The sequence below is a fragment of the Ochotona princeps genome, chromosome 20 (assembly GCF_030435755.1).
Source record: "Ochotona princeps isolate mOchPri1 chromosome 20, mOchPri1.hap1, whole genome shotgun sequence".
Taxonomy (NCBI): Eukaryota; Metazoa; Chordata; class Mammalia; order Lagomorpha; family Ochotonidae; genus Ochotona; species Ochotona princeps.
In genome coordinates, this window is record NC_080851.1 from 39,314,351 (window position 1) to 39,386,439 (window position 72,089).

At 41.9% G+C, this 72,089-nt stretch overlaps 3 protein-coding genes and 2 pseudogenes across 3 annotated transcripts; 3 read left to right on the top strand and 2 right to left on the bottom strand.

The window, feature by feature from the left end:
• Nucleotides 1–13,903: 13,903 nt before the first annotated feature.
• LOC101529017 (putative gustatory receptor clone PTE01) lies at nt 13,904–14,920 on the top strand. The gene has a single exon (XM_058678172.1). It carries the CDS (start codon nt 13,979–13,981, stop codon nt 14,918–14,920), a length of 942 nt encoding a protein of 313 aa, XP_058534155.1. The 5' UTR covers nt 13,904–13,978.
• A 20,021-nt stretch (nt 14,921–34,941) lies between these two features.
• On the bottom strand, nt 34,942–35,868 carry LOC101522125 (olfactory receptor 7A10-like). The gene has a single exon (XM_058678374.1). The coding sequence runs from the start codon at nt 35,866–35,868 to the stop codon at nt 34,942–34,944; it is 927 nt and encodes a 308-aa protein (XP_058534357.1).
• Nucleotides 35,869–44,627: 8,759 nt separating this feature from the next.
• On the bottom strand, nt 44,628–45,555 carry LOC131482766 (olfactory receptor 7A10-like; annotated as a pseudogene).
• A 14,057-nt stretch (nt 45,556–59,612) lies between these two features.
• LOC101516402 (olfactory receptor 7A10-like) lies at nt 59,613–60,584 on the top strand. The gene has a single exon (XM_058678173.1). It carries the CDS (start codon nt 59,613–59,615, stop codon nt 60,582–60,584), a length of 972 nt encoding a protein of 323 aa, XP_058534156.1.
• A 7,360-nt stretch (nt 60,585–67,944) lies between these two features.
• Nucleotides 67,945–68,868, top strand: LOC131477917 (olfactory receptor 7A10-like; annotated as a pseudogene).
• Nucleotides 68,869–72,089: the final 3,221 nt, after the last annotated feature.

Below are 72,089 nucleotides of genomic sequence, written 5' to 3' on the forward strand. Positions count from 1 at the left end.
GAACAGTCAGTAAGAATTACAGTTTCCTTTAAAAGTATTTGTTGCAGAATAAGTCAAACAGCTCATATCATTTACTGAATCCCAAAGTTAGATGAAGATATTCTTATGTGCATAGAGACCTTTAAAAGTATCAGGAAATTAGAATTTCAAAAATTTTTAATCCTATTTTTCTATTAGCTCTTGATGAAAGTATCTTAAGAACAGGATGCTGGACTCTGTCATGGTTCATACCTGTAAAGTCAGGACACACTGATATAGAATGAGAAGGACTACACTATTGAAAAGTCATGGGAGTGCGAAAAAATGGCCGACCACGGAGGGTTGATGTAAAGGGGAAGGCAGAGAGAGAGGGCCACAAAGTGCCAGAAGAAGGAGCAAGTTTAGTTAAAAATAGTATACACAGGTGTGCGAATCCCACAGGACACTGCGGAATCAACAAGATCCACGCAATTTGGAGAATCAACCAAAAATAACAACAAATAAACCAAAGCAGCTCTCAGCAGCCGGCTCAGCCTCACCGCAGCTGGAAAACGGGTGAGTTGGGAACCCAGCAGGGGGGAAAGGCCGGCGGGAGTTTTGAACGGCCAATTTTGGGAGATCGTTGCACAAGGCCCCGCCAGTGGCGGCTGGAAACTGCAGGAGTGCTGAAACCTCTAGCGCTGGTGGCGATATTAGTGACCTTGGTGGGACCCAGGCAAAGACAGGGACGGCTAAGTAACACACATTCCCACATAACGAACGCTACGGTACTGGAAGGGCGCTAGGACCCTGAAGTGTGGTAGCCCAGGAACACAGCTAAACTAAATTCTGGGCCAACCCAGGCCAAAGGAAAGCAGCCATGCCTCAGACAAAAAACCAAAGCAAAGCAACAACAACCAAAAAAAAAAAAAAAAAAATCCTAGGCGCTGAAACCTGAAACCCAGAAGGGAAACAAAAACAACTCCCTGGGCCAAAGGAAAACAAAAACCTAGGCCAGCAAGACCTCAGGCCACCCACTAGGTGGCAACAGAGGTCAAGGGTGAGAATTCAGCAACACCTTAGGCTACAAAAATGAAACGTAGTAAGAAAGGTAGTGACCTAGACACGGCTTCCTCCAACCCCAAAAGCCAACATAAAGCCTGGTCAATCACAGAGATTACAGATGAAGAAATTGAAGACGCCTCTGATAAGGAGTTCAGAAAAATAATTATAAAACTCTTCAGAGACAATGAAAAACGATGGGATGAACTCAAAGATTTTAAAAACCACATAATCACAGAAACAAAATCACTCAAAAACGAGATCCTGGACTTGAAGAATAAAGTTGAGAGCTTAGCCAACAGAATTACAGCAGCAGAAGACAGGATATCTGACTTAGAAGATTCCCAGAATGAAAGCAGGCAGATTATTAACCAACTAGAGTCACAACTACACAAGGTGACCAAGACGATCCAGGAGATAAATGACAACATCAAGAAGTCAAATATCAGAATCATGGGGCTCCCAGAAGGAGTGGAAAGAGAAACAGGCATACAACCAGTACTTGAGGAAATTATGCAAGAGAACTTCCAAAATAGCTGGAACATGAACCCAATCCAAATTCAGGAAGGCCAGAGGACTCCCCACAGGGTGGACCCAAAACGATCCTCCCCAAGACACGTGGTAATCAAGCTACCCTCCAATGAATACAAAGAAAGAATCCTAAGGTTAGCACGATCCAAAGAGAAGCTTACATTTAGGGGCAGGACCATCAGAATCACTGCCGACTTCTCAGAACAGACACTCCAGGCAAGAAGGGAGTGGAACAAAATCTTTCAAGTACTGAAAGAGAACAACTGTCAACCAAGAATACTCTACCCAGCAAAGATTTCATTTGTATACGAGAACGAAACTAGATACTTCCACAGCAAAGAGAAATTAGAAGAATATGCCAACACAAAACCAACTCTACAAAATCTCCTTAGAAATGCGCTACTCCCAGAGAAAAAAGAAGCAAGCCATAAGCAAGGATGGCAATCAGGGAGATCTCAATAAAGTTCATCCACAGAAACGACAATCAATTACTAACAACCTCAAAAACACATGCATATAGCATGGCAAAATTATAATTTCTCAATATTAACCCTCAACACAAATGGCTTAAATTCATCACTGAAAAGGCACCGATTAGCAGACTGGGTTAAAAATCAGGACCCAACTATATGCTGCTTGCAAGAAACACATCTAACCAGAAGAAACTCCAGGAAACTTAATATGAAAGGGTGGAAACAAATATTCCATGCCAATGCATGAGAAAAAAAGGCTGGTGTGGCAGTCCTATTCTCAGATGATATGGACTTCAAAGTAACAAACGTCAAAAAGGACAGGGAAGGGCGCTACATCTTCTTGAAACGGAGGATCCAACAAGAACCAATCGCAATTCTTAACATATATGCTCCTAGCCCGGATGCACTCAGCTATGTGAAACAACTACTTTTGGACTTAAAGGGAGACATAGATGAACATACGATAATTCTGGGAGATCTGAACACCCCACTAACACCCCACTAACATCAACACAGCAAAAGCTCAACAGAGAAGCCACAGAACTCACACAAACAATAGAACAACTGGACCTAGTAGACATCTATAGAATATTTCATCCTAAGGCCACAGACTACACCTTCTTCTCAGCAGTGCATGGTACCTTCTCCAGGATAGACCACATAATAGGACACAAAGCAAGTTTAACTAACTACAGAAATATCAGAATCATACCATGTACCTTCTCAGACCATAACGGAGTGAAACTGGAAATCAACAACTCAAAATGTCCCAGGAAACATGTAAACTCCTGGAGGCTGAACAATATGCTACTAAACGAACAATGGGTTAGAGAAGAAATTAAAGACGAGATCAAAAAATTTATGGAAACCAACGAAAACCCAGATACAAAAGTCCAAAACTTATGGGACACCGCCAAAGCAGTGTTACGTGGTAAGTTTATTGCAATTAGCGTGCACGTCAAAGCTCAAGAAAGGCAACAAATGCAGGAATTATGCACACACCTCCAGGAACTGGAAAAGCAACAGCAGAAGGACCCCACAAACAAGAGGAAACAAGAAATTATCAAAACAAGACAAGAACTAAATCAGAAAGAAATTAAAAAAACCATTCAGAAAATAAATGAATCAAAAAGCTGGTTCTTTGAGAGGATAAACAAAATAGATACCCCACTGGCCCAACTGACAAAGAAAAAACAAACAAAGCAAGAATTAGCAGCATCAAAGATGAAAAAGGCAACATAACAACAGACACTACTACCATTAAGGAAATAATTAGAAATTATTACAAAGAACTATACGCCAACAAATCCGATAACCACCTGGAAATGGAAAGATTTTTAGAATCCCACCACTTACCAAAACTCACTCCAGAAGCAACAGAAGACCTGAATAAACGCATTACTGAATCAGAAATAGAATCAGTGATTAAAGAGCTCCCAACAAAGAAAAGCCCAGGCCCAGATGGTTTTACCACAGAATTCTACAAAACATTCCAACCAGAGCTAACCCCAATCCTTTACAAGCTCTTCAAAACAATAGAAAAGGAAGCAGTTCTTCCAAACTCATTCTATGAAGCCAATATCACCTTAATCCCCAAACCGAATAGAGAATTAACAGAGAAGGAAAACTACAGACCGATCTCCCTGATGAACGTTGACACCAAGATTCTCAACAAAATCCTAGCCAATAGAATACAAAAAAACATCAGACAGATCATCCATCCAGACCAAGTAGGTTTCATCCAGGGAATGCAGGGATGGTTCAACATAAGAAAATCCATAAATGTGATACATCACATCCAAAAACTGAAAAACAAAAACCATAGAATAGTATCAATAGATGCAGAAAAAGCCTTCGACAAAATTCAACACCCCTTCATGTTAAAAACCCTAACCAGGGTGGGGATAGAAGGAACAATCCACAACATAATCAAAGCAATATATGAAAAACCCAATGCCAACATCATACTAAATGGAGAAAAACTGGATCCCTTCCCACTGAGATCTGGAACAAGACAAGGCTGCCCACTATCACCACTGCTATTCAATATAGTCCTAGAGGTACTTGCAGAAGCCATAAGACAAGACAAAGAAATCAAAGGAATCCAAAATGGGAAATGAAGAAGTCAAGCTTTCACTATTCGCAGACGACATGATTCTCTACATAGAAGAACCAAAAAACTCAATACAAAGACTCCTAGAACTCATACGAGAATTTGGCAGAGTGGCAGGATACAAAATTAATGAACAAAAATCAATAGCCATGGTGTATGCAAATGGCCGCAAGATGGAAGAAGATCTAACCAACAAGCTACCATTCAAAATAACAGAGAAAAGCATGAAATATCTGGGAATAAATTTAACCAAAAGCGTAGATGACCTTTATGAAGAAAATTACAAAACACTCAAAAAACAAATAGAACAAGACCTCGAAAGATGGAACAACATCCCATGCTCCTGGATAGGCAAAATCAATATCATTAAAATGTCTATACTACCAAAAGCAATATATACATTCAATGCAATCCCAATCAAATTACCCACAGCATTCTTCATCGAACTGGAAAAAAATGATACACAGATTCATCTGGAAACACAAAAAACCATGAATAGCCAGAACCACTCTGAAGAACAGGCACTTAACAGGGGGAATCACAGTACCGGATCTATGGACATACTATAGGGCAGTGGTCATCAAAACAGCCTGGTACTGGCACAAAGATAGAGAGGAAGATCAGTGGAACAGAATAGAAACAACAGATGGAAACCCACACAGATACAGTCAATTAATCTTTGACAAAAAGACAGACAACAACCCAAGCAAATGGAAAGGTCTGTTCAATAAATGCTGTTGGGACAACTGGTTGATAGCCTGCAGAAACAAAAAGATAGACCCACATCTCTCACCATACACCAAGATCGAATTTAAATGGATAAAAGACCTAAACCTACATGCAGAAACCTTCAAACTTTTGGAAGAAAATGTTGGAAACACACTGCAACACTTAGGGGTAGGCCCTCACTTCCTAAAAAAGACTCCAAAAGCAGTAGAAATCGAGACCAAAATAAACAATTGGGACCTCATCAAACTAAAAAGCTTCTGTACAGCTAGAGAAACAATCAATAAAGTAAAAGGCAACCCACAGAATGGGAGAAGATCTTCGCACACGACATAGGTGATAGAGGGCTAATCTCCAGAATATACAAAGAGCTACAGAGAAACCAAAACACCAGAACAAACAAACTGCTCAAGAAATGGGCACAGGAAATGGGCAGACATTTCACAAAAGAACAAACCCAAATGGCAAATAAACATATGAAAAAATGCTCAAGTTCCCTGGCAATAAGGGAAATCCAAATAAAGACAACAATGAGGTACCACCTAACTCCAGTAAGGATGGCACACATACATAATACCACCAACACTTGCTGGCGAGGATGTGGGGAAAAGGGAACCCTTCTCCACTGCTGGTGGGAGTGCAGACTTGTACAGCCTCTATGGGAATCAGTTTGGCGAATACTCAAACAACTCAAAATCAACATACCATATGATCCAGCAATAGCACTCCTTGGGATATATCCAAAACATCTCCTACTCAAGAAACCAACATGCACGCCTATGTTCATAGCAGCACAATCTACGATCGCAAAAACCTGGAAGCAGCCAAAATGCCCATCAGCGGAAGACTGGCTAAGAAAGCTATGGTTCATCTACTCCATGGAATACTACTCAGCTATTAAAAAAAACGAAATGCAGTTCTTTGTGGACAAATGGGCCCGACTGGAATCCATCATGCTAAGAGAAATGAACCAATCCCAAAAGGTTAAATACCACATGTTTGCCTTAATCTGAGATGAAAAGAGAACAACTTGGAAAATAGTACCTGTATATTGTAATATTAGTGCAATCTCTTATAACCTGTATCCAATGCAATAAGATAACACGATATAATCTATAAACCAACAATTAATGTCAGAATATTTAAGATGTACATCGAAAAACTGTAAAACCTACTATACCCTCAATATGCTATGTTAACTTGTAATGGGGAAGGAGTGCAGGGAAATCTTTCAGGACCATAAAAAGAGTGAGAAAAAAGTACAATATAGCCTATCAAGGTCAAATCTGGTAATTCATAGACAACAGACTCAAAGCGGCACTAAACAACAATAAAACTACTATACCAATGCATGAGGGGGGAATCGGGTGCGATCCTGACAACCTCTTAACAGGAGGTCATGTGCGTGGAGCAGGGGAGCACTCCAAAGTGGAACAGGTGGTAAGGAGGAAGCTTGGATCCCAACCATGAAGACTCCCAGACCTTCACCACAAACTACTAATACGAGCAACAAGGACTATATCCCAACTGCCAAGGAGGCCACAGGGAATTGGATGCCCTCGGAGGCCGAGAACTCTGAGGTCACCCACCCCCAACCGGAGCTTCCAAAGGGGATGGAAGAAGTCCAAACACTACCGTGCAGAAACCAACGTCATTGGAAAGACAACCAGAAGCCCTGAGTGGTCTGCAGAAACAGAAGAACAATAAACGTCCTTCAGGACCAGAGAGGACCTCTGGACCCCCCCTCCCTCGCAATGACCATTGGGATCGCTTCGAAAACCCCTCACAGCAAACAATCCTACAAACTAAAAAAAAAAAAAAAAAAAAAAAAAAACACAAAACCGAAAATAAATAAACAACAGAAAGTAGAACTTGAAATCTGACAGGAAAGAGCTGGCATGGATTGGCTCATGCCTCGCTGGGTGGGTCACAAAGATTAGTTACTCCTCACCATGGTGTTGAGGATTTTCCTGCACACCCCCCCCCAAAAAAAATGTTCTGCACCTAAAATGTTGACATATATCTTGTTAGAGTTACAAGCCAGTCTGGATTATCCTAAAATCTGCCAAGATCAGCAAAATTTTACTTCAACACAACAACTGGCTAAATACTAAGATGAAATGGACACGAAACAGCTGAATGGTGCCTTATGGCCATTTTAAGGTATAGAGCAGCCGGTCCTGTATATGAACTAAAATTGAAATGTCAATGAGCTAATCATAGGTTGTGGCTAGGACTTGTTTTCCTTTTTTTTTTTTTTTTTTTTTTTTTCTTTTTTTTTCTTTTTAATACACTGGTTACTCAAAACCATGTCAATTCCATAACATTGCAAATTGCTGTTGATGTTATATTGGGACTCTTAATTGACTGTGATGATATTCTGCCAGCTCAAACTTCAGACCAGAAAAGGTCTCCCCAAGAAACTGTTCAACCCATCTGGACAATAAGTAGCTGGACTCTATGCTTGGTATATGTTTGCAATGAAAGAATCTTGATTGAATTTGAACTGTAATACTGCATCAAGGTGGAGGAATCCACCGGGGGGAGGGGAGGGGGAGGGAGGGGGGGGATTCCCAGAGCCTATGAAACTGTCACATAATGCAAAATAATTAACAATAAAAAAAAAAAGAAAAAAAAAAAGAAAAGTCATGGTACAAATTAGTGGGTGGATGAGGTCGGCATTGGGGGAGAGAAGGGAAATCCCAAAACCTATGTAACCTTATCATGAAATTATAAAACAATAGAAGATGTAGAAGATAAAAAGGGCACATATGAGGGCTGGTGCTCTGAGGTATAATTAGTAAATCTACCACCATACCTTTAGCAATCCTAATGGCATTGCTTTGAATTTTGGTTGGCCTACTGCAATTATGTTCCAAAGGTTTGAGCCCTCTGACCTACAAGGAAAATCCAGAAGAAGCTCTTGCCTATGGATGTGGACTAGTTCATCCTGGAAAAATGCAGCCATTTCTGTAGTGAGCAATGGATGAAAGATCTCTGTTTCTCCCGTGTGCCCCACCACACTACAACCTCTCTCTGTAACTTCATTCTGACTTTGATATAGTAGTTTAATATTAAATATTATTATCCCATGAATATGGGTTTTCAGAATGCTTCTATCAAGGGCAGGCATTTAGCATCATGATTACCATGACCCTTGGGATGTTTGAATCCCATATACAGGATTCTGGTTGGAGTACCCGATCTGCTTCTAAGCTCCACTTCAAGCTAATGTACTCCTTGGAAGGCAGCTGAAGTTAGCAACAATATTTGGATCTATTCCCTCTGTGTGGAAGACCCAGGTTCTGTTCTCAGCTTTGGCTCTGGCCTGGCCATCACCTCTTGATGGGGACTTTGGTGTGTGGTCCAGCAGATGGGATTTGTGAAATAAAACAATCTAAGAAGACTGTATATGTGTTACAGTCTTTACTTAATGGAGTCCTAGCCTATGATTGAGAAGGGAAACCAAAAATAATCATTGTAAAAATTAAATTAAAAAGAGAGTGATAGTAGATGGGGAACGTGGACATAGAGAGGGTCAGTGGGAGTCAACACTATGCCTGTAAATGTATTTTCTAAATTTGTTTTCTTTATATAAGGAAGTTGTTAGAACGGAAATATGAAGGAGGAGAGAGAGGGGAAGAAGTCTGCTATTGCATTATGGTAAAATTTCACAACTGTGTGTCCATTCTTAAGCTCATGGAATTTGGAAGACCCAGACCTCCTGTCTGTCTTCCCAACAGTCCTTGTGTGAGAGCCCCAGCTCTCAATGATCACAGGGCATGCACACAGATGGACCCTCCTTTCCCAGTGAGGTCCCTTGTTATGGGCATCCATCCCAGTGAGTTTTGTTGGACCCCGAGGCTGAAGGAGGGTGAGTAGAGGCATTAGAGGTCAGCAGGATAGTGGACATCGTTTGTTTCATGGGGGAACCAACAGGTGGTGGAAAGAATCCTTTCCTTTCACTCTGGTTCATTGCAGAGTAAGTCAGGGTATTTACAACACACTTTATAATAGGAACAGCTGAATGATTTTATGTGCATCGAGTGCTTCATGTATCATGAAAAATGCATATCATGACATTTTATTACACTTTCTACAAACTTTTAAAATAATCACATACTACTACTATAGCATGAATGTCAAGTATAAGGTAAACACTTAAGTCAACAGTTTGTTAAGAGAAACAACTTAAAAGTGGAAATTCCTTCACATTATTAACAAGCCATGTTGCCCAGATATCAATTTCTAATGCAAACAAGTGCTTTGAAAACAAAACAAAACAAAAAAAAGCTGTGTGTTGAGTCTGGTGATTTAGAGAAATTGAAAATGGTATTGCATTCTTGGAATAGAACATCTAGTTCTCTCTTGGTTTCATGATTAATCCAATGCATTCACACACACACACGCACACACACACACACACATCCCAGATTGAGTTGAAATTGAAATCCAAAGTTTGAGTTTTAAGCCAGGATGTTGCACTTGCAAGTCAGCTGCAAAGGAGCACAGGTGAGTGAGGTGCCTTGTGTCTCGGTCCCAGGGACAATGGCTTTCCACATCTCTCTTCCAGCACTATCAGCCAGTCCTCAGAGACTGGAACTCTGTACATACTGGCTAATGAGGAGCTCTGGGCACTGAAACCCCAGGGTCTTACAAGTGTAAATAATGAGCCAGCACCTTCAGGCCTTGACTTTGCCAGTGGAAATCTGGCAGCTTCTTTCTAAGATAAATACCACTGTGAGCACCTGTAGGAGGAGGGCATGTTGTGAGTCTGTCTCTTCTTCAGTCCAGAGTCAAAGATGAGAGGCACCACTGCCTGAAGGGAAGAAGAGGAGCAGCAGAGCCCTCACAGGGTTACGCCTCGGGTGCTTCCTGGTAAGTTCTCAGGGAGACAGCAAATGGATTTGGATGGATCTGTGGAATGTAGGAGTATTGCTTTGTCATCAACAGGAAGAAATCTCAGTTGTAAGGACAAATGGGAGGGATTGCATTAGCTCCTCAAGTTGTGAAGTTTTACGAACTTGGTTCTCATCAGTGTCTCAAAGATCTCATTCTGAGATTTCTTTTCTTTCCTTCACACTGGCATCTCCTTCATGACAGTAGTGACTGAGTCTGTATAAACTTGCTTCAAATTCACAAACATAATCGTGATAGTTATGATGAGGCTTCCAGTAATCAGTTTGTGAATTAGACTGCCTCATCCTACCATCTAATACTTCAGGGCACAGAGCTCATGTAGAGGAAAAGAGCTCAAAACTTTTGGAGTAGTTTTCTTGTGTCAGGTGGTCAGGTAGAAGGTGAAGCCACTTCTGAAGCAGCAATTGGGTTCCAGACACTATTATAGCATGGTCGCCCTACCCTTCTCATGTCCCAAGCAAGCTTTCCATAATTCTTTCCTTTGGAAAGAGAACCGCTGCTCATTGTGCCCTCCCTTGTGGTTTGCTTGCAGACCACAGTGGGCGGCAGCTATAAGTCATGACTGAGATCAAAGCTAACATCACAGAAAGGGCAATCACAGGGTCATACAAGAACTACCATCTTTTGATTCTCTATAGGATTTCATTTTAGCCTTCAACTCCTTGCACACCTCCTGAAATCATTCCACTTCATGCGAAAAAGCAACACGAATTTGAGGTGTGAGATTCCAATTCTACTGCATAAAATGCAGGGAGATTAACAAAGGAGCTCAGAGGTACCTGTTGGATCTCTGGCAGAAACTTTCTGATGATTGGGGCCAGCAGAGTTCGCTACTACAGCAGATTCAGAGACAATGTCGTTTGGAAGCAGGTCTACTCAACTGACCACTTTTCTTCTGTGGGGTGGGTTCTCAGGATCTGTGACAGTGGGCACTGCCAGCTAGCAAAACTGATGTCTCAGTGGCAGCACTGCTTTGAGTAATGAATAACCTTGTCATGAAAGATTGCTCTTTGCAACAGATAACTCCAAGGTGGATAACATATGCTTTAGATACTGTGATTAGGATTTTAAAGTTAATCTTCATAAAATTTATTGAAATATAACCTGGTTAACACTATGCATTTCTATTTCTGCACTGGCACTTGTTACTCCTGCCACTGTCTGAGAGAACTTCAAATGTTCACAGAAAACAGGAGCAGTTAGGTAATTCTGGTACAAACTTTTTTTTTAAATCTACATTGAAGTTTTTTTTTATATTTACTTTCCACATATAGTTATACCAAAAATAGTTACACCAAGAATGATTTTTGTAATAAATGAAGCACACTCATTATTCCCAAAGCATTTTAAAGCAAGATCATGACAGCACAGATGTACTCTGTGTGTTTGGGAAAAATGACTGTCTCTCACTCCTGCATGTGTTGCTTACATAGAGGAGACATGCAGGACTATGTATTACATACTGAACTGAGTGGTTTCTGCCTCACAGTAACTGGCCCTACCCACTGTAGCTTCCACACATTTGCTGCTATCTTGCCAGTAGCTTGATCCCTTCCAGGAATTTGATAGAATCAGAGATGCATAGGAATATCAGAGGAGGACATGAAGCTCCGATAACTTCACTTAATGGAGTCTACAGTATAACTCTTCTTGATGAGTACTGACAAATGAAGGCAGAGATATTCAGGTGTGTAATAAAAAGAAGCAGAAGAGGCAGATGTTTTACCTGAGGTGAGACACGTTATAAAATTGGGCATCATTGCAGCTTCCAGTCTGCTTTGACCATGACTTTCATGACAAACTTGCTCTTTTTGTGACAAAATCTACATTCAAAAATAATAAAAACCACAAGATGTGCAAGTTCTAACTTCCCCTGGAATTTAAATCTGTCACAGATATGAGATGTTCTGTGTGTTTCCAGAAGATGATGACATTACAGAGAGGTAGCAAGATTTGCATGCATGTGTGTATCCTAGGTGAATGATCCACGAGTAGCATGCTGATTTCCTTATATCTTTCCCACCACGCTGGTTCCACCTTTTGGCAGAATGAAATCAACATTCCCCTCTCAAGCGATTTCTCATGAAATGACTGTTACCAAATATTCCACTGCGAGATAATGATTGTTTATCTTAAATGATAGAGAAAGCAGTGATCACTTTTTCCCAGGACAGCAAACACAGCTGGTGTTTTGCAACTAAGAACAATTTCATGAATGATCTTTAAGAAATTTTCATATGTGAGACATGGAGAGAGAAACCATAATTATGAAATTATGGTCATAGTAATAGACAAGGCAAACGATGTCCTCCCAGGCAATGAGTGGACAGATCAACTGCTTAAATGAGGCTCCAGTGCCTGAGAGAAAGAATGAAAATCAAACATCAATGCACACTCTCGCATTTAGCAGTAGTATGTGCAGCGCACTTCTTAGAAGGATTATGCACACGTTTCTTGCAGCTTGTAAAGAAAACTCTTTCAGTGCTCTGAAATCAGTGCTGACATAAGGGGTGTGTGTTGTGCTGCTGTGGATTAGAGCTCAACTTGGGAAGACTGCATCCTATGTCACAGTGCCTGTGGCTGTTTCATTACTCCACTCCTGATCCATTCCTATTATTGGGCATACACCAGATGTTAATACAAGACATGAGTTCCTGTCATCACGTGGGAGACTTGGCTCAGTTTCTGGCTTCAGATTTCGACTTGTCATGGTTAGATATTATGGGCATTTGAGGGAGTGAGCCAATGGATAGAAAATGGCTATTTCTTTCTACCTTTGTAATAAAAATGAAAAGTGATGAAAATAATATAAAATTTACAGAAACTGCCTATAATAGCCCCTAAGGTCCATCATTATTGTTCACATAGAGATGAAGAAATTGCTTGAGTGTATTTTATATTATTTGATTTGACGGACTCTAAAAGATAGAAATCATATGCAAAATGACTTATTTTTAAATTGCATATAATTTTTTCAGTAAAGGTTTTTTTTTTTCCATTCTATAGGTATAGTTCAAGACGATCCCACATCCATCACTACCCTGCTTCTCGTAAAACACCTGCTTCCCTTCAACAGCATTTATGAAGTCATGACTTTTCTGCATTCTACATTCACAGGCTTAATTTGTCAGTAATCATAATATTCAACATGTGAAATGCAAGCAGATGGCAAGACCTCTTATCCATGGGCATATAAAGATAGGCTAAAAAAAGAATCCTCGTGTTCCAAGGTGACGATTTCATTCCTACACATTCTGTGTGCTCTAGATTAGCTGCCACATGACAGGGAAAGTCTAAAGGGGTTAACATGTTTTCTCTCACACCTTTTGCTTTCAAGTGGTGGCTAGTGACAGCCTCCTGGAGGGCTGACTGTGAGAGGCAGTGATGATGGTTGCATTCATGCTACTCATATTGGAGACTGGGATTAAATTCCAGGTCCCAGCCTCTGTGCTGGTCCTGACAGGGACACTCTAGGCATTTGGGGGAGTCTTCTAGAGGCTGTCAAAATGAGAACATGGAGGGACTTAAAAAAATGTTTACAAAATGCTGAAAAAATAATATGTTCTTATCAAGAACAATCAAATTTTATGCTTAGATAATGCAATCCTAGCTATTTAAAGAATATTTATAAATATTCTACGTCCAGAAAATAATTATCAATTTTTTTACTACATATAATGCAGATGGAAAGGGTACTTCCTATTGCTGTTAACATACTTGGGTGCATTTTGCTTTGATCAATGTCATGTTAAACCTAACATTCTTGTCTTTTAATATTTTTCAGCCAAGTGTTCTAAAACAGGGACACATACAATATCAACAGGAGGAGGTGAATACTGCAGAAATCAATTCCAAAAGAGTTGCAGGTGACTGACTTTGTGAATTTTGAGCTAGAAGTGAGAAGTTGTATGGTCAACAAGCACGGAATAGAGGTGGGTGTCTTGAAAACTTGGGGAAAAAAGCACATCTCAAAAATTCATGAAATTCAATAATATTGAGTCAAAACCTTTTCCTTTAATTCATTTATTCTACCAATCTTAGAGTTGCCCATGTGTTATATAATTGAAACACAGCACTGAGAAAATATACAATTCCCATGTGCCTAATTATCCTGACTAACATTATTTTCTGTTACACACAGTTCCCAGGTTATACTAAAAACCAAAATCTCACAAGTGTCTCAGAATTCCATCTCATGGGCTTCTCCGAGGATCCAGAGCTGCAATCCCTCCTCTTAGGACTGTTCTTCTCCATGTACCTGGTCACAGTCCTCGGGAACGTGCTCATCATCCTGACTGTCACCTCAGACTCCCACCTGCACACACCCATGTACTTCTTCCTCTGCAGCCTGTCCTTGGTTGACGTGGGGTTCACGTCCACCACGGTTCCCAAGTTGATGGTTGCCATCCTCACGCACAGCACAGTCATCTCCTATGCAGGTTGCCTGACTCAAATGTCTTTCTCCATCATCTTTGGATGCATGGATGATTTGCTACTGACTGTGATGGCCTATGATCGATTTGTTGCCATCTGCCACCCCCTGCATTACCAGGTCATCATGAACCCCCATCACTGTGGCATCCTACTTTTACTGTCCTTTGTGGCCACCCTTTTGGATTCCCTGCTTTATAATTTATTGGTCTTACAAATTACCTGCTTCAAGGGTGTGGAAATTTCCAATTTCTTCTGTGACCCCACTCAACTTCTCAACCTTACTTGCTCTGAAACCCTCAGCAGTGACGTAGTCACCTATATTGTTAGCATCATATATGGTTTCCTCCCTATGTCAGGCATCCTCTTCTCTTACTATAAAATTGTCTCTTCCATTCTGAGTGTCCCATCTCCAGGTGGTAGATATAAAGCCTTCTCCACCTGTGGCTCTCACCTGACAGTGGTTTGCTTATTTTATGGGACAGGCCTTGGTGTGTATCTCAGCTCAGCTTTCTCTCTTTCTGCAGGAAAGGTTGCCTTAGCCTCACTGGTGTACATGATGGTTACCCCCATGCTAAATCCCTTTATTTATAGCCTGAGGAACAGGGACATCAAGCAGGCCATGCACAGGGTCTTCAACAAAGCAGTCTTATCTCGGTCCCTTTACCACACATTCAGACTTGGTGAGAAAAGGCAGCAGACATAAGCATTACTTCTCCAAATCTCACCTCCCCAAATACTGGATATGTGAGGTGCTTGTTTTCCCTATTTTGTGTCTCAGTATTGCTTCTTGTGATTTTTTTTTTCAAGTAGAATTTTTGGATGTTTGAAATATCTTTACCACTGCTTCCCTGGATATGTTTTTCCTTTATCCCTAGGTACCTTCCACACACATTTTGAATCTATCTAATTTAATTTGTAATTGCTTTCAGCATGGCAACACAACACTGTTCCTTTTTAGGGAACTGCCATTGGTGCCTTAACAAATCTCAGGCAGGTGGCTCATCCCAAAAGATTCTGATTTCTTCAAAATATTTGAAGACTGAGTAACTTAGTGCATTTGCTGAAAACGCCAGCAGGTTTTCAGGAGCTCTATTTCATGTAATCAGCCACTTTTCCTTCACTGTTGCCAAGAAGGTGTGTGAGTGTGTGTGTGTGTGTGTGTGTGTGTGTGTGTGTGTGCACGTGCGCAAGATTAACTTTTGTTTTCATTTTAATTATGTTAAATTGGAGCTCACTGAACTTATTGAATGTAAATGTTGGCTTCCTCAATCCTGTTCATTTTGGGTATTCAATATAAATCTCTGTCTCTATTTTCTTTGCTCTTTTTGTTTTGTTCTTTTGAGTTAGTATTATGAAATGCCAAACAAGTCAATCTGTGTACGGAATGTTGATGACTGGAGCGTGGAAATTATGAAACTGTTTTTTGTTCTGAAAGTAGTAGCAGAAGGGCATGGTTGAAGGAGACAACGACATTCACATGAAATATATTAAATGAGACAGGGAGTACAGGAAATCTTTGAATGACGGCTTCACAATTTTACTGCATATTAAAACTACTCTGAAGTAAAGTGTTAAAGATACAAATTCTTACAAATAAATTATCTGAAAAGCCAAAAAAGCTGGCTGATTCTTTATTTTGCCCATATGATGTCACTCTTGAGCACTCTATGAAAAGCTCTAGCTCAGTTATATTTTTATTGCCAATATTTATTTCTTTTTTTAAAAAAGATTTATTTATTATTTTTTATTACAAAGTCAGATATACAGAGAGGAGGAGAGACAGAGAGGAAGATCTTCTGTCCCATGATTCACTCCCCAAGTAAGCCGCAACGGCCGGTGCTGCGCAGATCCGAATCTGGGAACCAGGAACCTCTTCTGGGTCTTCCACACGGGTGCAGTGTCCCAATGCATTGGGCCATCCTCTCCTGCTTTCCCAGGCCACAAGCAGGGAGCTGGATGGAAAGTGGAGCTGCCGGGATTAGAACCGGTGCCCATATGGGATCCCGGCACGTTCAAGGCAAGGACATTAGCTGCTAGGCCATGCCGCCGGGCCCTATTTATTTCTTTTAATACTTTGTTATCTTTATGTTTATTCTCCTTTTTTCCTGCATTTTTCCTGAAGTTAGAGTTGGATTATCTACGTCATCTCTAAGCTTACTTACCATCTTGAAGATGCATGTTTTGAGTTTGTTTTTTGAAAATAAATATCTCCATATCTTTAAAGAGGATTAAGTTATTTCTGGTGATACAATCTGTTCCTTCAATGTGGTCTGTTTTTAAATTTCTATACAATTCTTGTGCTCTCTGCTTAGGCATGAAAAAGAAAAATCTGGCCAGGCAGCTGCTTGGGCAGTCTCCGGCTACCATACCAACTAGGGGAATCAAAATACCAAAACCAGAGAATTGTACAACAAAAAGAACTGTAAACCAATCAGTGTGAGGAACATAAATGCAAAAATCTCAACACAGTACCAGGTACTTAAATCTAGCAACACATCAGAAAGATCATTCACCCAGATTATGTGGAATCTATCCCTGCTATGTGGAGATATCCCTGGTATTCAACATATGGAAATTGATTAATGTGATACATCCTATGACAAGCTAAAGAGGAAGAACTATGATTCTTTCAATAGTTGCAGAGCATTTGATAAAATACAAGATCCTTCCATGATAGAAACCTTAAGCAAATTGTATAAATATATGGATTATTCCTCAATACAGTTGGGGAAATACATGACAGATTCTCAGCCAGTATCACACTGAATGGGGAAAACCGGAAGCATTTCCACTAAGACCTGGAAGCAGATGAGGATGCCTACTTTATCATGGCTGCTACTCCATACAGTCCTGGAAGTTTTAGTCAGAAACAATAGGCAAGAAAAGGAAATCAAAGGGATACAACTGAGAAGGAGGATATCATGTTATCCCTTTGTATATAAGACAACTGGAACTCTTTCTAAGAGGTCTTGGTAAAGTTGCAGAATACAAAATCAACATACAAAAATTAATAGTTTTGATATACACAAACAATTCCATGGCTGATAAAGAATTTGTAAGAACAGTTCCACTAATCATAGCTGTCAAAAATTTAAATACATTGGAATAAAGTTAGTCAAAGATAGGAGGGATCTCCCTCATGAAAGTTACAAAACAGTAAATAGATAGAGGAAGACATGCAAAAATCCACCATGTTCATACATTGGTAGAATTAATATCATCAAAATGTCCATATTACTGAAAGCAATCTACGGATTCAGTGCAATTCAATCAAACTTGTATTCTTCTCAGATCTAGAAAAAAGGATGCCAAACATCATATGGAGACACGAGAGAATAGCAAAGGAAATCCTAAACAACAAAAGCAAAGCTGGATGCATCACAGTACCAGACTTCAAGATGTACTGTAGGGCAGCTGTAATCGGAACAGCCAGACACTGGCACAAAAACAGACATGCAGAGCAATGGAACAAATAGAGTTCCCAGGAATTAGCTGATATGTGATTGGCAAACTGCTTTGCAAAGTCAACTCAAATAAATCCAGGGAGAAAGTACTGTCTTCTCAACAAATGGATGGAAATCGCACTGTAGGAAACAAAGTTTCCTCTTGTCCAGGACCAGCAGGTTAACTGGGGTTGTTGCAGTGATGGAAGAAAAATTTTCAGTGCAAATACCTGAAATGTAAAATCTTGCTTCAAGAGTGGAATTCAAGAACAATCAGTAAGAATTCTACTCTCCTTTTACAAGTATTTAAGTTAAGTTATAGCATTAGTTAAACAGCTCATATTATTTACTGAATCCCAAGACTAAATGAAGATATTCTTATATGCATAGAGACCTTCAAAATTACTAGGAAATTCAATTTTTAAAAAATTTAATCCTGTTTTTTCTATTAACTCTTGATGTATACTCTGGGTTTCATTCTGCTATTCCCAGAATAACAAAGAATAAGAGTTCATATGAATGTGTACAATCAATCTTTTTAAAATATATTACTATATTTAATGAAAATACAATTTACCAAGAAGAATTATTTAAGTTTTTTAAAAGCCCATATGCCTTCAACACCTAAAATACCAACCCAAGCATGGATTTAAGCAATGAATGTAGAAAGCTGCCTTTAGAGACAAATTCTGAGAAAAATGGAAAGAGTGTCAGATTCTTAGCATAGAAAGGAAACTCATCATGATCTTCAGGGTTACTTCAATGAACTTAAGGACATAAGATTCACATTTTGATTAGTGAAAATGAAAACCGGTAGCTGAGTTTTATATAAAGATCCTGCATGTAGTAATCCAGCAACAAGAAGCAGAAATGAACTCACTTTGGAAACATTCCAGGTACATTTTCTTTTTTCTTATTTCTTTTCCATTGGCATCAGCCAGACACCATGGATGGGGAAACCATGGACCTCTTGGCTAATTAGGAACTCTGGGCATTGAACTCCCAAGGTCTTCCAAATGTCACTAAAGAGACAATGTCTTCAGGCTGTGACTTTGCAATATACATATAATGGCCCCATATGAATGTCCACTGCCCACGTGAGCATCTGCATCAGGAGGACACAGCCTGAGCACGTCTAATCTCCATTTCCAATTGTAGAGCCCAATACTCTTCATATCGCAGGCAGAAGAGGATCAGTGAAGCCATCGTCCCTTGCCATGTTTCTGCCCAGACTCAGCCGAGCCCAGTAAGTGCAGAGGGTGACAGAGGGAGTGGGTGGAACCATGCAGAGGTATTGTTTCCTTATCATTTGGACAAACAGGACACTTAGGGAAGATAGCTGAGAGAGAATCAAGAAGCAGAGTTTCGGGTCAGAGGACTGTGATGTTCATGTTCTGTGTGCCAGACTTTGAGCCCTAGGATGTAAGTAGCTCATTTCATTTCCTCCATAGGATTGCTCACATGGTGTTCCATATGCTATTTTGATTATACAGAAATCAATCTTCATGAGGTAGGAATGGGTGATGCCATGTGTGAATCAGGTGGTCCAAAGACAGACGCAGGCAACATATCCAGTGCTCCCCCTCCACCCCTTTCCTATAACTGCAGGAAGAGACTCTTGTTTGCCATGACCTTTCTCTGGGGTTTCAGGGTAGACCACAGCAGGTAGCAGCACGTAAAGTGGCTGGGTATCAAGACAAAGATCTCAGCAAGGGCAAGTGTGCAGCCATTGAGGAAGGAGCCCTGTGTCTCTGAAGAGGCCACTCCAAGATTGACTCCAACCATTCTGTCTCCCAACTCTTGGAGTTATTCCATTAATTCCAAAAGAGACATACAACTACAGTCTTGGTTTCTGCTTTTACTGCAGAAACATGCATGATTTGAACAATGGACCTCAGAAGTACCTGGGCTAACATTCTCAAGTTCCAATTAAATCTCTGATGATGAGGGAGACAAAGAAGAACTTTATTGCTTTGGCTCCAGTGATGGTGCAATTTTGGATTCTGTCCACAGCAGTGATTGCTTCTGAGTTGCTGAGTGGGTTGTCAGTATCTGAGACACAGCCTTGTCATCTGAGTTGATTACTAGCTGACAGATTGCATTGATAAGGATCAAACTGACAATGAATGATCACAAGGTAGATTATTAGAACAGAATACAACTTAGTTTTTACTATTATTGATAATTTATCATTGGCAGTTGCCCTTCTTAAAAAATATTTATGTTTTACAAAGTGAACACCTTTCACATATTTTAGAATACTGATTTAGGTGCACATAGTTAGAGTTCCCACGTACACGTTCTCCTGCCTGCAATCCCAACCCATCTTATGTTTTCCTGAATGATTTTTTTAATATATATATTTTTTATTATTATTTAACTTCATTAATTACATTGTATTATGTGACAGATTTTTTAATATATTTATATATGTATTCTCTAATTCATTTGGATCTTCTGTCTTTCATTTAAAATATCTTCTGGCCTGTTGCTGTAATTTCCTAGTTGTATAACAAGACCTTTGGCTTCTGTCCTTATATGAGAGTTAAAATGTTCATAAAAAGTGGAATGAAGTATTTGTTCATTTTTGGTACAAACATCCTTTGAAATGCATACATAACCATTTCAAAAATATATACTTTTCACATAGTATCAGAAAAAACAACTTTGCACTAAAGAATGTTTACACTAAAAGGAATCAAGAATACTACATGCTTTCAAAATTCCTTTGATGTAAAATATATCCTTGTATGAGAATATAGTACCTCTTTGGAGACTGACTCTTAGACTCTGTACCTTGCAGGACACTGCTGCGTCCCTCTCCCCAGATTGTTAATTGTAGAAATGAAGTTTCATCGAACCCCAATATTTGTTCAAGAAGATGTGATGTTACCACACTTGGTGGTTTCCTGTCTGCACTGCAGGTCCTCTCAGCAGTGCCACACAGGCCTAGAGAACAGCATTTGTTTGTGTGTGAAGGACACATGGGTTCTGTCATTTCCTTTAAGGGCCTCTACAGCATTACTTCCATTTGAGATTGTTCCAACATGATGAATTCTGTATTAAACACCAATTACAAAAAAATACCCTCCACATTAACAAAATATTTAGGATCGAAACTTTACCTTGAAATTGCATTTGTCCTAGATTTGTCTTAGATTATCAAACAAATGATGCTGTATGTCTTAGTTTTATCTTTATTCACTCTACATCCAGTAGAGAATCCGACCACAGAGAGGTGGAGTGACTCTCACATGCTATGTCGATATTGAGTGAATGACCTCAAAAAAAATACCAATATCCTTACTCCCTTCTCAGGCAGTGTCTTGTCTGCCAGAGACAAATGGAAATATCCCATACTGATGACATATTTAGTCAGTTGTCATATGTTGATGATTTCTAGAGAATATTCAGTGTTATATTTGAATGTATATCTAGTTTTAAAGATTTATTTTTATTGCGAATTCAGATACATAGAGAGGAGGAGAGACAGAAAGGAATATCTTTCATCCATTGATTCACTCCCCAATGGGCCACAATGGCTGGAGCTGAGCCAATCCAAAGCCAGGAGCCAGCAGACTCTTCCAAGTCTCCCACGTGGGTACAGGGTCCCAAGGCTTTGGGCTGTCCTCCACTGCTTTCCCAGGCCACATGCAGGGAGCTGGATGGGACATGGAGCTGCCAGGATTAGAACCAGTTCCCATATGGGATGCCGGTGCATGCAAGGGAGAACTTTTCCTAGGCTACCACACCAGACCCTGAATGTGCATTGTAAAAGCATGTGGCTAATAATTTTTAAAATGGGACATCAAATGTTAGTGACTTAATAAGTAAAATGGCACGAGTATCAAATTCTACAACTCAACTATACTTCATACACATCTTAGAGAATACTCTTATTGTGACAGGAAAGAAGGCACAATCCCGAACTATCAAAAAAAAAAAATAGCAAATTAAATGATGCTTCACTCAGGTGAACCAATTTAGGGACAAAATACATGTCATGTAACAATTGTGAATTTCATAATTCCATCTCCACAAAAAATATGTCTCTAGATTTCTTTTCCATTTTACTCCATTCCTCTCAGGAACCTTAGTGCTGTGTTTGAGTTACGCCCATGACTAGATGAGCTAACCATGCATGCTAATGCTAAGCGATCGTTTATCTTCTTTTACCAACCTTACTTTCTTTCCAAAAAATAATTTAGGTTATATTGAAACCCTAGATCTCACAAGTGTCCTAGACTTCCATTTCATGGTCTTCTCCAAGAATCCAGATCTGCAGCCTACTCTGGGGTTGTTCCTCTCCACATTCCTGGTCATGGTACTCAAGAACCTGCTCATCATCTTGGCTGTCATCTCAGACTCTCACCTGCACACACCCATGTACTTCTTCCTCTGCAGCCTGTCCTTGGCTGATGTGGGGCTCACATCCCCCACGGTTCCCAAGATGATGGTTGCCATCCTCACGCACAGCACAGTCATCTCTTACGCAGGTTGCCTGACTCAAATGTCTTTCTCCATCATCTTTGGATGCATGGATGATTTGCTACTGACTGTGATGGCCTATGATTGATTTGTTGCCATCTGCCACACTCTTCATTACCAGGTCATCAGGAGTTCTCACCACTGTGGGTTCCTGGGGAGGGGATAGTGCTCACTTTTGGCAACTGACAAAGTTTATTTCAGGGTCACAGTTTTTATACATTTCATGAAACAATGATTCAGGCATAATTCAGAATTAGATCATGTCTAAGAACACAGAGACAACAAAGAAGCTAACAAGGCAACTTAGAGTTATTGTAACAGGGAATAGATAATACTGTCCATCCTTGATTGACTAGACAGAGCACAGATGTCCACCTATCTTCAAGGAGAGCACGAAAGCACATCCAAGGACTCACTGGGGGCAAGAGCACACTGTGGGTGAGAGGCCTTCGCCTTCTATTTCCAGGAGCCTCTTCTCAACAGGGACCCACAGGCCTACGCTGTCCCAGAATTCCTACGGGCTGTATTCTGACAACCCTGGTAAAAATATTTTGAAACTTTGTGTATAGTTCTGTTTTAGCTGTTCATTTTGTTTTTAGCTATAGAATTTTCTTCAAAGTTTGGCTTCATATATTGCAAATACTTTGAAATTTTTTGATAAAGGAAACTAAGATATTTTTAAAAATTTAATCAATACTATACTGCCAGAAAATGGCATTGCAATGTCTAGAGTAAGCTAAAAATAAAAGATAAGAACTAATTTGGTTTAGTTGTCAAAGGAAATGATAATTATTGTCTTACTTTCTTGGTGTCATATTTTTTGAGATTATTTTAAAAACAAAGAGACTGAGAGAATAAGAGGAAGGAAATGAGACATGGAGAGATCTTCCATTAGCTGGCTCACTCCTAGATTTCCATGATAGCCAGGGCTGGGCCTCCATGAAGCCAGCAGCTTCATCCTGGTCTCCCAGCTGGGTGACAGGAATCCACACACATCTGCAGCCTTCCCACATGCATTCTCCAGGAGTGGATCAGAAGGGGAGTGCTGGGACTCAGACACTTGCTTCCACGTGGGTCCATGGCATCGCAAGCATTAGCTGAACATGCTGAGCCATATTTTCATGAAGGTTCTTACACATGTGTCAGAAACAGTGTGGCATCTCTAGAAATCTGACATGTGAGCAGCACTCGTTGGGTTATGTGGCAATGTATGTCACTGAGATAATCAGATTTCTTTGTCCTTTGTACTTCAGTTACGATGAACACCCACAGGATTTTATGCACGTATACTTTAAGTCTTCTTAAACAATGATAGGTGATTTATGCTAGCTATAGATCACAATAATATACTGACAGTGAGTCGCATTCCAGAAGCTTCATGGGAAGAAATTACAGCAAGGAGAGTTTTCTGATAACTTACTGATTCAGCCAGAGTAGGAAGAATTCTCAGAGTTCAATGAAGACACAGTGTTTTGCCAAAATTTCTATCCCAGCACCAAGGATAGCAATATTGAATTACATGAGTTTCAGAAATGGATGGGGATATTCTTATGACGTTTTAAAATTTTATTTTTAAACCTTTTATGCATATAAAGTAAACAGCTTTGATATATTTTCTAAATAAATTTCTAAGAAATTAGTCATATTTCACTGACTCAGTTGTCCCTTCTTCCTTTTATCAACAATTGTTATTTAAACTTTTTATTCATAATCTTTTTTTTAAAGATTTACTCAGTTTATTACAAAGTCAGATATACAGAGAGGAGGAGAGACAGAGAGGAAGATCTTCCATCCCATGATTCACTCCCCAAGTGAGCCGCAACGGCCGGTGCGCGCGGATCTGAAGCCGGGAACCTGGAACCTCTTCTGGGTCTTCCACACGGGTGCAGTGTCCCAATGCATTGGACCATCCTCGACTGCTTTCCCAGGCCACAAGCAGGGAGCTGGATGGGAAGTGGAGCTGCCGGGATTAGAACCGGCACCCATATGGGATCCCGGTGCGTTCAAGGTGAGGATTTAGCCGCTAGGCCATGCCGCTGGGCCCATTATTCATAATCTTAATGATAAGTAAAATAAATGAAGTGTATTGACCTACTGGATAACACACAGTGCAATGCAATGGGTCATTCATCTGCAGTGTACTCAGAGGAATTAAGCATTAAATAAAAAAGAGCAGTGAACAGAATAAGCAAGCTCTGCTTCCACCTCTGATGAAGGCATCACAGTGTCTGACCCTGAAGCTTTAGACAAGAAGTCATTGACACTGCTCAGCCCCAACACTGTGGGTTCCGCTATTGTTTATGGAGCAACAGTTGTTTTACAGCCCCTTCATGTCTGTGTTCCTGAGATTGTAGATGAAGGGGTTCAGCATGGGGGTGATCACGGTGTACATCACCAAGACTGTTGAAGTTGAGGCTGATCTTGGGGAAGCACTACCTCCTGCCAGCAGCACAGCTCCAAAATTCACCATGAGGTCATTGAGAAAGGTGTCAGAATAGGTTGTGTGGACCACCTGATTCAACTCACAGAAGAAATGAGGGATTTCCAGGTGTGTGCAGAAGCTCAGCCTCAGCACCAGTAAGATGCTTAACAAGGCAAGCAAGGCACTGATGGTCCAGCACAACAGAACCACCTGCACACAGAGCCGGGGATTCATGATGACCGTGTAGTGCAGTGGGTGACAGATGGCCACAAATCGGTCATAGGCCATCACAGCCAGAAGAAAGTCATGTAATGTTGCCAAGAACATGAAGAAGAACATCTGTGTGATGCAGCCTGCACTTGATGGGCTTGGTTCTGCATGTGGATGTTCACCAACATCTTGGGACTGGTGTTGGAGGTAAAGCAGATGTCAGAGAAAGACAGGTTGGTAAGGAAGAAGTACATGGGTGTGTGGAGGTGTGAGTCTGAGAGTATGGTCAGGACGATGAGCAGGTTCCCAATGACACAGATCACATACATGGAGAGGAATAATTCAAAGATGAGAGGCTGCAGTGCTGGGTCCTCTGAGAATCCCAGGAGAAGGAATTCTGAAAACTGAGTTTGCTTGCTCAGTTTCATATGGTGTATATCACTATCAGGAAGAAGTAGTTGAACCTGAAATATATTCATAAAGAACAGATGTAGCCAACACAGCAGAAATCCTAAATTTATGTTTTCCCATTCTGAATGTAACTCTCACATTTACAGATGGCTTGATACTACTTTTTGTCCTTCCCAATGGGATCATTGACAAATAATCCCTTCCCACTCTCATTCATTCTCTTCACCATCAAATGCTTCTCACATAAAAAGGAGATATTTTTTGACCACTTGAGAAATATCTATTCATCAGAGCTTAAAAACTCACCATTGATTTTCCATTTAAATGTATGAAGGAAAGATCAGGGGAAGAAGCAGTGTATAATGTGTGGTTCCATGTATCTTAAGAGATAAAGAGATTCAATTCTGATCATGAAATAAAGTGATCCTTAAGCACATGAGACAAGTGAAGGCAGAAGTGCTAGGATTGTGAGCAAATGACTCAATCATGTTAAACAAAGAGGAATCACCAAGGGTGCCAAATGATAAGAAAGGCTCAGTGTGGAAAAGGTTGGAAGTATATATGAAACTGACTTATGAAGACTCCATTTGCAGAACTAAATTTTTGTAGATTTAATATATATCCGTTTGGAACCCAAGATGAATTAGTGACATTGACAACAGAAAAAACACAAGCTTTCACACATCCTCTTCAATTTTACAGAACATCCAGTAAAATGTCTTACAAATGCAGCTTAAATCTTCATTTATTTTTATGCATACATTTGGCAAGATAGTTGTTTGAATTTTGATGACTTTTTGTAAGTATGGATTAAGATATAAATATGTATCAGATTTTGGAGCAAATCAATCTACCTTGTAATTACATTTTTCATTGCACTAAAATAAATTCAGGTATGCTTCAAAGGACTCCATGGCAGAAAGAAAGCTGACAACAATGGCCAATATTTGCAGGTGGGAAGACAATAAATAAAGGAATAAAACTCTCTCACCTGATTGCATACCAGGAAAGTGCTGAAATTGCAGGACAAAATGAGAGTGACAGGAAAGCCTTGAGTGTATCCAACTCACAGATGATGTAATAACTCTCAAACAGGTGTGTTTGATAGAGTTGTTCTTGCTGCCTGGTTAAGATAACACTGAGACATGTGAGAGCACAGTGTGAGAAGACAGATGATCCTGAGACATGTGAGTTCCAGCAGCTGCTACTATCAGGATTTCCATGCAGACATTTGCCCTCTCCTGGTCCTTTCCTGTCAATTCCGGGACAGTCAGGTGCAGCAACTATTCCCTGCCTGAATGGACAGAGTGGTGACTCAGTCTGCACAGAGGCTCTTCCAGGGCCAAGAGTTGTGATCTTGGCTTCTCTAGTTTCATGTGTTGGACATCGAGGCCCCTTCTCACTGCCAAATTATTGTGACCTCACTCCACCACATATCCACCAAACATAGAAAATTCCCTCTACTTCCTTCAGATCCCTCAATGTACAAAGCTGGTTATGTGTACTGGAGGAAACTTATACCACTCATTGTCTATTAGAATTGATCTTTTCTTGCCCTCATTTCTTCATTAGCAATGTTTACTGCCCTTGGAGATCCAACATTTCCCTCCCCATTAATAATCACTGACAAATACATTCATTAGTTCAGTATAGCAGTCACCATCACACACCTATTCCAGGTGTTAGCTAGGTTAGTTCAGTTCTAGGTTAATCCCAGGGAAAGCTGTCTGTGTCCACAGTCTGGGATCCCTCCTGCAGTGTCTGCCAGGTTCACCTGCATGGCAACTGTGTGACTAAAGTGGCAGTATGCCCAAATTCCTCCCTGGATGGTGGATCCTGCCGACTGAAGCTCTGACCCAGGAACAGCAGAGGGAAGGAGGGAAGCTCTGGTCCCTGAGCCAGATTCAGGACCCCAAATGCAACCAGCAGGCTGCTTCTAGCTCAAGGTTGCACATTCTGAGGGACCACAGCAGAGGAGCTACTTATAGCTCCTGCCACCTGCTCATTAGAAAGCTCCCTGACCTCTAAGCACCTGCGCACTTCTAGGGACTCTGGCCATGACAAAAGGCTGTTTTCTTACAGGTGTTTCCCAAGACAGCATGATGGACTCAGGTGGATACTCTCTCTCTTTCTCCTGCTCTCCAGCATTGCAAATAGCTGACATTTAGTTACTCACTTTAAAATGTTGTGTTTAGTGAGACAAGCCAGTTCCTCTAGGACAATTATCATGTGTTTCTGCTAGTATGTGGTAGTGAATATTGAACACAAAAATAATGTAGAAATGGTGAGAGCATCTTGAGACTTGATTATTACTTCTACTTGTAAACTGTCATTTCTCTGATGTTTAATTGTATATAATGTTAGTGGTTCACTAAGCGTGAGTAAAATGTTGTAGTTAATATTTTTAACTCAGTTTACAAGAATTTATTGTATATTTAAAACAGTGTTATAAGCTTCTCAGTACAGATATAGGATAATATATATTTTAAACCTTATTAATTTTTATTGCAAATTTGGACTTACAGAGAGGAGGAGGAGAGGCAGAAAGCAAGATCTTCTCTCCAATGATTCACTCCCCAAGTGAGTGCATGGTTGGAGCTGAGCCAATCCAAAGCCCGGAGCTAGGAACTTCTGGGTGTCCCACATTGGTGCATGTTTCCAAAGCTTTGGGTTGTCCTCAAGTGCTTTCCTAGGCCATAAGCAGGGAGCTGGCTGCAAGCAGGCCTTCTGGAATTAGAACCGGTGCCTGGAGGATGCATGGTGCCGACTATAGCCACTAGGCCACCGTTCAGCGCCAAAAACTTATGTAGAAAAATATATAAGGACATGTAAATTCAAATACCATGATTTGATTTTTACACATTGGTTACACATATCAATTCTCATATTATATACCCTAAATAAATGAAAATATTTTCTTTAAAAGTCTTTTTTAAATAATTTATATCTATCAGCATATTGTTTAGCTTCATAGCATTGTAAATGTCTAGTTTTCTTTGTGTTATTGATTTTGTGCTGTGGCTTTTCATTGAAGAGGTTGTATAGTACCTATGTAATGAAGACTATCATATTATATGTGAATATACAATGTAGTACGCATCTCTTCTTCCAGACAAAGATGGATTCTCAATGAAACCGTTTACTATATGTTGACATTAGGATGCTGGACTCTCTGACATTGTCCATGCCCGCAATGATGGACATATAACTGTGTATGAAGACTTAAACAATAGTAATGATATAGGGGAACCCAATGAGGAAGGAGGAAATAAGGGAAATCCCAGGACCTTTGGAACTGTATCATAAAATGACAATAAAAAAAGAAATAAAACTTAAAAAAGAAAAAAAAGGAAATATATATGAAAAAGTAAAAATAAAATTAGATTATTAAATTGGGCCAGCTCAGACAGGATTGCAGTATGTGCTGGCACACACAAGAACTAGGGCTTAGAGCACCCATGATAAGGTAACTTTGAAGACTCCCTTGCTGACAGCCGCTTCCACTGGTGAGTGAGAGAGCTGAGACGGGGGTGGAGCAGTCAGGGAGTTGGACTGGCTGGGCTGGCTACCACACTCATTGGCAAATACAAGAGCCCTAATGGGTGTAGGGCAGCTGAGCTAGACCACAGACCAGCTGACAAGTGCCGGCACTAGATATGAATCATGTCAGGCAGGCTTGCAGCAAGACCTAGTGGTGGGAACATTGCTGGTAAGGGAACTGTGGGCACTTCTCTGCTTGGCTCTACCTATTTCTTGAAACAGCACACAACAGTTCCAGTCCCAATTGGGGTTGGGCACCAGTATCTCCATCGTCTGGTGCAGCTGATAGACTGAAACTCATCCTGTCCTGTCCACTGCACACAAGAGTCAAATTGAAATTCGCCCTGTGTGAGATTTACTGGGGACTCTCCAAGAGAATCGTGAGACTCTAACACTAGAATGCAGGCATTGACACTGTGTCTTCTCAGTTGCTGATGCTGAGTAGTGAACATCATGGGAGTCAGGACAGCCAGCTCATCTGGGACAGCAGGAGATGCTGAGTGTATCATCAGAGGATCGCTCTTGCGAATTAGCACTATTCTGGGGCATTTTCAAGAATGATCTTCCCCAGAAAGTCCACATATGTGCTGATGAGTTCTCTGGCCTGGCCATGCATGGCCTGCATACAACCCTGTTTCTCACACTCACCAGTAGGAGCCGCAGCCCAAAAAGCATGTCCATGAGTTCCCCTACTTGCATTTTCCAATCAGGGTCTTGTGTGTGTTGGCAGGTGCTTCGATGCAACACAACCTGGCACACCCACAGACTGCACTCTTTTGTTTTAATTTATTATCCTTCTGAATACTTTATTTTTTTAAAAAATAATTTTACTTAGTTGATTAGGTTGCAATTGCTGGGTCAGTTCTGTTTCCAGTCATGTCTTCCACTTGAACCAATGGGTGTTTTGGTCCAGCTCAATCCTACCCATTTCATACTCGGTCCTCATGCAAACCAGTGGTAGCTGCCGCCTAGTTGGGGTGACTCCGCATAACTTCCACCAGACCTGCCCCTTCCCTGATTCCCATGCATGCCAATATGTACTGCAGACTTGTTGAGATTGCCCCTCGTCCCATTTAGCTCTGGTACATGTCAATGAACATTGAAGCCTAGTTCAACCCAACCAACCTACTATCCAGCCTACAAACATCCTGGCAGGTACATTTCTGTCTAGCCACCCCTGCCCTGTCCTGGTTTTCATGCTCTCCAGTGGGAGTGGTAACCCAAAAGGGGGGTGACCACTATATCCCTACTAGGCCACTCCCACTCAAAGATTATGCGCTCTCCAGGTGGTTCTGGTATTTAACTTGACAGAATTATCCCCCAGTGCCAACCTCTGCCATCTGATGCTGTGGCAAAGCCCAACCAACCTTCACCAACTCTTATTTTTGCTTGTACCAGTCGGAACAATTGGAACAATCAGCCCAACCTGGCCCTTCCCCAATTTAGCTCACATGAGGCCCACAGGTGTTGTAGCCCTGCTGGTCTGGTCTGCCCCCATCCCAACTCATGCTCTCCAGTGGGAGTGGTTGTCAAGCAGGGGAGCCCAAATTCCCCTTCTGGCTTTGCCCTGTCCTTCCCGGTTCTCACCTGTGCTGTTTGGGTGCTGCAACCACATCTGGTATGGCTCACCTCACCTTGGCATTCCTTAATGTGCACTGGTATGTGTTGCGACCAAAGTTAGCCTGACCCACACTCTATGCTGGTGCTCGGATTCGCCAGCAGTTGATGTGAACAGGTTCAGCCTGGTTTGTCCCCCAACTATGCCATATGTATGATGGTGGGTATCTTCCTCTGGCCTGGTCTGGGTTCCCCCATATCATGGTTCTTGCGCTCACCTGTAGGGACTGTGTTCTTACAGAGGAGTTTCCCAGGCTCCTTCTTCAGACCCTCTCCCTATTCCAAGTCTTGCTCATGCTGATAGTTCCATGCTGGCCTTCAATCCATTCCAATTCTTGGTGTTGGCTGTTTCACCCCAGCCAAGGCTTCTACATACCCAGACACTGCTCACACATGGCTCAGTAGGGGCAAATACCCAGCCTAGTCAGTCCTACATCTACACAGGTTCTCCAGAGTGCCAGATGGTGCTGGCATCTAAACTACCTTGGTGCGCCCAGCCCCAGTCCACATTTGTGCCTAGGGAGATTGAAGCCATATCCAGACCAGAACACAGCCCCCACTCCGGCTCCTGCACCCTCCAATGGGAAATCCCAACCCAGCAAGGGTGTACACTCACAGCCCCCCAACTGAGTCTATTCCCAGTGCTAGATTATTCTGGTGTCAGTGGGTGCTCTGACCCAGTTGGCTTAGCCCTTCACCTCTCTCAGCTTTTGCCTTTGACGCTGTAGTATCCCTGCCTCATGCAGACCAGTTATTGTAAGAGTCTAGGTTGGAATGACATGTGCTCCATCCTGATTTCTATTCTTTTTTGTGAGTTGAGGTTTGCTTGGCCCTACCTTGGTGCCCTCTTCCCGTTGCAGCTCAGCCCACCCCACATTCTGTTTTAGGATTCACATTTGGGTGGTGATGCCTTGACCTGCCCAGATTGCCATCGGTTCCTTTACCCATAGGATGGCAGATGCCAAGGTCACTCCTAACTTGGGGTGGTGCCATCGCCACCCCAGCTTGTGAGCTAACCTGCGGGACTTAAATTTCCACAGGGTTGGGCCCACTTCCCCCACAGAGTCTATCCCTGGACCAAATTTGATGATGTGCTGGTTAGTGTCTTGACCCTGCCAAATATGACCAGTCCACTATTCCACCACTCAGTCAGGTAATGGTACCTAGCTCTGTCAGCCAAGCCACCATCCATAGCTTTGGTGTGAACTGATATGTGGCCATCAGTGATGCTCTATGCTAACAGCCCATCTCAGGATTCCTAATTGGGCTGGGGAATCAGTTTGGCCCAAATAGATCTTATGGTTACCCTCTCCAAACCAACAGGTCTCAGTCCCAATGTTTACCCAAAAGTTTCATGACACTGTTACTGAGAATCACCCAGAATTCATCTCTCATCTACACCAAAGCTGGCCTTATTCAATGGTGTCCTTTGGCAGCAATTTCATATCCTAAAAACCCCAGAGCTTGCTGCCTGGAGGCCAGCAGGCAGAGCCTGGCAACACTGGGTGCACTTCCACCCAAAGCCAAGGACTTGGTCACTGCCTTTTGGCAGTGGCTTTGGCCTGAGTCCCCAGCATTGGGTCTGGCCTGGCAGGGGCACCCCTCCGCAAAGCCTCCACACTGCGGGGAGCTGCAGTTGCCCCCAACCCTAAGGCCTGAACCCCTCCCAAAATCATCCTGCCCAAGATGATAGCAGCAGGGCAGACCTGGGACTTTAATTCAGTTACTAAGTTTACCTCATGTTGTACTTACCCTGAGGGAAGAGCTCTCTTGGGCCTGGAGAAAGCCAAGGACTCGGTCAATGCTTTTAGACAGCGGCTTTGGCTTAAATCTCTAGCATTGGGTCTGCAGACTGCACTCTTGCTAGTGAATACTACAGCCCATCCCAGCTTGGCAGATCACATATCCTGTCCAGGCTCTCTTTTATGCCAGCATGTGATAAGGCCTGGCCCAGCGTGGCCTGCCCTCAGACCTGGTCCACATAAATGCTGATGTGTGCTGAAGACTGGCCTAGCCTGAACCTCCCCACATCCCAGATTCTTGTGCTCCCTTTGGGGAAACTGCAGACTTATAGGGGAGTTCTCCTAGTTGTGCTACCAGTCCTACTCCAAGCTCTGAATCTCACTCATGTCAGGAGGGGCAGTGTCCCTGCTTGTTACGATCTGCCCTCAGTCCTGGTCCTTGCATGTGCTTGTCCCACTTTGTCTCCTCACGGACCCAGCTTCCATGAGTGTCAGGTGGGTTCGGGTCAGATGAGCTTGTTGTCCACCCTGCTTTGGTCTGTCACCACCCCCAGTTCTCCATGTAAACCAGTAGGTACTCTAGTCGCATATGGGCAAGTCTGCAAACATAGTACACAATCTATGCCCAAATCCAATTCTTTTTCACTGTGGTTGGTGCTGTGGCCCAATTTCATGAGGCTCATCCTTGTTCTGACACTCATGGCCAGCTACTGTGAACTAACCCAAGCAGGTATGCCTCCTAGCATCAGCCTTTGCTTGCATCAGTAGGCAGTGGGTGATGCTATTTAGCCCAGCCCACTTCTCCTACATCAGCAGGTTCCTTATCCTGACCCAGACGTGACTTCTGGTTTCCCTGTCTAAACCATCCATCTTACTTCTCTTTCTGCAAGTCCACTGGTGCAGTGTTTGGAAGATCACAGATATCACTCTTCCCCTGTCAAACTTGCCATCAGCCAATCCCACTTGAAAATGTCCCCAGGCTCCCTTCCCCAGGAAAGCTACAGCAACCCGGACAGGAGCCACAGTGACATGTCACAGCCTAGAGTTCTCCAACTTCACCAGTTACCACATTACAAATAATAAAAAAGGATAAACAACTCTGCTGGTGTAGTGGGATAGAAAACACAGATTTGGTATTAACAATGCCCAGAATGCCCACCAGGTACTAGCTGCTTTTCTCCCAGCATTAAAATAGTTGTCTATGGAGTAGGCAGCTTAGGCAGCTGTGTTCCATTTCTGATCTGCAGTCCTTGTAATAAGCCTCAGAATGTGGTGGAAGATGGCTTGCATGTTTTGGCCTCTGCCATCCATGCACTTTGACCTGGTCTAGTTTCAGCTGTTATGACGATGTAGGGAATAGGAAATTCTTGCTCTTTTTCTTTCTTTCTTTCTCTCTCTTTCATTCCCTCTAACTCTATTTCTTTCTATAGAGTGAAAATTAAATAAATATTTAAAACAGGCCGGACAACCATTTAAAAATATTTTTAAAGTTTATTTAGAGTTCACTTTTTGTTGTTGTTTAGGTTTTTAGGTATAAATATTTTCTCAATGTTTGGCTCCCTATATTGTATACCATTTGATAATTTTGATAAAAGAAATTTAGATGTTTTAAAATTTGATTAATGCTACGCTGCTGAAAAATTGCAGTGCAGTGTCTACAGAAAGCTAAAAGTGGAAGATAACTAATTTGGTTAGTTGTCAAAGGACGTGATAACCACTGTCTTACTTTCTTGGTGTTATATATTTAGAGAAGATTATTTAGAGAGAGAGAGAGAGACAGGGCTGAGAGATTGGGAGGGAGGGCGTGAAAGAGGGAGAGAACTTCCACTAGCGGTTCACTCCAAACTGTCCATGATAGCCAGGGCTGGGCCTCCCAGCTGGGTGACAGGAATCCACACACATCTGCAGCCTTCCCACATGCATTCTCCAGGAGTGGATCAGAAGGGGAATGCTGGGACTCAGACACTTGCTTCCATGTGGGTCCACGGCATCGCAAGCATTAGCTGAACATGCTGAGCCATATTTTCATGAAGTTTCTTACACATGTGTCAGAAACAGTGTGGCATCTCTAGAAATCTGACATGTGAGCAGCACTCGTTGGGTTATGTGGCAATGTATGTCACTGAGATAATCAGATTTCTTTGTCCTTTGTACTTCAGTTACAATGAACACCCACAGGATTTTATGCACATATACTTTAAGTCTTCTTAAGCAATGATAGGTGACTTATGCTAGCTATAGATCACAATAATATACTGACAGTGAATCGCATTCCAGAAGCTTCATGGGAAGAAATTACAGCAAGGAGAGTTTTCTGATAACTTACTGATTCAGCCAGAGTAGGAAGAATTCTCAGAGCTCAATGAAGACACAAGTGTTTTGCCAAAATTTCTATCCCAGCACCAAGGATAGCAATATTGAATTACATGAGTTTCAGAAATGGATGGGGATATTCTTATGATGTTTTAAAATTTTATTTTTAAACATTTTATGCATATAAACAGGTTTAATATATTTTCTAAATAAAGTTCTAAGAAATTAGTCATATTTCACTGACTCAATTGTTCCTTCCTCCTTTTTCTCTACAAGCATGTTATTTAAACTTTTTATTCATAGTCTTAATGATAAGTAAAATAAATGAAGTGCATTGACCTACTGGATAACACACAGTGCAATGCAATGGGTCATTCATCTGCAGTGTACTCAGAGGAATTAAGCACTAAAAAATAGCAGTGAACAGACTAAGTAAGCTCTGTTTCCTATTCTGATAGATGCATCACAGTGTCTGACCCCATGGCCCGAGACACAAAGTCATTGATTCGGCTCAGCTCCAACACCATGGTTTCGACTATCATTTATGCAACAGCAGTCTTTTCAGAGCTTTCTTCATGTCTGTGTTCCTCAGGCTGTAGATGAAAGGGTTCAGCATTGGTGTAACCACTGTGTACATCACTGAGGCTGCTGAAGTTGAGGCTGAACTTGGGGCTGCACTGGCACTGAGATACACACCTATGCTTGTGCCATAAAATAGGGAGATGGTCAAGAGGTGAGAGGCACAGGTGGAAAAGGCTTTATACTTGCCCTGTTTTGATGAGATGGCACGGATGGAGGAGGCAATTTTAGAGTAAGAGTAGAGGATCCCAGACAGGGGACCACCCCCTAAAAGCACAGATGCAAAATACATTATGAGGTCATTGAGAAAGGTGTCAGAACAGGCTCTGTGGACCACCTGATTCAACTCACAGAAGAAATGAGGGATTTCCAGGTGTGTGCAGAAGCTCAGCCTCAGCACAAGTAAGCTCTGCATCAGGGCATTCAGGACACCAATGACCCAGGACACCAGAACCAGCTGCACACAGATTCGGGGATTCATGATGACTGTGTAGTGCAGAGGGTGACAGATGGCCAGAAACCTGTCATAGGCCATCACAGCCAGAAGAAAATCATATAGTCCTGCAAAGAGTATGAAGAAAAACATCTGTGTGATGCAACCTGCAAAACTGATGACTCTACTGTGTGTCTGGATGTTAACCAACATCTTGGGAATGGTGGTGGAGGTGAAACAGATGTCAGAGAAGGACAGGTTGGTAAGGAAGAAGTACATGGGTGTGTGGAGGTGTGTGTCTGTGAAGATGGCCAGGACAATGAGCAGGTTCCCAGTGACACAGATCACATACATGGAGAAGAACAGCCCAAAGATGAGAGGCTGCAGTGCTGGGTCCTCTGAGAATCCCAGGAGAAGGAATTCTGAAAGCTGAGTTTGGTTACTCAGTTTCATGTGGTGTATATCACTATCAGGAAGTTTTTGAACCTGAAACATAATCATAAAATGTAGATGTAAACAACACAGCAGAAACCCCAAATTTATATTTTCCCCTTTGGATGTGAATTTAGAGATGACTTGGTACTAATTTTGGTCCTTTCAATTGGAATCACTGACCAATAATTTCTTTCTACCCTCCATGCTTCCCTAAAGCATCAAATAATTCTCAGATATAATGAGATATTCTTTGACCACTTGAGAAATATCTATTCATCAGAGCTTAAAAACTCACCATTGATTTTCCAGTTAAATGTATGAAGGAAAGATCAGGTTGGGGGAAGAAGCAGTGTATAATGTGTGGTTCCATGTATCTTAAGAGATAAAGAGATTCAATTCTGATCATGAAATAAAGTGATCCTTAAGCACATGGGACAAGTGAAGGCAGAAGTGCTAGGATTGTGAGCAAATGACTCAATCATGTTAAACAAAGAGGAATCACCAAGGGTGACAAATGATAAGAAAGGCTCAGTGTGGAAAAGGTTGGAAGTATATATGAAACTGACTTATGAAGACTCCATTTGCAGAACTAAATTTTTGTAGATTTAATATATATCTATTTGGAACCCAAGATGAATTAGTGACATTGACAACAGAAAAAACACAAGCTTTCACACATCCTCTTCAATTTTACAGAACATCCAGTAAAATGTCTTACAAATGCAGCTTAAACCTTCATTTATTTTTATGCATACATTTGGCAAGATAGTTGTTTGAATTTTGATGACTTTTTGTAAGTATGGATTAAGGTATAAATATGTATCAGATTTTGGAGCAAATCAATCTACCTTGTAATTACATTTTTCATTGCATTAAAATAAATTCAGGTATGCTTCAAAGGACTCCATGGCAGAAAGAAAGCTGACAACAATGGCCAATATTTGCAGGTGGGAAGACAATAAAGAAAGGAATAAAACTCTCTCACCTGATTGCATACCAGGAAAGTGCTGAAATTGCAGGACAAAATGAGAGTGACAGGAAAGCCTTGAGTGTATCCAACTCACAGATGATGTAATAACTCTCAAACAGGTTGTTTGATAGAGTTGTTCTTGCTGCCTGGTTAAGATAACACTGAGTCATGTGAGAGCACAGTGTGAGAAGACAGACGATCCTGAGACATGTGAGTTCCAGCAGCTGCTACTATCAGGATTTCCATGCAGACATTTGCCCTCTCCTGGTCCTTTCCTGTCAATACCAGGACAGTCAGGTGCAGCAACTCTTCCCTGCCTGAATGGACAGAGTGGTGACTCAGTACAGAGGCTGTTCCAGGGCCAAGAGTTGCGATCTTGGCTTCTCTAGTTTCATGTGTTGGACATTGAGGCCCCTTCTCACTGCCAAATTATTGTGACCTCACTCATCACATATCCACCAAACAGAAAATTCCCTCTACTTCCTTCAGATCCCTCAATGCTGCAAAATATGTATGTATCAAGGAAACTTATACCACTCATTATCTATTAGAATTGATCTTTTCTTGCCCTCATTTCTTCATTAGCAATGTTTACTGCCCTTGGAGATCCAACATTTCCCTCCCCATTAATAATCACTGACAAATACATTCATTAGTTCAGTATAGCAGTCACCGCCACACACCTATTCCAGGTGTTAGCTAGGTTAGTTCAGTTCTAGGTTAATCACAGGGAAAAGTTGTGTCCACAGTCTGGGATCCCTCCTGCAGTGTCTGACAGGTTCACCTGCATGGCAACTGTGTGACTAAAGTGGCAGTATGCCCAAATTTCCTCCCTGGATGGTGGATGCTGTCGACTGAAGCTCTGACCCAGGCACAGCAGAGGGAAGGAGGGAAGCTCTGGTCCCTGAGCCAGATTCAGGACCCCAAATGCAACGAGCAGGCTGCTTCTAGCGCAAGGTTGCACAGTCTGAGGGAACACAGCAGAGGAGCTACTTACAGCTCCTGCCACCTGCTCATTAGGCAGCTCCCTGACCTCTAAGCACTTACTGGCCCTGAGGGACTCTGGCCATGACAGAAAGCCATTTTCTTACAGGTGTTTCCCAAGAGAGCATGATGGACTCAAGTGAGTACTCTCTCTCCTCCTGCTCTGTGGCAATTGCAAATAGCTGACATTTAGTTACATTTAGTTAAAATGTTGTGTTTAATGAGACAAGCCAGTTCCTCTAAGACAATTATCATGTGCTACTCCTAGTATGTGGTAGTTAATGTTGAACACAAAAACAATGTAGAAATGGCGAGAGCATCTTGAGACTTGATTGTTGCTTCTACTTCTTGTAAGCTGTCATTTCTCTAATTTTTAACTTGTTGAATATAATATTAGTGGTGCACTAAATTGAGTAATATATTGCAGTTAATATTTTAACTCAGTTTACAAGAATTTATGGTTATCTATTACAGATTAGAGTTATAAGTTTCTCAGTACATATATAGGATAATACATATTTTTGAGATTATTAATTTTTATTGCAAATTCGGACTTACAGAGAGGAGGAGAGGCAGAGAGCAAAATCTTCTGTTTGATGATTCTCTCCCCAAGTGACTGCATGGTCGGAGCTGAGCCAATCCAAAGCCATCTGCCTGGAGCTTCTTTCAGGTTTACCATGGTTCCAAGGCTTTGGGTCTTCCTCAACTGCTTTCCCAGGTCACAAGCAGGGAGTTGGATTGGGATGGGGCTGCTGGGATTAGAACCGACACACACATGGGATTTTGGTGTTTTCAAGGTGAGGACTTCAGCTGCTAGGCCACTGCACCTGGCTCATTACTTATATAGGATAAACTTTAAGGAGATTCAAATTCAATTACCAAGATTTGATTATTACACAATGCTTACACATATCAATTCTCATATTATATACCATAAATAAATGAAAATGGTTTATTTAAGTCTTTTAAAAAATAATTTAGTTAAAAAGGTGTGCATATATATGAAAAAATAAAAGTGAAATCTGACTATTCAATTGGCCTATCTCAGAATGGGCACACACAAGCCATAGGTCTAAGAATACCCATGTGAGAAGGTATTCTTATAGGTAACTTTGGAGACTCCCTTGCTGACTGCTGCTTCCACTGATGAGCGAGAGAGCTGGGACTGGTCTTGGGGCAGTCAGAGAGTTGGACTGGCGGGGCTGGCTACCATACTCATTGACAAACACAAGAGCCTTAATGGCTGCAGACCAGCTGATCTAGGACATAGCCTAGCTGACAAGTGCCAAGACTAGATATGAGTCACGTTTGGCAGGACGGCAGCATCCCCTGGCAGATGCAAGACCTGGTGGTGGGAACATTGCTGGTAAGGGAACTGTGGGCACTTCTCTGCTTGGCTGTACTAATTACTTGCCTCAGCACACATCAGTTCCTGTGTGAATTGGGGTTGGGCACCAGTGTGTCCATCAGATGGTGCAGGTGATAGACTGAATCTGACCCAGTCCTGTCCAGTGCATGCAAGCATCAAATATAAAGTCACCCTGGGTGAGGTTTCCTGGAGGATTCTCCAACTAGATTACAGGATTTAACCCTGGATACAGGTGTTGGGACTGGGTCTCGTCAGTTGCTGATGCCTGAGTAGTGGACATCATGGGAGACAGGACACCAGTTCATCTGGGACGGCAGGGAATGTTGAGTATAACATCAGAGGATGGCTCCTGCCAGCACCAGTGAGTTCTGGAGTCTAATCCAGAATTGTCTGCCCCCAGACCAGCCAACATATGGACTGATGGCTGCAATGGCCTTGCCCAGCATTGTCTGCATAAAATCCTGTTTCTCACACTCACAAGTGTTTCCTCTGCCCAAAAAGGATGTCCAAGAGTTCCCCTACTTGCTTTTTCCCAATCAGGGTCTTGTTTGTGTTGGCAGGTGTTTCAGTGCAACCATACCTGGCACACCCACAGACTGCACTCTTGTTAGCGGACACTGCGGCCCATCAGCTGGGCAGATCACACCACTGAACAGGCTCTCTGTATATCAGTATGTGCTCAGGCCTGGCCCAGCGTGGCCTGCCCTTAGACCTGGTCCGCACAAATGCTGATGTGTGCTGAAGACTTGCCGGGCCTGAACCCCCCAGCCCTAATTCTTGCATATATGGTCCTACTTGGCTTCCACACACTCCCAGCATCCATAAGTGTCAGGTGGGTTCTGGTCAGATAACCTTGTTGTCCACCCTGCCTGGGCCTGTCACTACCCCCAGTTCTCTACGTAAACTAAAGGGTGCTAGAGTCCCAAGGACACAAGTTACTATACAATCTATAGCCAAATCCCACTCTTTTTCACGCTGGTGGGTGCTGCCACCCATCATCACATGGCCCATCCCTGCGCTGACACTCATGGGCAGCTTCTATGGGCCTATCCTAGCTAAGGATGACACCTAGCACCAGCCTTTGCATGCACCAGCAGGCAGTGGGGGATCCTATTTATCCCAGCCCGGGCCTCCCATGTGGGAGGTGCCTCGGCCTGACACAGACATGCCTCTGGTTTTCCTGTATACACCATTCCATCCCACCTCTTCTCCTGCAAGTGCAGCGGCCCGTCTTTGGAAGCCCCCGAAAGTCACTTTTTGACAAATTTGCCTTCATTCACTCCCACTCTAATGTGTCCCCAGACCCTTTCTCCAGGCAAGCTGCATCCCCTGCTTCCTGGGGACTATGGTGATGTGTCCCAGCCTGAACTTTCCCACGTTTTTTTTTCTCCATTTAAAAAAGAAGGAAGGAAGATAAAAGTTAAGCAACTCCGCTGGCAGAGTAAGATAGTTAGCACAGATTTGGCACAACCATGCCCAGAATGCCCACCAGCCACTAGCTACTTTTCTCACAGCATTGTAATTGCCTAGGGGCAAGGCAGCCCAGGCAGTTGTGCTCCATGTCTGGGTATGGCTTCTCCTCCTATTCCCCCACCCCCTAGAACAGAAGGGAGAAACAGAAAATTAGAAAATAAAGATCATACACACTTTTCCCTAACCCTTGTCTTACTCAACTCTGATCAACAGTGTTAACATCATGTAAAATAAATTAAATTATTTATAATTTTAGGGCTATCAACAGAATAGGTTTCATGTATTTCATACATAAAAATCTAAGAAATCTGTCATACATTCCTGCCTCAATGTCCCCTTTCTTCATTTTTTCTTGAAATTTTTACAGTAATGTAATTTCAACTATATAAGCCTAGTCTTAACCACAAGTAAAAAGCAGAAAGACTACTGCCATATAGGAGTATAGGTAAGGGCTAATACAATAATCAAATCACAAGATGCCAGTTTCATTGTTTTTAAAACTTTATTAGTGATGATGTTTACATAGGTGATCAGGGTGGGAAGGGTCAAGGATCAGGGGGTAGTGGATGAGACCCTTGTTTACACATTTTCTTCTTCTTCTCCCCTTAGAAGGAGGAGAGTCAGACACAAGAGGAGAAACCACGCCCAGACTCCCAACTGCCACATACCCCCAGGGATGGGGAAACTGCTACCCAGTGTCATCCCAGGGTCCCCAGTGTGGAGTATTTTCTGAGGGTTCTGTTCATGTGTTTTTTTTTAAGATTTATTTATTTTATTACAAAGTCAGATATACAGAGAGGAGGAGAGATGAGAAGATCTTCCATCCGATGGTTCACTCCCCAAGTGAGCCACAACGGCCGGTGCTGTGCCAATCCAAAGCCGGCAACCAGGAACCTCTCCCGGGTCTCCCACATGGGTACAGGGTCCCAAAGCTTTGGGCCATCCTCAACTGCTTTCCCAGGCCACAAGCAGGGAGCTGGATGGGAAGTGGAGCTGCCGGGATTAGAACCGGTGCCCATATGGGATCCTGGGGCTTTCAAGGCGAGGACTTTAGCTGCTAGGCCACGCTGCCGGGCCCAACTTGCATTTACTTTTAACATATTGGTTACTTAATATTATGTCAATTAATTCCATAACAATGTTAATTGTTGCTGATGGTATGTTGGAGCTTTTAGTTGATCGGGATGATACTCTGCTGGCTCTGCCTTCAGACCAGAGAGGGTCTCCCTAAGAAGCCGTTGAACTTGACTGGACTATAAGATGCTGGACTATATGTTTGGTATATGCTTGCAAAGAGGGAATCTCAACTGAACTTGAACTGTAGTTATGCAACAAGGTGGAGGAATCTACCATGGGGGGAGGGTGTGGGGAGGGGTGGGGAGAATCCCAGTACCTATGAAACTGTGTCACATAATACAAAGTAATTAACAAATAAATTAAAAACAATTAAAATAACTCCAAAGAGAAACAGGGCTTTTCCCCAAATTTCTTTCCCAGCACCAAGGAGAGCAACATTGAATTACATGAGTTTAACAATGGATGAAATGTTATTGTGAATTCTTTAAAATTTATTTTAAAATTTTGAGGGTTGTGTGTTCAGGTCCCCTGGCCTGCATCCTTGTCTTACCTTGTGGTGGGTGCTGGGTCCGTGAAATCCGGGTTGGGGCATCAGGCACGTTCAAGTCACCTGTCCCAGGTTCTTGGACTACTTCTGTGGTGGGTACTAGGTCCATCAGCCCTGAGTGTGGGATTTGATAGGATTTGGGTTGCCGGGTCTGGGTCCTTGGTCCATTGAATGGTAGGTGTCAGATCCGTGATCTTCAGGAGCAGGGTATCCAGTGGGTTCTGGGTCTCCTAGTCTGACACTTCGTCCTTCCTGCATGGTGGGTGCCACGACCTGGGAGTCGGTTATCTGGTGGTTATTTCTAAGAAATAAGACATCTTCCTTGCATCCTCTCCCCTTCCTTCATTTTTTATATAATTTCTTACAATAATGTAATTTCAACTTTTTAATCGCAACTTTAATGATTAGAAAAAAACGGAAGGACCACTGTGGCACAGGCATATTGGCAAGGGTTAATAAAATAATCAGTCACAAGATAGCAGTTTCATATCTATATATCATGGTTTATTTGTGTGTATTCTGTACTAGCTATCACATATAAGGAAAAGCATGAAATATGTGACTTTTTGATGTGGCAATGTTATGGAGTGCAGCCACTGATTGTTCCTTCACCTCTCCTTGTATATTCTTCCCCACATGTCCTAATTTGGATTATGTACGCAGATGAGTCCAATTAGTTTTTTTTTTTAGCTACAAGTCCAGTTCCATTTCCTGCCTGTCCCAATGAGCACCAATTAACTCCTTAACCCACATCACTTAGGTAAGTCACAGGTGGGCAGGAGCGAATACCTATCAACTGAGAGGGGATGGTATTGCATTGTTGTGTAACCACTCCCCTCACAAGCTCCTTTAAAAGGACCATGAAGTGGGAAATTTCTCTCTTTCTGGTCAGGTGTTTCCATTGCTCTGGCACCTTGACTCTTGGCTGATCCAGGACAGGTAATCCCCTGAGCATGGCCCATGTATATTGCTTTCATTGGATTTATGATCTGTTATTTTATTATGTCCTGGTATCACCAGCTTGGTTAACAAAGACTCCTTAATAAAACCTTAGACACATCTAGTGTGATCTCGCTCGCACCCTGTAACAGCTGGAATAGAATATCTAAAGCTTTTATAATAATGCTTCTTAACTACATGTGATCTAAAAAATAAACTAATGAGATAAGAAAGATAATATTAAACTAACGGGGTCCCTCATCCAGCGAGTGAAACTCCGACACAGGTGATTGCTCTTATGAGGGTTTATTGAAGGACAAACTAATTATATAACTTAACAAAACAAGAAATCCAAGTATAATACAGAAGGGCAGTAGCTACAGCATATTTACAGGCTTCCTCTTCTACTACTACTACTACTACTACTCTACCACTACTCCTCTTTGTTCTCTCCTTCTTTGTTCTCTCTCAAACTTAGGTTAAAACCCTATCAACAGCCAATTCCAACAGGGCTGCTTGGCCACGCATCAAACACACCAGTCACAGCCTTGATCACGCACACACACACCAATCACAACTCTGATCACGCGCACACCATGCAGACTGCATGAGACCTTGAACCAATCTTCTGCAACTTCCTAAAACTTGTTTACTGCCTTTGTGCCGTGAGAAGACAATAACAAGCGCCATCTTGGGACATAGTCCCGCTCTCCACATTAAACAGTATCATATGATGTCATATGATAAGAAATTGTACCATAAGATATGTGAAATTTTCAGTTCTGCACACTTAACCTCATGCAACTCAAGGAGCATGTGTAAGACTAATGCTAATTAAGATTCCCATCAACACTGCATGTGGGATACATATGCAATGGAATACCACCCAGACATCCAAAGAATGAAATCTAATCTTTTTGCAATAAATTTGGTGAACTGGAGCTCGTTATCCATACTGAAAAAGTCCAGCTCCCAAAAAGAAAAAATGTTTGTGGTCATTAAAATGGGATTAAAAAAAGTAAAGGAATTAATCGCAAAAAGTGGTATAGGCCCTGTAAAAATACACATGGATTTAAAGTTTTTAGCACATAGATTATCACCACATGAACATCGATTTCTCCATGAAATTTTTGAGTCCCTTTTATTTCTGGAACAATAAAGGTGGGAAAAAGAAGAAGTCAGAAAGTTTGTTGAACTACCAGACATAACACACAGTGCAATGCATTTGCAGTGTACAGAGAGGAATTAATAATAATTATAATTATTTTAATAATAATTAATAATAATAAAAGCAAGACAGTGAACAGAACTAGCAAACACCACTTCTTCCTCTGATAAATAAATCACAGTGTTTGTCCCTGAGGCTTGAAACATGCAGTAACTGATCCTGGTCAGTTAACCCGATGCCATGGGTTCCACTACAGTTTATGGAGCAAAAATCTCTTCAGAGCCTTTTTCATTTCTCCATTTCTCAGAGTGTAGATGAAGGGATTCAGCATGGGAGTGACCACCGTGTGCATCACTGAGGCCATGGCAGTGGAACACGAATTACGGATAATAGAAGAACCAATGTACAAACCTAAACCTGTGCCATAAAATAAGGAAACAACAGAGAGGTGAGAGGCACAGGTAGAAAATGCTTTATACTTGCCCTGAGCTGAGGAGATGACATGGATGGAGGAGACAATCTTGGAGTAGGAGTATAGAATCTCTGTCAATGGACCTCCTGCCAGCAGCACAGCTGCAAAGTACATTATGAGGTCATTGAGTAAGGTGTCAGAGCAGGCACTGTGAATTACCTGACTCACTTCACAGGAAAAGTGGGGGATTTCCAGGTGTGTGCAGAAGCTCAGCCTCAGCACCAACAAGCTGTGTAATAAGACATAAAGCACACTGATCACCCAGAACAACAGAACGAGTTGCATTCAGGGCCACAGATTCATGATGACTGTAGTTCAGGCGGTGAAAGATGGACACAAAGCGTTCATAGTCCACTACAGCCAGAAGAAAGTTGTCCAGCAATACAACAATTATGAAAAAGAACATCTGTGTGATGCATCCTGCATAGCTGATGGATCTGTTCTGCATCTGGATATTCACCAGCATCTCAGGGATGGTGGTGGAGGCGAAGCAGATGACCACAAAGGACAGGTTGGCGGGGACGAAGTACATGGGAATGTGGAAGTGGGTGTCTGAGAGGATGGCCAGGACAATGAGCAGGTTCCCACTGACAGTGACCAGGTACATGGAAAGGAAAAGTCCAAAGATGAGAGGCTGCAGGGCTTCATCCTCTGAAAGTCCCAGGAGAAGGAATTCCACAACCCATGTATGGTTCATTGGTTCCATGTTGATAATGTGACTACCTAGTGGAGTAAAAAACAGCACAGAGGTGAGTGCTGAGTGCCCTGCAGAAACATTATCATTTTTATAAATGGGTCCCTCCAGAGTCCCTCTGCTCTTTCTGATGAAGAATTTCTGATGAGTCCCATTTCCGTGTGAGACTGTGCACCTGCACCTATGAGATTCATTCATGCATTTGAGAATGAATTTTGACCACTCATGTTCCTGGCACCGTTTCAACAATGTGTGAGTAGCCATGAGAACCCAATGTACTTAATCCTGAAGACCGAATGCAAGCAAAGAGAAACCATGCAATACATCACTTCATGCTGATGTATGCTTGGAGGAAAGCAACAACTTTTAAAGCATGGGAGATGGATAAGGTTGTACTACTTATGTCGCAGATCAGAAAAAAACAGCAAAAAATGTGTCATTTGAACAAAGATTAAGAGCTCAATGAACATAAACAGGTGCACCACATTGTCTTGGAAATGATGTGTCTGGCAAGAGACACTGGCAGGCAGCTGACCTGTGAAGGGGCTCTTTGCAGGTGATTAAGACAACTGTGGAAGACTTGCACAATAGGAATGAGCAATAGGGAAATGTTGACATGGACCAGAGAATATTGAGGCAGGAGGCAGGCTCATCCCCTTGACACTTCAAGATGGAGGGAGTCCTTCTGTCCAATGTCACTGCATTTGATCATTTTCTGATGAGCTACAAAGACCTTTCTTGAAGTCCACCTTTGCTTGTGTGTTCTGGCTACTGTTATGTGTGACCTTTGAGGACACAGGTGTTCTTGATTTACAATATGCCCATCTGAACCTAAAAGTATCATGATGTCAACAATACACTGAAAAGACGGAAGACCCTGAAAACTTTGCTTTAGCAGCTTGTATTGGTAGTTGTGGATTGCACAGCCCCGTGGAATCCACTGCTCCCTGTAAACAGCCCACAAGTGAGAAAAATCACAACCTTGCGAAACTGTCAGCATTCAAAACACAGTTTGGGTTTTTCAGTATGACAAAGCCAATAATCATGACCTTGAACCAGTGCACTCTGGAGATAGTATGATGTGCCTAGGTGCCCATTTTCTGTTACTGTCACCACTAACCACCTCCACAGATGTACACACACAATAATATGCATGTACACACCAGGCATGTTGGAGCATCAAAAAGTTAGTAGAAATTGGCACTATCTCTTCCTTCTGTATTTCTACCATCTCCTTCTAGCCCCAGTGACGCACATGGTGAAAACCATGGTCCCCTTCCTCATGTGGCACGAACGCTCTACCCATTCCATCACATCACTGGACAGGAGCTCTGCGAGGCTGTCACTGTCACACTAACCATCCCTATGGATTGTGAATGTTACCCATTACTTCAGCTTTTGACTCTCCTGTGGGCTACATTTCTGTATGTCCATTAGCTTACTTGGGCTGGAATATTTTTTTTAACATCCCTAATAATTCGAAATGTTCCCAAGGGGGATCTGATACGATCAGGAAGCTCCTCAGAGAGGTCATTAGAACTTTCACTGATCTTGGCAACTTGCCTGGTCCAATTATATCTTCTCGATATCCAGCATGAACAAAATAAAAAAGAAACAGCAGGTTGAAATTCAAGAGTCTAATAGAACAAAGTGATGATATCCTCAAGGCATTGAGAAACACACAGACTGAATGCTACTGCATGAGCAAATGAGCAAAGAGAATAAACCAGCCATTCACCAAAGTCAGCACACAAAGAACACCGTAATTTGGCTTGGGTTTTTTGTGCAAACCAGAATTATTTTCCTGTGTCTATTACATATTATTTGACAGTTGGTTTGTTTAAGGTCTGATGGCTGCTAAGGGAAGGCTTTCATTTTCCCTTTGAAGTATTTCATATTTATTATTCCATTATTCCGTGTCTCTATCTTGTGTCATAACCCCATTGGGCATTCTATCTTCCTAGTTCTCATCTTTGCCCAACCTACACACACTCTGTCATGCACACATATTTACAGAAATAGCCATTTCTTGATTTTACATGACATAACACTCTCCATGGGATGTGTTCCTCAAGACATTATGTCACAGGCATTTCTTTAAGTATGGGATGTCTTTCCTTTGTTCATGCAAGGGCTAAATGAGTAGTCGCCATACTTGTTTTATTTCTGTGTCAGTCATGGCATGGTTCAGGGAACAGGACTACATAATATAGAAACAGATTTGAAGTAAGGAAATGGCAAGAACAGGAGAAGAAAAACAAATCATTAAGATTTTGCAAAAATGTTTTAAAACAAAGAAAGTCTCCAGCATGAGCTGCGTAGCAAGTTTAACATAAACATAGATTCACACATCAATTAGTGACTATCTGATCAAAATATATGACACAGGATATTCTGGCATAGAGCAGATTCAACGTCATAATTGATTGTCTTGAGTAATTGTCATTTAGATAGTATGTGTATTTATTATTCCTTACAATTTTGTTTTTTAAAGTTATTAATTTAAAAATATTTTGAGATTCAACAGATTTTCAAATATATAATATTCTCTTCATATGTAGAAATTCTATGCATACATATTATTCTTTCTTTACATCAGGGATATTTCTCACGTCATGTGGGGTTCATGACAACGAACATAAAATGAGGAGACTAAGGTAGAGTATTCAAGACAATATTAGTTTCATAGCAAAAGAGTGTTACAATTTAAATAGCAAAGTTTGAAACATTTCATAAGTTTGACACAGGTGTCTATCAGCAGAAACATAGAGTGGGTCCACAGTTCACATACCGTTAAAGAGGATCAAAAGACTCAGAGACCTGAACTGTGGTTTCTGTAACAAGCTAAGCACCTCTGACAAGGCTGGTGTCCCTTATCAGAGCTGCAGTTTAAGTCCCAGCTGCTCTGCTGCAGATCCAGCTTTAGGGAAGCACCTGGGAAGGCAGCAGAAGCTGACCCCACTGCTCATCTGCATGGGAGACCCAGATGGAGTTCTTGGCTCCTGAGAAGGCAGAAGAAGCTGACCCCATGCCTCATTTGTGTGGAGACCCGGATGGAGTTCCTGGCTCCTGGGACAGCAGCATAAGGTAACCCCACTCCTCAGATCGCTATCCACCACAAAGGAGACCCAGATGGAGTTGCTGGCTCCTGTGAAAGCAGATGGTAGCCCCAGTTCTCAGATCTCTGCCCTCCACAAAGGAGATCCAGATGAAGTTCCTGGATCCTGGAAAAGTAACAGAAGCTGACCCTAGTGCTTAGATCCCTGTCCTCCACATGGGAGACCCAGTTGGAGTCAATTCTCCTGGTTTCAGCCTGGCCAGACCTGGGTATTGGAGTGGATGGAGACACTCACTCTCTCCTTCTCTCTGTCATGCTTTCAAATGTTTAAAATGGTTCTAGGGTACTATTCATCTGTCTCGTGTCTATTTTCATTTTCACTTTTAGCACCAGCATCCAATTTTCTTTTTTTAAAAAAAGATTTATTTATTTTATTACAAAGTCAGATATACAGAGAGGAGAGACAGAGAGGAAGATCTTCCGTCCGATGATTCACTCCCCAAATGAGCCGCAATGGGCTGGTGCGCGCCGATCCGAAGCCGGGAACCAGGAACCTCTTCCAGGTCTCCCACGCGGGTGCAGGATCCCAATGCATTGGGCTGTCCTCGACTGCTTTCCCAGGCCACAAGCAGGGAGCTGGATGGGAAGTGGAGCTGCCGGGATTAGAACCGGCGCCCATATGGGATCCCGGGGCGTTCAAGGCAAGGACTTTAGCCGCTAGGCCACACCACCGGGCCCACCAGCATCCTATTTTCAAGACACGCTTAACAGTTCCATTGGGAGTCCATCTTTCATTTGGAAGTAAAGATGCGTGTTACATTGTAACTTCATGTCTGAGTATGACAGTTTCTAATACACAGCTATTGTGCTTTTCCTTAAATGAAAAATCATAAAACAAAATCAACACAGGAACAAAAATAGAAAACTTATGGCAACAAATAGAAAACAGAAGGCAAAGCTTTGTAGAACATTGGAATTTGAACAGTTTGGTGCGTACCGATATTCTTTGATTTCCGTTTGAACTTCTTCATGGTATGAGTTACATGTAGGGCCCAAAATAAATTTAACTTTCTGAGGGTCAAATTTTTATATGCCATTTGTTTAGTAAAAAAAGAAAAGAAAAAAAGAAATCCAGCAGTGTAATACCTAATTGAGGAAATCCAGGAGGAATGATTAGACTTTCTAAAACTAGTTGATCAAATGTTCAAGATGACATTTTATTAATCACTGATCCATTTATATTCTCCCTATCATATTTCAGTGCAAGCTACTTGTTAAGCAGTAGCACAAATAAGCCCATCAGGTAAGCATATGTGGAACCCATGTGGTTAGATATCCAAGGTAATATACTTCTCAGGGCTAATAAGAGCATCACTTACTTTTTCATAAAATAATTTAAAGTATAAATAAATTTAATATTTTTAAATAAAATGATTGGATAGCATAGGAATTTAACAGTAGCCAAAGGCTTAGCATACAACTAACCATCATATTTAACAAGTAACAAATTAGCGAAATCACAATTTCCCAGGAGTAGAAACAACAATCAAATCTCAAGATGCTCTTTCCATTCCTACATAATTTTTGTGTTCAATGTTAACTATGTCATATTATGGGAAACACATGATAATTGTCTTAGGGTGAGGAACTAAATGGCAGCTATTTGCGATTGCCTCAGGGCAGGAGAAACAGAAAGATGATTCACCCGAGTCCACCATGGTCTCTTGGGAAACACCTGCAACGAAACAGCGTTCTGTCATGGCCAGAGTCCCTCAGGGCCAGCAGGTGCTTAGAGGTCAGGGAGCTTCCTAATGAGCAGGTGCAGGGAATTGTAAGCAGCTCCTCTGCTGTGTTCTTTCAGACTATGCAACCCTGGGCTAGAAACAGCCTGCTTGGTGCCTTGGGAGAAGCAGCCTGGTTTTTGCATTTGGAGTCCTGATTCTTTCTTAGATACCAGAGCTTCCCTCCTTCTGATGTATCTGGGACCAAGCTTCAGTCTCCAGCATTCACCATCTACCATCTACCATTCCCATGCAGGTGACCCTGGCAGACACCGCGGGAGTGGTCCCAGGCTATGGATACAGTGTGCGTTCTTAGTTGTCACCCAGGAGCTGAGCTAACACACCAGACAGTTATGGGCTTGTTGACTCCTGTACTTAACTACAGAATACAAATGTCAGTGATTATCAAAGGGCAAAAAATGTTGGATCTCCTAGGGCAATGGTCTGTGCTAATGAAGAAATGAGGGCAAGAAAAGATCATCTCTCAGAGATAATGAGAGGCTTAAACTGCCTAGAGTACATGGAGCCAACTTTGCAGCATTTGGAGCTGTGGGGGAGCAGAGAAGCAATTTTGTTTGTCCAGGGACATGTGGCGCAATGAGGTCTTTATTAGTTTTCCAGTGCAAGAGAGACTGGTCATTCCCCATTCAAAATTAATTAGAGGAGGGGAAATGAAAACCCCATAGCCCTGGAACAGCCTCTGTACACTGACTCACAGCCCTCCTCATTTGATTCATCACTGACGGTCCCTGTACAGAAAGGAAAGCACCAGGCAGGGGGGAATATTTGCTTGGAAATCCTGATAGGAGCAGTTGCTGTACACACAGGTCTAACAGTCTTCTCTTTGTTCTCACACTGCATTCTCAGATGACTCAATGCTAACAAAGCAGTAAGAAGGGCTCTGTTAAAGACACCTGCTTGACAGATATTGCATCATCTGTGAGTTGAATACACTCAAGGCTTTCCAGTCACTTGCATTTCTCCTGCAATTTCACACTTTCCTGCTGTGCTGTCAGGTAGGAGAGTCTTATTCCTGTCTTTATTGTCTTTTTACATACAAAGATTGGCCATTTTTGACAGCTTATGTTTTTCTGCCACGGAGTTCTTTGATCTGTACTTGGAGTGTTCTTTAGTGCAAAAGGAAGTTGTATTTAAAAGGTAAGTTTGTTATGGTCCAAATTGTCTGGTGCAAAAGCATTTTAATTCATACTTATAAGAGGTAATCAAAAATTTGAGAACTCTATTTTGCAAAATGCATACATAAAAATGAGTGAATCTGTTAGCTGCATTTTAAGACATTTTGGTGTACCTTCTTAGTAAAATTTAACAGAACTTGTGAAAAGCTTGTATTTTTCTATTGTCAAATCACAAACTCATCCTGAGTTGCAAAGCCATTGCAATTAAATCTACAAAAATTTGACTCTGCACACTGAGTCTTACTAAGTCACTTTTACATGTATTTCTAGCCTGTTCCACATTGAGTTGTTCTCATTTGACATCCTTTATGAGTTCTCTTATATAGCTGATTGAACCATTAACTCATAGTGACACACTTCTGCCTCCAGTTGTATGATTAAAGATCATTTTATCTGCAATAAGCAGAATTTGCATCCCAGTATCTCTTAACATACAAAAGCCACATATTATACGTCGCTTCATCTCCTGCTTACCTGTTCATGCATTTCCTAGGAAAATCTATAGTGAGTTGGTAAACACTGATGAAATTTTTAAGGGGTCAAAAAATATCTGATTGAATGTGAGAAGTATTTGATGCTTTAGGGAAGGCCTGATAGTGGAAAGGAATTCTTGGTCAGTGATCCCACTGGAAAAGAGCAAAATGGGACCTTAGCCATCTCCTAATGTGGGAGCTACATTCTGAACAGGAACACATGAATTTTGGATTTGCACTCTGTTATTTACATTCTGTTTGTATAAATATGCTTCAGGTTCAAGTACATCTCCCTGAAAGTGATCTGCACTACATGAAACTGAGCAACCAAATTCAGCTTTCAGAATTCCTTCTCCTGGGATTCTCAGAGGACCCAGCATTGCAGCCTCTCATCTTTGGGCTCTGTTCCTCTCCCTGTACCTGGTCACTGCAAGTAGGAAGCTGCTCATTGTCCTGGCCATCCTCTCTGACTCCAGCCTCCACACACCCATATACTTCTTCCTCGCCAACCTCGTCATTAGCAAATGTCGGCTTCAATGCCACCACCATCCCCAAAATGTTGGTGAACATCCAGACTCAGAACAGAGCCATCAGCTATGCAGGCTGCATCACACAGATGTTCTTCTTTCTGCTATTTGGAGGCCTGGATGACTTTCTCCTAGTCGTGATGGCCTTTGACCGACTTGTGGCCATCTGTCACCCCTTGCACTATACAGTCATCATGAACTCCCAGAAAAAGTGAAATGAATCAGGTGATCCACAGAGCCTGTTCTGACACCTTTCTCAATGACCTCATAATGTATCTTGCAACTGCGCTGCTGGCAGGAGGTCCCCTGGCTTGGATCCTATACCCTTACTCTAGGATTATCTCTTCCATCCTTACCATCTCATCAGCTCAGGGAAAGCATTAAGCGTTTGCCACATGTGCCTCTCATCTCTTGACCATCTCCCTATTTTATGGCACAAGCATAGGTGTGTACCTCAGTGCCAGTGCTGCCCCACATTCAGTCTCAACGTCTGCAGCAGCCTCAGTGATGTACACAGTGGTCACCCCCATGCTGAACCCCTTCATCTACAGCCTGAGGAACACAGACATGAAGATGGCTCTGAAAAGACTGCTGTTCCATAAAATATAGCTAAACCCACTGTGTTGGAGCTGAGCAGTGTCAGTGACTTCTTGTCTCAAGCCTCAATGATAGACATTGCGATGAATTTGTCAGAGGAGAAAGCAGAGCTTTCTTGGTCTGTTCACTGTTTGTTTCTATTGTTATTATTATTATTTATTACTCTGGGTACACTGCAAATGAATCACCCAATGCATTGCAATGTGTGTTATCTGATATGGCAACACTTTCTTTCTGATTTTGCCTTTTTCCCATCTTTATTGTCAATTTTGTTTCACAAATCCAAGGGGACTCAACAATTTTGTGGAAAATGAGAGTCAATGAGGACAGTTTAGGTGCTGTAAGACTTCTAATTCCACGTGCATTTTTTAGAGTGCCTCTACATTTTTATAATGAATTCATACAAGTTTAAATTCTATTGAACTGCCACTTATATTTGCTTTTGGAATGACCTTTTTCGGTATGCATACTGATATCCAGTTGCACCAAATTTAATGTAGAAAGATAAGATTTCATTCTTTTGATGGCTGAGTGTTAGTCCATTTATGTGTACCACATGCTCTGTTGATGAGAATCTGTATTAGCATAGTCTTATGCATATTCTTTGAAGTGCATGAGGGTAAGTGTGTGGAATTGGAATGTTCACATTTTTCATGATATAATTCTTATCAAATAACATCTTATGTGCCTATTCAATATTCTCCTTTATTTGTTAGGAGTTTAATTTTTAGGTAACATGCATTTAAGAAACACCATAGTAAAAGGTTTAGATGTTTTATTCCAACTAAGACAGAAAAACACATATTTTTTGCTTTTTGTTATATATGATAGTTCATATATAGCACACACATAAGAACAAGATATGTACGAAAGGAACTGGCATCTTGTGACCTGTTTATTGTATTAACCCTTGTCAATACTCCTGCACAGCAGTAGTCATTCTGATTTTTACTTGACATCAAGACTATGATTAAAATATTTAAACTACATTACTGCATGAAGTTGTATAAGAAAAGGAAGAAAGGGGATATTAAGACAGGGAAATATGACTAATTTCTTCGAATTTTATTTGTGAAAATCCTGAAGCCTGTTTTCTTTCTATCCATAGAAATTTAAGGAATGAAGTTTTAAAAATCACAAGAACATCCCCATCCATTTGTTCAACTCACTTGATGCAACATTGCTGTCCTCAGTGCTGGGATAGAAATTTTGTGAAAATACCTGTTTCTTCACTGGGGTGCTGAGAATTCTTCCTACTCCTGGTAGGACAATATGTTATCATGAACCTGTTCTTGTTGTAATTCATCCCATGAGACTCCTGGAAGGTGAGACACTTGAAGGTGATGGTATTTTGCAAAAACTTTTAGGAGACCCTGTACTTAAGAAGATTTAAAATATCCATGCATAACACCTTGAAAGACAGCCATGATGGCTCAAGTAGCTGTTTTTGCCATGCCCATGGGAGAACAGGGCTGAGAACTGGCTCCTGGCTCAGTAATAAACTTATCCATTGTGAGCCTCTCTCTCTGTCTCTGAAAAAGAATTACCACGTGATTACTTTTTCAAAGTAGACAAAACAATATTTGTAAAACCTCCAATCTGTCGAGTTGTTGGCTGTGGGAGCTGGTGTGGCCTGGGGCGGTTGTCTGCCTGAGATGCCTCAAAACAGTGTTGACAATGTCTGGGTCCCCAGGGGCCCTTGCACGCTCAGGTTTAGCAGAGAGATCTGGTTAGGAATAGGGCTCATGAGTTCCATCGTATATAGGACCAGGAGTGCCAGGAAAAGAAGCAAAGTTTCAGAAGGTTGTGGTCCTGCTCATGGCCATCACTAGCCAGCTCTGCTCCAAGTGCCTACAGGAAGACATGTGTGCCCAATGGTGGCCAATACTGTGTTGGGTGGCAGCCTGGAAAGTTATTGCTACTCGTTGGAGCACCATCTACTCTGTGGCATGAGTAAAGGAATCTGTTAGCTGCACCACAAAACCAAAAAACAAAAATCCAACCAAACCAACCAACCAATCCCTCAGTTTTGCATGCTCTAAAGACTCCATCATCTACCCATCTGTATCTAGTGATGTGATGCTGGAAGGATTTTGTGAACCTACTATACATACATTTTCGTTTCATTCTTAGAAAATATTTATGGTACATGAATTTGCTCTTAACTTTTCAAACAGGTATTTAGCAAGGGTGACAAAGTGCAATTATGACACAGATTTATAAATCATGAGTTTAACATTATGAATGAAGAATTAGGGAAAGATGAAACCTTCTCTCTACTCTGCAGGAATCTTGTCTGTGTCCCTCCCATAGAGCATTGACAGACGTGGGAGTTGCTGATTAAAACAGCATAGAAAAAGAGTGTGTGGATAAGGCAAAAGGGTCAGTAATTTTCAATAAATAAGCAAGATTTCAGGGAAATGTCACATTTTTCTAGATTGTTTTGGTTTAAGTGGCTGTAGTAGGTCGACACAATGCTTCCACCATCACATCAGTAGATACCAATGGGTAGATGGACTGTAGTGGCATGGCAGCTGCTTGCGGGCCACTTTTACTTTGTTTTTCTAATTCATCAGTCAAATGTAATTTTTGCTCCACACATCGCTCCTTTCTCTGTGTTTTATATTTTGGGGAGTTCATGAGTCTGACTCTGGGTATCTGAAAGATTTTTGCGATGGTGTCTGGATCTAAAGGAGAAAATGCGGGAACATTTATGACAGGCACCAGATCCAGCCTAACCTTTTCCTTTTCACAGTCACCTGCACCCGGACCTCATCAGCTAGGTCATACTCATGAGTAGACTCCTCAGCTTCTCTCTCACTTTAGATGGAGACAACACTGGTCTATTGTCCTGAACCATACTGAGAGCCGCTCAGATCAAAGACACAGTCCAAAAATCTACAGGCACCTTCGTTCCCTGTCTCAATGACTTTTTCACATTCCACTTAAGTCTAAACCAAGTTTCCAAGTCCAAAGAGCCCTCCTCCAGGAACCAAGGATTAAACTCAACAACAGCCTTAAGAAAACAATCTATCCGAACTTGGGAGATTTGCACCCCATTTTTCTTAAGAACATGATGCACAGAAATAGCAAACAGAGTAGACTGAGCTTATCCCATTACACTGTAATAACTTACCTCAACAGGTATTTTGGCATCACCCGTGACCTCCAATGGGCTTGTATTAAGGTCCCTGTTAAGGCACCAATTGTCGATGATCCTCTGAGGAGATTAGGACCTGAAGTGTGGAGACCAGATGGAGTAAGATCAGGACATAAGGGATGCAAGGCCAATGAAGCAATGCACATTTCATTGAACTCTACAGGTTATATATGTACTAGGCAGGTTACCTAGGCAACCATGGAAAGCCCCCTAAAGGTAGGAAACAAGGAAATGAAGCTACAGTCACTATAACAGCAAAGGGGTAAACATGTTTTTCAGGAACGGATTGTGGCAATCAAACCAATTAACTGAGGAAGGGGATAAAATCAGCTACAGGCAACTAATGAGATAGGAGGCGTAAGGAGGTGCTGCTCATTCCCGGCCATGCTTGGCCAGCGAAGCAGCCACAGTCCCACACAGGAAGTCTGCTTCCTGCTAGCACTCTCAGTAAGCTGAGAGTGTCTGAGTTCTGGGATCCTAGGACATCTGATGGAATGGTTCAGAGATGCACTTCCACACTATTGCCAACTCTCAGGTTGCCAAATTGAATAGTATGATTTTACTTTTATTTTCAAATATATACTTTTCACTTTTAAAATTAATTATTTTAAAATATTTTTTCAAAGATTTATTTATTTTTATTGGAAAGGCGGATATACAGAGAGGAGGAGAGACAGAGAGCAAGATCTTCCTTGCAATGATTCACTCCCCAAGCAACTACAATGGCTGGATTTGAGCCAATCCAAAGCCAGGAGCCAGGAAATTCTTCGGGGTCTCTCACAAGGGTGCAAGGTTGCAAAGCTTTGGGCCTATCCACGACTGCTTTCCTAGGCTACAGGCAATGAGCTGGATGGGAAGCGGGGCTGCCAGGATTGGAACCAGCACCCATATGGGATCCCGGGCGCATTCAAGGCAAGGACTTTAATCACTAACTTATTGTGCTGGGCCCTTAAAAGATATTTTAAAGTAAGTATTTTCATTTATTTAGGGTGTATTATATGACAATTGATGTTGGATTAAAAATATTAACATATTTTTAAAACAACATATTAGTCACAGGCTTGGTGCAACTACCAACCATCACATTCAAAAAGTAAAAAAATTAGAGAAACTGGTTTCCCAGGAGTAGAACCACAATCAAATCTCAAGATGCTTTTTCCATTTCTAGATTATTTTTTCTATTCAGAATTTACTATGACTATTAGGGGAAACACATGATAATTATCTTTGGGGACTGGCTTATCCTACTAAGCAAAATATTTTAAAATGAGAAACTAAATAGCAGCTATTTGCGTTTCCTGTAGAGCAGGAATAAGAGAAAGAGGATTCACCTGAGTCCATCATGCTCTCTTGGGAAACACCTGCAAGAAAACAGCCTTTTGTCATGGCCAGAGTCCCTCAGGGCCAGTAGGTGCTTAGAGGTCAGGGAGCTGACTAATGAGCAGGTGCCAGGAGCTGTAAGTAGCTCCTCTGCTGTGTTCCCTCAGACTGTGCAACCTTGGACTACAAGCAGCCTGCTTGTTGCATTTGGGTTCCTGAGTCTGGCTCAGAGACCAGAGCTTCTCTCCTTGCCTCTGCTGTGTCTGCTACGGAGCTTCAGTCTCCAGCATCCACCATCCAGGGAGGAATTTGGGTGTCTATACAGCCACCTTCTTTTCGCAGTTCTCATGCAGGTGAGCTTGGCAGACGCTGCAAGAGGGTTCCCAGACTGTGGACACAGACAGCTTTCCCTTGGGATAACCTAAAACTGAACTATCCTAGTTAACACCTGGGATTGGCTGTGACTGCTATGCTTAACTATTGAATGCATTTGTTAGTCATTATCAAAGGGGACGAAAATGTTGGATCTCCTAGGGCAATAGTCATTGCTGATGAAGAAATGAGGGCAAGAAAAGATCAATTCTAATAGACAATGAGATGCATATGCTGCCTAGAGTACATACAGCCACTCAAAACCAATTAGACAAGAGATAATGACCACTCCTCTCCCTGGAACCACCTCTGCAGACTGAGTCACAACACTGCACATTCAGGCAGAGAACATTTGAAGTAACCGTCTCCATATTAACAGGAAAGGACCAGGAGAGGGGGATTGCCTGCGTGGAAATCCTGATAGTAGCAGCTGCTGGAACACAGAGGTCTCTGGGTCTTCTATAACTGCATTCTCACATGAATCAATGATAAATTAATAATGCAGTAAGAACAGCTCTCTCAAAGACACCTGCTCAACAGTTACTGCATTTTGTTTGAGTTGGATACACTCTAAGGTTTCTAGCCCTCACATATTCTCCTGCAATTTCACACTTTCCTGGTATGGCGTCAGGTGAAACACTTTTATTTTTCTCTTTATTACCTTCTAACCTACAAAGATTGACCATTGTTGACAGCTTTTTTTTGACATAGAATCTTTTGATGTACATTTGTATTGTTCTTAAGTGAAAACAGGTATATTTAAAAGGTAAGTTTGTCATGTTCCAAAATGTCTGGTGCAAAAAATATCTTATTCCACATTAAGACAGATCTCAAGATTTAAATCTCTATTTTTCAAAATGTATGGACAAAAATTAGTGTATCATTTGGCTGCATTTTCCAAGACATTTTGATGGATCGTCTTGATGAAATTTAAGAGGATTTGGGAATGCTTGTATTTTTTTTTTGTTGTGAAAATCAGTAACTCTCTCTGGGCTCCAACTGCACTGTTACTAAATTTACAGAAATGTGCTTCTGCAAATTGAGTCTTAGTAGTTCAGTTTCATATATATACATATATATTTATATATATATATATTCCCAACCTGCTCTTGCTAGTTGTTCTTATCATTTGACATATCTTGTGATTCCTCGTTATTCTCCATGAGTGAATCACTTATTCAAAGTCATAGCACTTCTAACTACAGTTACACCATTTGAGTGAGGATCACTTTAACTTTCATAAGGATAATTAAATCCCATTATTTCTTGTGATGCATGGAACCACACATTGTACACTGCTTTTTCATCTGCTTTCTTGTTCATGCCTTTAACTGGAAAATCAATGGTGAGTTTTTAACCTCTGAGGAACAGAAATTTCTCATGTTGTCAAAGAGCATCTCATTAAATGTGACAGTATTGATGCTTTAGGGAAGATGTAGGATTCCAAACAATACCTGGTTGGTGATTCCACTAAAAAGAATCAAATGGGAACTAAGACATCTTCAAATGTGGAAGTTCAATCCTGAATGGGAAAGCACGAATTTTGGATTTCTGCTCTGTTGGTTACATCTTATTTTGTATGCATATGATTCAGGTTCAACTACTATTTCCTGCTAGTAACCTGCAACATATAAAACTGGAAAACCAAACTCAGCTTGCAGAATTCTTCCTCCTGGGATTCTCAGAGGACCCAGTACTGCAGCCTCTCATCTTTGGGCTGTTCTTCTCCATGTACCTGATCACTGTCAGTGGAAACCTGCTCATCATCCTGGCCATCCTCTCTAACCCACAACTCCACACGCCCATGTACTTCTTCCTCGCCAACCTGTCCTTCTCTGACATCTGCTTCATCTCTACCACCATCCCCAAGATGCTGGTGAACATCCAGACACAGAGCCAAGCCATCAGCTATTCAGGCTGCATCACACAGATGTACCTTTTTATATTCTTCATAGGATTAGAAATTTTACTCCTGACAATGATGGACTATGACCGGTTTGTGGCCATCTGTCACCCTCTGCACTACACAGTCATCATGAACTTCCAAGTCTGTGTGAAGCTCGTGCTGGTATGCTTGGTCATTGGTGTCCTGAATGCCCTTATGCAGAGCTTACTGGTGCTGAGGCTGAACTTCTGCACACACCTGGAAATCCCTCACTTTTTCTGTGAGTTGAATCAGGTGGTCCACAGAGCCTGTTCTGACACCTTTCTCAATGACCTCATGGTCTATATTGCAGCTGTGCTGCTGTTGGTTGTTCCCCTGTCTGGGATCCTGTACTCTTACTCCAAGATCATATCCTGCATCTGTCCCATCTCATCAAAACAGGGCAAGTATAAAGCCTTTTCCACCTGTGCCTCTCATCTCTTGACCATCTCCCTATTTTATGGCACAAGCATAGGTGTGTATCTCAGTGCTAGTGCTGCCCCAAGTTCAACCTCAACTTCAGCAGCCTCGGTGATGTACACAGTGGTCACTCCCATGCTGAACCCCTTCATTTACAGCCTGAGGAACACAGACATGAAGAGGGCTCTGAAAAGACTGCTGTTCCCTAAATGATAGTGGAACCCATGGTGTTGGAGCTGAGCAGTGTCGGTGACTCCATGTCTCAAGTCTCAGGCTCAGACACTGTGATGAATTTACCAAAAGAGGAAACAGAGCTTGCTTATTTTTATCACTGTCTTGACTTTATTTTTTGCAATACTCAATTCCTCTGGGTATGCTGCAAATGACTGAACCATTGCACTATATGTTATCTCTGGACACTCAAAATTTCTTCCTGAGTATTCCTTTTCTCTGAATTTAAGGTCCACTTTGCTTAAGAAATACAAGACTCAAATATTTCATGGAAAATGGAAGTTGGGGAGGTGAATTCTATGTGCTCAAACTTTTAATTCCATATGTATCTTTAGAGTGTATAGAGTGCTTTTTATATTTCATGCCTACCATTTTTCTGTATTCTCTTTTAACTACCGCATAAATGTGTCTTTATAAGGTTTGGCCTATTTTAGTATGTATAATATTCCCCAGTTACAACAAATTTAGTGCAAGAAAGATAAGATTTTGTTCTTTTAATCCGGGTTGGTATTTCATTTTATATGAGCAACAGATGCCTGTTGATGGAATGTTAATTAACATATCAATTGCATATGCCCCTTGAATTGACTGAAGTTAAGTGTGCACAATTGGAATACCCAGTTTTCTCATGATACAATTTTGTCTCAGATAACATCATATGCACTATTCGATGTTCCCCACCTTAGCTTGCAAGTTTATTTTTCAGACAACATACATTTAAGAAACAATATAGGGGCTCGGCGGCGTAGCCTGGTGGCTAAGGTCCTCGCCTTGATCCCATATGGCCGCTGGTTCTAATCCCGGCGGCTCCACTTCCTCTCTGTCTCTCCTCCTCTCGGTGTATCTGACTTTGTAATAAAAATAAAAATAAATCTTTACAAAAAAAAGAAACAATATAGTAAAAGGGTTGGATGTTCTATTCCAGCCTCATCAATGAGACACATATTTTATTCTTTTCTTATATGTGAGAACTAATACGGATTACACACTAAAAAAACACAGGGTATAGGAACGAAACTGGTGAGCACTCCACTGCACATTTTGGCAGGCACAGGAACCAGAGCTGGGGACCAGTCCTGTGGTGGTAATTGGGGGTCACTCTGACTGGATGGCAGCTCCCCCTGTTTTATATGTAGACTGACCATTAGTTGCAAAGGGTTGGCCTGGGCCACAGCACCCAATGCTTTGCTGAGGATAGAGGGAAGAACAAATTGATCAGCTTGATAACAAACTGTTTAACAAAAGGAAACTCAGAGGTGGACTATGATAGCTAGTAGAGCTCAGAAAGATTTCCTCATCCTAAGAGCATTAATGCATGCAACATCTCATAATCACCAAAAACACATGAACAGAACCCTCAGAAAATACTCCACAATGGGGAACCTGGGATGACATTGGATGGCAGTTTCCCCATCCCCAGGGTTATGTGGCAGTTGGGAATCTGGGTGTGGTTTCTCCTCTTGTATCCCCCCCCACCTTCTATCGGGACAAGAAGGAAATGTGCAAACAAGGGTCTCACCCACTACTCCCTGATCCTTGACCCTTCCCATCCTGATCACCTATGTAAACATCATCACTAATAAAGTTTTAAAAACAATGAAACCGGCATTTTGTGATTTGATTATTGTGTTAACCCTTACCTATACACCTATACAGCAATAATCTTTCTGCTTTTTACTTGTGGTTAAGACTAGGCTTATATAGTTGAAATTACATTACTGTAAAAATTTCAAGAAAAAATGAAGAAAGGGGACATTGAGGCAGGAATGTATGACAGATTTCTTAGATTTTTATGTATGAAATACACGAAACCTATTCTGTTTATAGCCCTAAAATTATAAATAATTTAATTTATTTTACATGATGTTAACACTGTTGATCAGAGTTGAGTAAGACAAGGGTTAGGGAAAAGTGTGTATGATCTTTATTTTCTAATTTTCTGTTTCTCCCTTCTGTTCTAGGGAGTGGGGGAATAGGAGGAGAAGCCATACCCAGACATGGAGCACAACTGCCTAGGCTGCCTTGCCCCTAGGCAACTATTACAATGCTGTGAGAAAAGTAGCTAGTAGCTGGTGGGCATTCTGGGCATGGTTGTGCCAAATCTGTGCTAACTATCTTACTCTGCCAGCGGAGTTGCTTATTCTTTTATCTTCCTTCCTTCTTTTTTAAATGGAGAAAAAAAAAAACGTGGGAAAGTTCAGGCTGGGACACATCACCATAGTCCCCAGGCACCATGCATGGAGAAACGGTCTGGGGACACATTAGAGTGGGAGTGGATGAGGGCAAATTTGTCAAAAAATGACTTTCGGGGTCTTCCAAAGACGGGCCGCTGCACTTGCAGGAGGAGAGGTGGTATGGAATGATGTATACAGGAAAACCAGAGGCATGTCTGTGTCAGGCCAAGGCACCTCCCACATGGGAGGCCCGGGCTGGGATAAATAGCATCCCCCACTGCCTGCTGGTGCATGCAAAGGCTGGTGCTAGGTGTCAACCCTAGTTGGGATAGGCCCATAGAAGCTGCCCATGAGTGTCAGAGCAGGGATGGGTCATATGCAGATGGGTGACAACATCAACCAGAGTTCAAAAAATTGGATTTGGATGTAGATTATGTAGTAACTTACCTCTGTGGACTACTGCACCTTCTACTTTACGCTCAGAACTGGGGAGTGGTGACAGGCCCAGGCAGGGTGGACAACAAACTCATCTGACCAGTACCCACCTGACACTCATGGATGCCGGGACAGTGAGGAGACCAAGTGGAACCATCACATGCAAGGGTCAGCACTGAAGGCAGATTGTAACCAGCAGGGACACTGCCCCTGCTGGCATGTGTGAGATGTGGAGCTTGGAGTAGGACTGGTAGCAGAACTTGGGGAGCTTTCCTTCATGTCTGCAGTTTCCTCCTGGGGAGCACAAGAATCAGGGCTGGGGAGGCTCAGACCAAGCAAATCTTCAGCACACATAGCATTTGTGTGGACCAGGTCTAAGGGCAGGCAACGCTGGGCCAAGCCTGAGCACATACTGATATACAGAGAGCATGGACAGTGGTGCAATCTCCCCAGCCTGGATGGGCCGCAGTATCCACTAACAAGAGTGCAGTCTGTGGGTGTGCCAGGTAGGGTTGAATTGAAGCACCTGCCAACACAAACAAGACCCTGATTGGGAAAGGGAAAGCAGGGGAACTCTTTGACTCCCTTTTTGAGCAGAGGAAACACTGGTGTGAGAAACAGGATTCTATGCAGACAATACTGAGCAAGGCCATAGCACACCTCAGCACATGTGTGGGCTGGTTTGGGAGCAGACAATTCTGGATTAGACTCCAGAACTCACTGGTGCTTGCAGGAGCCATCCTCTGATGTTATACTCAACATTCCTTGCTGTCTCAGATGAACTGGTGTCCTGTCTCCCATGATGTCCACTATTCAGGCATCAGCAACTGAGGAGACCCAGTCCCAACACCTGTACTCCAGCGTTAGAGTCCTATAATCTAGTTGGGGAATCCTCCAGGAAACCCCACCCAGGGTGACTTTATATTTAATGCTTGTGTGCACTGGCCAGGGCAGGGTCAGATTCAGTCTATCACCTACACGATCTGATGGACACACTGGTGCTCAACCCCAATTCGCACAGGAACTGATGTGTGCTGTGGCAGTAATAGATATAGCCAAGCAGCGAAGTGCCCACAGTTCCCTTGTCAGGCATGTTGCAAGCACCAGGTCTTGCATCTGCCAGGGGCTGCTGCATTCCTACCAGACATGACTCGTATCTAATGCTGGCCATTGTCAGATGGGCTTGTCCTAGCTCAGGTGGTCTACACCCATTAAGGCTCTTGTGTTTGCCAATGAGTATGGTAGCCAACCCCACCAGTCCAACTCTCTGACTGCCCCACCACCATCCCAGGTCTCTCACTCACCAGTGGAGGCAGCAGTCAGCAAGGAAGTCTCCAATGTAACCTTACCATAGGTACTCTAGTCCCCAGGTCTTGTGTGTGCCAGCAGATACTACAACCCAGTCTGAGATGGCCCAACTGCATAGTCTAGTTTTACTTTTATTTTTTCATATATATTTGTCCCTTTTACGTAAATTATTTTTTTTTCAAAATGTTGCTTCTTTTTATTATCGTCATTTTATGACACAGTTCCATAGGTCCTGGGATTTCCCTTATTCCCTCCGCATTTCCTCCTTCCTCACTGAGTTCCCCTGTATCATTACTATAGTTTCAGTCTTCATACACAGGTATTTGTCCATCACTTTGGGCATGGACAATGTCAGAGAGTCCAGCATCCTAATGTCAATATATAGTAAATGGTTTCATTGAAAGTCCATCTTTGTCTGAAAGTAGAGATGCATACTACATTGTATACTCACATATAATATGATAGTCTTCATTACACAGCTACTGTACATCCCCTTCAATGAAAAACCACAGTACAAAATCAAAAACAGGAAGAAAATGATATTTACAATGCAATGAAGTTAAATAACATGCTGCTAGATATAAATTATTTTAAAATGACATTTAAAGAAAATATTTCCATTTATTTAGGGTATATAATATTAGAATTAATATGTGTAATCAATGTGTAAATATCAAATCATGGAAATTGAATTTGCATCTCCTTAAATATTATCTTATGTGATTGGGGCACGGAACAGTGGCCTAGTAACTAAAGTCCTCGCCTTGTATGCACCAGGTGCCGGTTTTAATCCCAGCAGCCCCGCTTGCAGCCAGCTCCCTGCTTATGGCCTAGTAAAGCAGCTGAGGACAGTCTGAATACTTGGGACTCTGCACCCATGTGGGAAACCCAGAAGAAGTTCCTGGCTCCTGGCTTTGGATTGGCTCAAATTCAACCACTGCAGTCACTTGGGGAGTGTATCATCGGAGGGAAGATCTTCTTTTTGCCTCTCCTCCTCTCTGTATATCTGACTTTGTAATAAAAATGAGTAACTATATAAGTATTGAGAAACTTATAAGTCTAATTTGAAATATATAATAAATTCTTGTAAGCTGAGTTAAAAATATTAATTACAACATATTACTCACAGGCTGAGTGTACCACTAACCGTAACATTCAAAAAGTAAAAATTAGAGAAATCAGTTTCCCAGGAGTAGAAACAACAATCAAATCTCAAGATGTCCTTTCCAACTCTACATTACTTTTGTGTTCAATGTTAACTATCACATACATGATAATTGTCTTAGAGGAAGTGGCTTGTCTACTAAACAAAAGTTTAAAGTGAGTAACTAAATGGCAGCTGTTTGCGATTGCCGCAGAGCAGGGAAAAGAGAAAGAGGATTCACCTGAGTCCACCATGCTCTCTTGGAAACACCTGCAAGGAAACAGCATTCTGTTATGGCCAGAGTCCCTCAAGGCCAACATGTGCTTAGAGGTCAGGGAGCTGCATAGGGAGCAGGTGCAGGGGGTTGTAAGTAGCTCCTCTGCTGTGTTCCCTCAGACTCTACAAGCTGGGGTTAGAAGCAGCCTGCTTTTTGCATTTGGGTTCCTGAGTCTGGCTCAGGGACCAGAGCTTCCCCCATTCCCTCTGCTGTGCCTGGGAGGTAGCATCAGTCTGCAGCATCCACCATCCAGGGAGGAATTTTGTCATTCATACAGACAATTTAGTCAAAGACAGGCCATGCAGGTGAGCTTGATAGACACTGTGGGAGGGATCCCAGACTGTGGACACAGACAGCTTTCCCTAGGTTCAGCCTAGAACTGAACTAACCTAGCTAACACCTGAGATAGGTCTGGGGTTGCTCACTGCTATACTTAACTATTGAATGTATTTGTCAGTGATTATCAAAGGGGAGAAAATCGTTGGATTTCCTAGGGCGATAAACATCGCTAATGAACAATTAGGGCAAGAAAAAATCAATTCTAATAGACAATGATTGGTATGAGTTTCATTGATTACATATAGCCAACTTTGCAGCATTGGGAAATCTGGAGGAAATAGAGAGGGTATTTTCGGTGTCGGGGGATATGTGGTGGAGTGAAGTCGTATCAGTTTTGCCGTGTGAATACAAACCCTGGCCCTGGAACAGCCTCTGCAGATTGAGTCACCACCCTGCCCATTCAGGCAGTGAAGAGGTGCTGTTACTGACTGTCCCAGTATTGACAGGAAAGGACCAGGAGAGGGCAAATGTCTGCATGGAAATCCTGATAATAGCAGCTGTTGGAACTCTCACATCTCAGTCTTCTGTGTTCTCTCACTGCACTCTCACATAACTCAATGTTATCTTCACCAGACAGTAAGAACAGCTCTATCAAAGACACTTGCTCATCTGTGAGTTGGATATACTCAAGACTTTCCTGTCACGCCCATTTTCTCCTACAATGTCAGTGCTTTCCTGGTGTGCTGTCAACTGAGAGAGCTTTATTCATTTCCTATTGTTTTCTTACCTACAAAGATTGGCCATTGCTGTCAACTTTGTTTCTGCCATGGAGTCTTTCGATGCATATTTGAGCTTAGGTTAGTGCAATGAAAAATGTATTTACAAGGTAAATTGTTTTGCTCCAAAATCTGATACAAATCCATATCTTAATCCATGATTACAAGAGGTCATCAAAATTCGAACAACTCTATTTCTTAAAACAATGTATCCATAAAAATAAGTGAAGCTTTTATTTGCATTTGTAAGACATTTTACTGGATGTTCTGTAAAAGTTAAGAGGATGTGTGGAAATCTTGTATGTTTCTGTTGTCAAAATCACTAACTTGTCCCGGGTTCCACACCCACATATATTAAATCTACAAAAATTTAGTTCTGCAAATGGAATCTTCATGAGTCAGTTTCATATATATTTCCAATCTACTCATGCTGAGCCTTTCTTATCATTTGGCACCCTTGGTGATTCCTCTTTGTTTAACATGATTGAGTCATTTGCTCAAAATCGTAGCACTTCTGACTTCACTTTTCCCAAGTGCGTGAAGATCACTTTATTTCATAATCAGAACTGAATGTCTTTATCTCTTAAGATACATGGAACCACACATTATACACTGCTTTTTCCCCTGATCTATTCTTCTACATTCAATTGGAAAATCAATGGTGAGTTTTTAACAACGGATGAATAGATATTTCTCAAGTGGTCAAAGAATATCTCATTATATGTGAGAAGTGTTTGATGGTATAGGCGATTATCGAGGGTAGAAATGAATTATTGGTCAGTGATCCCACTGGGAAGTACCAATATTAGTACCATGTGATCTCTAAATGTGGGAGTTACATTCTGAATGGGAATGTATAACTTTGGGGTTTCTGCTGTGTTGCCTACATCTGTTCTTTATGAATATGTTTCAGGTTCAACTACTTCTTCCTGATAGTGATATACACCACATGAAACTGAGTAACCAAACCCAGCTTTCAGAATTCCTTCTCCTGGGATTCTCAGAGGACCCAGCACTGCAGCCTCTTGTATTCGGGCTGTTCCTCTCCATATATGTGATCTGCGTCATTGGGAACCTGCTCATCATCCTGGCCATCTTCTCTGACATCCACCTCCACACACCCATGTACTTCTTCCTCTCCAACCTGTCCTTCTCTGACATCAGCTTCACCACCACCACCATCCCCAAAATGTTGGTGAACATCCACATGCAGAGCCAAGCCCATCAATTACAGGCTGCATCACACAGATGTTCTTCTTCATAATCATTGCAACATTAGATGATTTTCTTCTGGCTGTGATGGCCTATGACCAATTTGTGGCCATCTGTCACCCCCTGCACTATACAGTCATCATGAATCCCTGGCTCTGTGTGCATCTGGTTCTGTTGTGCTGGACCATTAGTGTCTTGCATGCCTTGCTACACAGCTTGTTGGTGCTGAGGCTGAGCTTCTGCACACACCTGGAAATCCCACTTTTTCTGTGAGTTGAATCAGGTGGTCCACAGAGCCTGTTCTGACACCTTTCTCAATGACCTCATGGTCTATATTGCAGCTGTGCTGCTGGCAGGAGGTACTCTGTCAGGGATCCTCTACTCTTACTATAAGATTGCCTCCTCCATCCGTGCCATCTCATCAGCTCATGGCAAGTATAAAGCCTTTTCCACCTGTGCCTCTCATCTCTTGACCATCTCCCTATTTTATGGCACAAGCATAGGTGTGTACCTTAGTGGCAGTGCTGCCCCAAGATCAGCCTCAACTGCAGCAGCCTCGGTGATGTACACAGTGGTCACCCCCATGCTGAACCCCTTCATCTACAGCCTGAGGAACACAGACATGAAGAGAGCTTTAAAAAGACTGTTGCTCCATAAATGATAGTGGAACCCACAGTGTTGGGGCTAAGCAGTGTCAGTGACTTCACGTCTCAAGCTTCAATGTTAGACGTTGTGATGAATTTGTCAGAGGAGGAAACAGAGCTTGCTTAGTCTGTTCACTGTCTTTTTTTAATGCTTAATTCCTCTGAGTACACTGCATATGCCTGACTCATTGCGTTGCACTGTGTGTTATCTAGTAGGTCAAAACTCTGTCTTTAACTTATCCTTAATACTATGATTAAAATGTTTAAATAACATGGTTTTAGAAAAACTAAAGGAGGAGATGTCTGAGCCAGAGAAATATGACTAATATCGTACAATTTTATTTAGGAAATATATTAAACCTGATTTCTTTATATCCATAAAAGGTTAAAAATAGAATTTAAAAACATCATAAGAATATCCCCTTCCATTTCTGAAACTCATGTAATTCAATATTGCTATCCTTGGTGCTGGGATAGAAATTTTGGCAAAACACTTGTGTCTTCATTGAGCTCTGAGAAATGTTCCTACTCCGGCTAAATCGGTAAGTTATCAGAAAACTGTCCTTGTCGTAATTTTGCCCATGAGGCTTCAGGAGGTGATATACTGTCAATTTATAGTGCTTTTCAATAGCTAGCATAATCTACCTGTCATTATTTAATAAGACTTAAAATATACGTGCATAAAATCCTGTGGGTGTTCATTGTAACTGAAGTACAAAGGACAAGGGAATCTTTTTATCTCAGTGACATACATTGCCACATAACCCAATGAGTGCTGCTCACATGTCAGATTTCTAGAGATACCACACTGTTTCTGACACATGTGTAAGAACCTTCATGAAAATATGGCTCAGCAGGTTCAGCTAATGCTTGCGATGTCATGGACCCACATGGAAACAACTGTCTGAGTCCCAGCATTCCCCTTCTGATCCACTCCTGAAGAATGCATCTGAGAAGGCTGCAGATGTGTGTGGATTCCTGTCACCCAGCTGGGAGACCAGGATGAAGCTTCTGGCTTCATGGAGGCCCAGCCCTGGCCATCATGGACGATTAGGAGTGAGCCAGCTGATGGAAGATCTCTCCATGTCTCTTTCCCTCCCTCTTACTCTCTCAGTCTCATTGTTTTTAACATGAGCTCTCAAAATATGACACAAGATAGTAAGACAGTAGTTATCTTTTCCTTTGGCAACTAAACGAAATTAGTTCTCATCTTTTATTTTAACCTTTCTGTAGACATTGTAATGCCATTTTCCCGCAGTATAGTATTAATTCGTTTTTTAAATCTTAGTTTCCTTTATCAAAAAATATCAAAGTATTTGCAATATATGGAGCCAAACTTTGAAGAAAATTCCATACCTAAAAACAAAATGAACAACTAAAACAGAACTATACATAAAGTTTTAAAACATTTTTAACAACGTTATCTTGCCTGTTTTAAATATTGATTTTTCTCTTTATATAGCTAGAAGAAAAAGTTAAAATGAATGAGAGTTAAAATGAAAGAGACAGAGAGAGAAAGAGAAAGAGAGATTTCCTATTCCCTACATGGTCGTAACAGCTGAAACTAGACCAGGTCAAAGCACATGGATGGCAGAGGCCCAAACATGCAAGCCATCTTCCACCACATTCTCAAGCATATTACAAGGACAATGGAGTACAACTGCCTAGACTGCCTTGTCCCTGGCAAGTATTACAGTGCTGGGAGAAAAACAACTAGTAGCTTGTGGGCATTCTGGGCATGGTTAATACCAAATCTGTGTTAACTATCCCACCATGCCAACAGAGTAGCTTTTTCTTTATTTTTTTTTTTTCTTGCTTGCTTATTTAAACAATAAGTGGAGAAACTGGGGAACTTGAGGCTGGGACATGCCACCATGGCTCCAGGCAGACGGCTTCAGAAGGAGGCCTGGGTATATATTGGAGTAGGAATGATTGAGGGCATGTTTCATCTGAGAAGAATTACTTCCGGGGTCTTTCACAGACTGGGTCACTGAACCAGCAGGAAGACAGGTAAGCTGGAAGGGTTTAGACAGGAAATATGTAGTACATGTAGCTGTGAGTGTCAGAGCAGGGATGGGTCATGTGAGAATGGGCCACAGCACCCACCACAATGCAAATGAAATGTATTTGGGAGTAGATTCTCTGTTAGGAATGTATATTTGCTTCTGTGGGATTACAGCCCACTCTGGTTTACATGGAAAGCTGGGGATGGTGACAGGAGGCTGTGCACCCTGAAGCTACAGTGAGATTCCTTCAAGCCCTCGAGAATGAGTCTTGACCACTCATCACGTTCCAGGCACTGTTTCAACAGTGTGTGAGCAGCCCTGAGAAACAAACCTCTCTAGTAGTGAAGACTTGAAGACTAAATGTAAGCAAAAACAAATCATGCAACACATCAAAAGATACTGAAGTATTTATGATGGGAAGGAAGGCAACAGGCTTTAAAACACATGGGGAACAGATAGGGTTGCATTACTCATATCTCGGTTGCATAAAAGCCCAGCAAATTATGTGCCATTTGGACAAAGATCAAGATCTCAGTGAACATATAGTAGGTGCACAACATCATCTGGGAAATGATGTGTCTGGCAAGGGACACAGGCCATTCAGTGTCCCTGTGGAGGGCTCATTTCAGATGACCAAAGGCACCATAGAAAAATGCCAACAACAGCAATGAGCAGCAGGGAAATCCTGAGAGATGAGTCAGACAATACTAAGGTAGGCAATAGGCTCATCCCCCTGACCTTTCAAGGCAGAGGGAGTCCTGTCCCATGTCACTAAATTTGTCCTTCCTTGAAGTGAAAAGGGTGCTGCTCTATTTCCACCTGCACTTGTGTGTTCTGGCTATTGTATTATGTGTGATATTGAAGACACATATGCTCTTGAATTACAATACACCCATCTTAACCTAAAAGTATCATAAACTCAAAAATACAGTGATAAGAGATGAGTTTCTGAACACAGCTTTAGCAGCATGTATTGTAGTTGGGGATTGCACATTCCTGTGGGATCCATGGCTCACTGCCAACTGCCCACAAGTGAGAGAAATCGCAAGCTTGTGAAACAGTATTCAAAGCACAGTTTGGGGTTTTCAGCATGAGAAAGTCAATAATCATGACATTGAACCAGTGCAAGCTGGAGACTGTGTGATGAGTCTTGTGCCTTTTTCTGTTAGTGTCACAGATATACACGCACACACAATAACATGCAAGTACACACTGGGCATGTGGCAGCATAA

Excerpts from the sequence above, each read along its gene's own strand:
- LOC101529017 (XM_058678172.1), top strand. The coding sequence starts at position 13,979 with ATGGGCTTCTCCGAGGATCCAGAGCTGCAATCCCTCCTCTTAGGACTG.
- LOC101522125 (XM_058678374.1), bottom strand. The coding sequence starts at position 35,868 with ATGAAACTGAGTAACCAAACTCAGCTTTCAGAATTCCTTCTCCTGGGA.
- LOC101516402 (XM_058678173.1), top strand. The coding sequence starts at position 59,613 with ATGATTCAGGTTCAACTACTATTTCCTGCTAGTAACCTGCAACATATA.